The 72,089-nt window shown below is 41.4% G+C and overlaps 1 gene segment (V, D, J or C); it reads left to right on the top strand.

Moving 5' to 3' along the window:
* Window positions 1-21,718: 21,718 nt before the first annotated feature.
* On the top strand, window positions 21,719-40,766 carry LOC122545408 (Ig heavy chain C region-like). The segment is given in 7 exon segments: window positions 21,719-21,850; window positions 21,978-22,296; window positions 23,505-23,545; window positions 33,921-34,244; window positions 37,307-37,618; window positions 39,575-39,883; window positions 40,341-40,766. Coding segments are annotated over 7 exon segments (1,746 nt in total).
* Window positions 40,767-72,089: the final 31,323 nt, after the last annotated feature.

Raw genomic sequence — 72,089 nt, 5'->3', positions numbered from 1 at the left:
CATCATCATCCTGTTTACTCCCCATGACCTTTGGTCCTATTTGCTCTAAATGCTACATGTAGCCGCGTCATTAATACATTCAATGCTTTGGCATTAACGAGTTCCTGTGGTAATGAATTCCACCGGCTCATCACTCTTTAGGTGAAGAAATGTCTCCTCATCTCCATCCTACATGATCCACCCCGAATCCTCAGTCTGTGTCCCCTGATTCTGGAAACACCCACCATCAGGAGCATCCTCCCTGTATCTACCCTGTCTCGTCCTGTTAGAATGAGATCCCCTCCCATTCGTTTAAACTCCAGCGAAAACAATCCTAAGCTAGACAGCCTGTCCTCATATGTTCGTTCCACCATCCTCGGAATCAGTCAGGTAAACCTTCGCTGTACTCCCTCCAGAGCAAGAGCATCCTTCCGCAGAAAAGGAGACCAAAACTGCACACAGTGTTTGAGGTGTGGCCACACCAAGGCCCTGTACAACTATAACAACGCATCCCTGCTCCTGTACTCGAAACATCTCTCAATGAAGGTCAATATAACATTTGCCTTCTTGACTGCCTGCTGCACCTGCATGCATACCTTCAGCGACTGGTGCACAAGGACATGTGGGCCCGGCAGCACACTCCCCTCTCCCAATTTGCAGCCAGTCAGGTAGTAATCCACCAGCTTCCTTTTGTTTCCAAAGTGAATAACCTGACATTTATCTAAAATAAACTGCATCTGCCATTGATTGGCCCGCTCACCCAATCTGTCCAGATCATGCCATAGGGTCGCTGCATCCTCGTCACAGTTCACCCTTCCACCCAACTTGATATCATCTGCAAACCTTGAGATGTTACATTTTATTCCTTCATCCAAATCATTAATATATATTGTTAATAGCTGGAGTCCCTGTGGCACCCCACTAGTTATTGTCTGCCTGTTTGACACGGGCCCCTTCAGCCCTCCTCTGTTCCTTCTCTGCCAACCAGTTTTCTATTTATCTCAGTACACTTACCCCAATCCCATGTGCTTTAATCCTGTACAGTGACCTCTTAAATGGGGCATTGTCAAACACTTTCTGCAAGTACAAATATACCATATTGACCAGTTCCCCTTTGTCAACTCTGATAGTTACATCCTCACAGAATTCCAATAGATTTGTCAAGCATGATTTCCCCTCCATAACTCCATGCTGACTCTGTTTGATTTTGCCACGGCTTTCTCAATGCTCTGTCATAAAGGGTAAAGGATTTGAGAATTTTCCCCACTACTGATCTGAAGCTTACTGGTCTCGAATTCCCTTTCTCTGTATCTCTCTTTCTGAGTGTTGGAGTGGCAGTAGCTGCCCTCCAATCTACAGGGACTGCACCAAAATTTAAAGAATCCTGACAACCAAAGCATCCATTATTTCTAGAACCACTTCCTTAAGTGCTCTGGGATGCAGATTTATCAGGCCCTGAGCATTTATCAGGTTCAATCCCTTCAATTTCCCAGCACCATTTCTCTACTAATATTGACCTCCCTCAGTTCTTCCCTCTCACTAAATCTTGCATTCTCCAGGATTTCTGGTACTTGATTTGTATCTTCGAGTCAGAGAGTCCTAAAGCACAGAGACATGTCGTTTGGCCCAAAGTGGTCCATACTGACCAAATTGACCATGCTAACCCCATTTCCCTGCATTTGGTCCACATCCTATCCATGTATTTGTCAAAATGCCTTTAAATGTTGTTAACGTACCCACCTCAACCACTTCCGCTGGCAGCTCATTGCATACACGTGCCAGCCTCTGTGTAAACAAATTGCCCCTCAGGTTCCCTTTTGTACTTTTCCCCGTTAACCTTAAACTAATGCCATCTAATCCTCGATTCCCCAACTCTGGCAAAAAAGACTGATTGTATGCCTCTCATAATTTTGTACAGTTCTGTAAGGTCCCCTCTCAGTCTCCTAGACTGCCAAGAAAAGAAGTTCTAGGTTGTTCAGCCTCTCCTTATAACTCAGACCACTGAGTGCGAGCAACATCCTTATAAATTTCTTCTGCACTCTTTCCAGTTTAATAACATCCTTCCTCGAGCAAGGTGACCAATACTGAACACATGCTCCAACTGCAGCCTCACCAACCTCCTGTACAACTGTCCTTTTTTGTGAAGACAAAACTAAAGTATGTATTCAGTTGCTCAGCTGTTCCTTTGTCCTTTGTCATACATTTCCCCATTTCTATCTGTAGGGACCTACATTTGTCTTCACCAATCTTTTTCTCTTCACGTACTGTAGAACCTTGTAGTGTCAGTCTTCATGTTCCCTGCAAGCTTACTTCCTTTTTACTGTGTTTTCCCCATCTTAATAAATCCCTTGGTCCTTCTTTGCTGAATTCGAAACTGCTTTCAAACATCAGACCTATTATTCTTCTTGGCCAATCTCTATGCTTCTTCCTTCAATTGGATACTATCTAATTTCCTTTATAAGCCATGGAATGGCCCTGTTACCCATTTTGCTTTTGTACCAGACAGGAATAAATAGTTGTTGCAGTTCCCCCATGATTTTGTTGAATATTTGCCAATGCCTATCTACTGTCGCACCTTTAAGCAACTTCCACTAATCTATCAACGCCAACTCATGCCTTATATCCCTTCATAGTTTCCTTTATTAAAATTCAGCACCCTAGTCTCCAAATCAGCTGGCTCACTCTCCATCCTGATAAAAAAGCTGTATCATGTCATTGTCGCTCTTCCCCAAGGAGTCACACGCAGCTAGATTGGCAATGATTCCCTTCTCATTACACAGTACCCAGTCTCAGATGGCCTCCTCTCTAGTGGGTTCATCCACATGTTGGTTAAGAAAACCCTCCCATATGTAGGCCAGGAATTCCCCCTCGTAGACATTGTGGCTAATTTGATTTGTTCAATCTGGATGCAGATTAAAATCACCCATGATCACAGATGTCTCCATATCATTAGCTTGGCTAATTTCCTGTTTAAGGAGAAAGTGAGGACTGCAGATGCTGGAGGTCAGAGCTGAAAATGTGTTGCTGGAAAAGCGCAGCAGGTCAGGCAACATCCAAGGAGCAGGAGAATCGACGTTTCGGGCATAAGCCCTTCTTCAGGAATGAGGAAAGTGTGTCCAGCACACTAAGATAAAAGGTAGGGAGGAGGGACTTGGGGAGGGTCGTTGGAAGTGCGATAGGTGGAAGGAGGTCAAGGTGAGGGTGATAGGCCGGAGTGGGGGTGGGGGCGAAGAGGTCAGGAAGAAGATTGCAGGTTAGGAAGGCGGTGCTGATTTCGAGGGTTGGGACTGAGACAAGGTGGGGGGAGGGGAAATGAGGAAACTGGCGAAATCTGAGTTCATCCCTTGTGCTTGGAGGGTTCCTAGGCGGAAGATGAGGCGTTCTTCCTCCAGCCGTCATGTTGCTATGGTCTGGCGATGGAGGAGTCCAAGGACCTGCATGTCCTTGGTGGAGTGGGAGGGGGAGTTGAACTGTTGAGCCATGGGGTGGTTGGGTTGGTTGGTCCGGGTGTCCCAGATGTGTTCTCTGAAACGTTCCACAAGTAGGCGGCCTGTCTCCCCAATATAGAGGAGGCCACATCGGGTGCAGCGGATACAATAGATGATGTGTGTGGAGGTGCAGGTGAATTTGTGGCAGATATGGAAGGATCCCTTGGGGCCTTGGAGGGAAGTAAGAGAGGAGGTGTGGGCGCAAGTTTAGCATTTCTTGCGGTTGCAGGGCAAGGTGCCTGGAGTGGAGGTTGGGTTGGTGGGGGGAGTGACCTGACAAGGGAGTCACGGAGGGAGTGGTCTTTTCGGAACGCTGATAGGGGAGAGGAGGGAAATATATCGCTGGTGGTGCGGTCCGTTTGGAGGTGGCGGAAATGACGACGGATGATACGATGTATATGGAGGTTGGTAGGTGAGGGCCAGTGGGGTTCTGTCCTGGTGGTGATTGGAGGGGCGGGGCTCAAGGGCGGAGTAGCGGGAAGTGGAGGAGATGCGGTGGAGGGCATAATCGAATTTCCTGTTTCATACTATTCCAACATGACCACTGCAGTCTATGGGTCTCTGTATGACACCCACTAATGTTTTTGTCCTTTGGTATTTCATAGCTCCACCCACACAGACTCCACATTGTCGAAGCTAATGTCCTAAAAAGAGATGAGCAAAAATACGTGACCAGGAATTGAGATATTTCTGCTCAAATATTGATCTTGGTTTGATGCTAATTAGCCTTGTCGACTTTCAATGAATTGCTTCATAAAATCTGGGAGCGCCAGCAGAAGGTGATGAGCTAGAACATTTGTGGAATTGCTTTCTCAGTAAATGAACATAGATACATTTTGTTGAGATTTTCACAGTAGATGACAGTGCTTCTCCAGCAGTTGGAAGTGAGGGCTGATAGTAGACCCTTCACCCAACACCTTCACTCACAAAACGTTAAGGCACACAAAAGATTGACTGAGGCTACTTAGTTTAACATCATTTATTGAAAAAAATGGTCGAGTGTTTAAAAAAGGATGTTACAGCAGAAAACTGAGAATGGCTTTATAAAATGGAAGTCTTGCCAGATAAAAGTATCGGAATTCTTGGAGAAAATGGAGGAAACCGTGATTGTAATATGTTTTGATTTTCTGAAGGTGTTTGATAGCACCCATGCATAAGATTACTGAATAAGAAAGGAGCCTTGGCTTTGGAGGTACTGGATTAACATGGAGAGAGGATCTTTGAAATCCCAATCAGAAAAGTTTGATTAAGAGTTTTATTGTACAGGATGTCAATCTGTGGAGTACCACATAAATCTGTTCTGGGGACAAACAAAATTTACAAAGTATTTTGATGACTGAGATGAGGAAAGTGAGTATATTGTAGGCAAGTTTGCGAATGACTCAAAAATTGGAGCAGAGACAAGTGGTGAGTATGACACAAAAAGAAGTTTGCGGAGGGATACAGATAGGACAAGAGAGTGAACAAGGAGCTTTGCATAATAATGTAATGTGGATGAAATAAATGAGAACAGACATAAACAGTGAAGTTATGCATTTTAACGGGCAAGATAGAGATTGAATTCAGAAATCTACAGGGAGTCAGCATCTCCGAACCACAAAAAGTTAGCTTTTAATTTCAACTGTCAATAAGGATGGCAAATGTCATGTTGGGGTTTGTTTAAAAACTAATGGAATATTGACATTAGGAACAGTCAGATAGAGCAGCTAATGTGTGGCTGAGGAGCTGCTGCAGGGGTTAGGATTCCCATTTTTCAATAACTGGGATCTCTTCAGGGATAGAAATGACCTGTATAAGAGGGACCGGAATTGGAAGGGGACCGATATTCTTGTGGGGAAATTTGCTAGCGGTGTGCTGAAAGTTTTAAACTAGTAAGGGGGATGGTGGGAACCAACAAGATAGTGAGAAAAGAGAAATGTTTGAGGTGAGATGCGGTGAGGGGTCAAGGCAGACAACAGTTTGGCAAGAGCGAGGTAAGACTGCGAAACTGCATTTACTTCGATGCAAGAGGCCTCACATGTGAGACAGATGGACATGGGGAATAGATGGGAATGTGGGACAAGGATATCATTACCATTACAGAAATGTGGCTCAAGGGTGAGCAGGACTGGCAGCTTAATGTTCCAGGAGATAGATGCTATAGAATATATAGACAGAGGAGCAAGACAGGAGATGAAGTGGTGTTTTTGGTTAGAAAGAACATTACAGCTGGATGTAGAGAGGATATTTCTTGGAGACTGCCCAGTGAAGTTATATGGATGAAACTTAAAAATAAGAAAGAGGTGATGACCTTGCTGGGATTGTAAAATGGGCCTCCTAATTGTCAGTGGGAAATTTTGAAGCGATTATGCTATTTGTAAGAAAAAAGAATAATGGTAGGGAATTTTAACTTTCCAAACAGAGTTTGAGGTAGTGTTAAGATCTTGGAATGTGGAGAAATTGGTTAAGTGTGTACAAGAAAACGTTGTTATTCAATATGTGGGTGCACCTACGAGACAGTTCGCAATACTTGACCTTCTGTTGGGAACCAAGGCAGGGCAAGTGACTGAGGTGTCCATAGGGGCAGGCTTCAGGGAAAGTGATCATAATTCTATTGGTTTAATAATAATGATGAGAAAGGATAACATTGATTTAAAAATGAAAGTTTCAAATTAGAGTGTGGCCAGTTTCGATGGTATTAGACTTTGAGAAGTTGGTTGGGGGAGGTTATTCACAGGTAAAGGGATGGCTGACAAGTGGGAGGCCTTTAAGAATGAGACAATGAGAGTTCAGTGATGGTATTTTTCTGTTTGTGTGAAGGGCAAGGCGTGGGAAAAGCTCAATGATGAGGGAAATTGCAACTCCTGTCCAGAAAAAGAAGGGAGCATTCATCAGATATAGACAGCTGGGATTGAGTGATCCTGAGAAGGGTATAAGGGCAGTAGGAGTATACTTAAACAGGAAATCATCAGGGAAAAAATGGGACAGAAAATTGCTTTGGCAAATAGAATTAAGGAGAATCCGAAATGATTCTAAAATTATTTTAAGGTTAAAAGAATAACTAAGGAGAGAATACAGGCCTTAAAGATCAACATGGCTTTCCTGCATGTCACCACAGGAGATGGCAGAGACACTAAGGAAATATTTTGCATCAATATTTACAGTAGACAGGAGCATGGAAGCTAAGAAACTTGGGAAATAAATAATATGATCTTAAAATGAGTTTATTTTACAGAAAAGGAGGTGTCGGAGGTCTTAAAGTAGAAAAATGGAAATAAATCCTGGAGACCTGATTAGGTATTTCCCAGAACTTAGGTATTTCCCAGGGTGGGGAAAAAGGTGTTTGGCATGATTTCATTCATTGGTCAAAATGTTAAGTGTAGGAGTCGAGATGTCATGTCTCAGCTGTACAGAACATTTGTGAGGCCACATTTAGAATTATTATAGACAAATCTGGCTGACCGTTTCTATGAAGGATTTTGTGAAACTTGAGAGGGTGTAGAAAAGATTTCCAAGAATGATGCTGGAACTGGAGTGTTTAAGGTATAAGCTGAGGCTGAATAGGCTGGGGCTTCTCTTTTCCCTGCAGTGAGAGAAACGGAGGCTAAGGAGTGGCCTGAACAAGACTTATAAAATCATGCGGGGCATTGATATGGTGAATTGCCAAGGCCTTTTTCCTCGAGCGGGAGAGTCCAAAACGAGAGGACAGCGGTTTAACGTGAGAGGAGATACGTTTGAAAAGAACCTGAGGGGTAACCTTTTCACATGTATGTGTGGGAAAAGCTGCCAGTGGTAGTGGTGGAGGCGGGTTCAATTACTGCATTTAAAAGGCACCTGGATGGGTTTATGAACAGGTAACATTTAGAGGAAAATTGGCCAAATGTTTGGCAAATGGTACTCAGTCAGATTGGGATATCTGGTCAGTGCAGTTGGACCGAAGGGTCTGTTTCTGTGCTGGATATCTGTATGACTATAATGTTTGTTAAAACTGAAAAGAAGCTGTATTCTTACCACAGCTGGAATACTGTGACCTGTTCTTGGGATTCATATCACAAAGAAAAGGTACACTGGACAGAGAGACAATCCACACGAGGTTTAGTCGACTGATCCTAAAGATGGAGGGACTGTCTTGAGAGTAGAGATTGAGTCGTTTGGGCCTATACTCATTAGAACATAGAAGATTCAGTACTGACATTCTGAAACATCTATTATTTTCAGGAAACTTGATGGTGTAAATGCAGAAATGTTGTTTCCCCTTGTGGGAGAGTTTCGGACCAGGGAGTAGAATCTCTGAATTAGAGGTCACAAATTTCGGGCAGAAGAGAATTTTGTCTCCCAGAATGTAGAGAATTTGTGGAATTCTTTACCACAGAAAACTGTCGAGGTTGGGTCATTCAGTATTTTGAAGGCTGAAATGGACAGATTTGGATTGGTAATTGAATCAATGCTGACAGTTAAAACGCTGGAAAGTGGAGGTGAGGGTTATCAGTTCAGCCATGGTGTCATTGTTTGGAAGACCAAACCCCATTGGCTGAACTGGCTGCTTCTGGTTCCCTATCATTCATCTTTGCTCTAAGTTAGTCTTTTCAGAATTATCTCGGCCTCATTTACATTAACCTCCATTTCATGTTTGAAGCCCGGCTGCTTCAATGCTTCCTCATCATGAAAAAAGACAGGGATCGCCTTTCTCCCTGTTTGATGGCATTGCATTCTGCCTCTAATGCAGTGACTGCATTTATAGGCCTCCAGTTCTGTTGAATATTTGTCAAACACAACCACAGCTATCACAGAAAAGGTTAAAGACAGATCAAAACTACATTTAAACTACCATATCAAACGCATTGACGGTATGCATTGCATGGAATACACACATTGCATATTAAAGGTCTCTCTGCACTTATCCATGAAATACTGCAAGGGTTGTTCATAGATGATGTGCTTATGTGTGTATGTATGTCTGTGCCTGTAGATGATAATCTACTTGTATAACAAAGTTTCGATGCATCGTGTTGTTCCCTTTTTATTCTGGTATCAAGCATTTCAAAATCAGAATGACAGTGGGTAGGAGTTCAAGCCCCTTTACACGGCTACATCAAATGTTTTCTGTGATTGTACAGCTCATGTAATGTGCTGGGTAAATCTCCCTCTATATTGTGCTGTCCAATGCAAACATGTCAAATACATTTTGGTTTAGACACAGTATAGATCCGCATCCAGGATTCCCTAAAAAAAACCCTCCCAGAGCAGGTACAACACAGAGTCGACACAGAATAAATCACCCTCTACAATATTAAACATTCCATGAGATGTGCAGTAAAAGTTAATTCTCGACTAAATATGCATTGCACTGAACCATTAAACATTCCTCAGCCAAGAATAATACTGCTGAGTTACAATGAAAACACTATCACAGTAAAGTCTTTCCGATCAAGCATTTCCAGATCACTCAATACTCAGACAGATTTTTGAGAAAATCTGGTTGTACTGACTCAAATCTCTCGAAAGAAATGGATGAATTTGGCTGAGAGCATATGTTGGTGAGGTGTTGGCTTCATGTTATTAAGGAAAACGTTGTCCGATTGTGGAGAGGCAAAACAAGGCATCAGATATAAAAGAAAATGGGGGGAGGCAGGAGGGGAAGAGAGAAAAAGAGAGACAGAAATATTAGCTGTGCCAATGTATCACTTAATTATCGTTTTTTTTTGACTAAACATGACAATTGATACCTCTTTCATTCAACAATTATACAAATTATGTATTAAAACGTCCTAACATCAATTAGTATTGGAATCCATTGAGTTATTTGCATTTTTTCCACAATTCGTGTGCTGTGCTTGTGGGGAAATATAAATTGCGGTTTTGTTGTTCTGCAATTTATTCTGAGAATTCTATTTCTGTGTTTATTTACATAAATGCTTAATTGGTTTCAATGAAGTGATGGGGACAGCAAAGCCAGATGAAAGAAGTGATTGGTTGGTAAGATTCAAATCGAAACAAGTTTATTTTAAGAATAGTGACCATTTTCAGAAGTGAATACCAATTTATGAAGACGAATTGCAACAGATTTTATTTATTTCTGAATGATAAACACAACTTAAAACTTTTATTTAGGTTAAATATTCAGTGCTGAAAATTCTGCAATTAAACTTCAATGTTGAACTGGATCTACTCTGAATGTCGCTGCTGAAAATGTGTTGCTTATGCCTGAAATGTCGATTCTCCTGCTCCTTGGATGCTGCCTGACATGCTGCGCTTTTCCAGCAACACATTTTCAGCTCTGATCTCCAGCATCTGCAGTCCTCACTTTCTCCTACTCTGAATGTCCCACTAATTTATATTGTAGTCCGTTTAGACGGTGCAACATCTCTCAAAGTGCATTTTAGAATATTCACATGAAATACTTGAAATGACATCAGGAACTGCGTAACAATTACATTTAATTGATACAGTTGTTGTGAGGTTTTGTAACACGTTTTACTTTCTGGTAAGGGTCAGGAATGAGTCCCTATCCCCAACTGCCCATTCAATAGCTTGCTAAAGCCACTTCAGAACACAGTGGGTCTGGAATCTCATGTCGGCCAGACCATGGAAAGGTGACAGATGCCTTGTCATTCGTGAACCAGCTGTTTTTGTATTTTTTCCATTGACTCGGGTGACATGGTCACCATTTGGCTTTCTTTCCCATTCCAGGCTTTCTTAGAATTCAAATTTCACTCTGGGCAAACAATGGTATTCCAAACGCTGTCCATTCAGCATCAAACTGGAGTTTGGGAATACTGGTGTCATGGTGTCTCCGCTGTGATCCTAATATTGGGAATGCACAGAAAGCGGTCACAAACAGAAATGCAATCAATCTGACACTTTACCTCATGAACAAATATTGGAGTGCAATACTGGCAAGAACTCTCCTGCTGTTCACAGCAACATCACAGGAGACTTTGCATCCAATCATCAATCTAAACTGTGTCCCGGACTCTGTCTGAAGAGCCTGACTCACCATAATTTGCATTTTTTGAATTCTTCACTGACTTATGAAAAAGTTAGTCACATATCCCAAGAAGGTGCTCATCAGCTACCTTTTTGAAGGCCTGCTCCTCGGATGCTGTCTGATCTGCTGTGCTTTTCCAGCACTACACTCTCAACTCTGATCTCCAGCACCTGCAGTCCTCACTTTCTCCTGATGGGTTTCTTAGTGAGGTTCGGCACAGGAAAGGACCATCACCTTATTGTTGAACGGGTAGTGCAGGCCAGGTAGGAAGGTCAGACGACCTCCTCTGAAGGACAATACTGAACCATGTAACATGCTTCAAACCTTTGGTAGGTCTGTGATTATCGTTCATTATTCCAGCATTTTCATTTCATACTCTTTTATTCATTGAAGCTACCATGGTAGGGACTGATTCTGGAACTTTACTTCAAACCTTTTGATTGCTTATTACATACTCATAATGCCTCCTCAACCACTTTATCAAACTGTCATGTTAGCTTCAATGATTTTTTTATTGACTCCTGGAACATGGTGGTTGCTTTTACTTGTCCGTAGTTGTCCTTCAGCAGATGGCAGTAAGCTGCCTTTCTGAAATAACATGTTCAAAATGGCCTGAGGAAGGGAATTCCAGATTTTGACCCAATTACAGTAAAGGATCGGTGACATATTTCCATGTCAGGATGCCGAGTGTTTTAGAGAGGAGCTTACAGTGGTGCTGTTCCCATGTATCTGCTGCTCCTGTCCTTCGAGATGCAAGTGGTAGTGGGAAGGTACTGTCTCAGGAAGTGGCTAAGTTTCTGCAGTGTAGTATTTTAGATAGTGCATATGGCAGGTACTAAGAATCAGATTTGGAGGCAATGGACGCTTGTGGATGTGCTACTGATCAAGTGGGATGCTTTGTCCTGGACAATGCCAAGCTTCTTGAGTGCAGTTAAAGCTGTTCCTATCCAGTCAAGGGGTGAGCTGTGCTATTAGCCTCCTGACCTCTGTCTCTTAGACAGTCAATTGGCTTTGCGAGTCAGGAGGGTGGGTTACTCGCTGCAGTATTCCTAGCCTCCGGCCTGCTCGTACAACCATTGTATTTATATGGAGTGTCCAGCTCAATTTCTAATGAACAATAAAACCCAGGGAGTCGATGGTGAGGGATTCAGTGATGGTAACACTATTGAATGTCAAGAGGTTTTGGTTAGGTTGTCTCTTATTGTCAATGGTCATTGTCTCGCAGCTTTGTGGTGTGAATGCTATGTGCCACTTGTCAGCTCAAGTCTCGAAATTGTCCAAATTTTGTTGTTTTTGAATGTGGACTGAGGAGTCACAAAAAAGTGCGAGATGAATGCAGATTTCACTTCTGACCTTCTGATGGAGGAAAGGTCATTGCTGAAGCAGCTGAACATGATTGTGCTAAGGACACTTTCTTCAGGAACTCTAACAGAGATTTGCTTTGGCTGAGACGACTGCCCTCTAACAAGCAAAGCTATCTTTCAATGTGTGAGGTATGACTGCAGGCAGCAGGAAGGTTGTCACCTGATACCCATTGAACCCAGTTTTGCAGGCTCCATAATATCACCCTCTGTCAAATGTGACCTTAATGTGAAGGGCTGTCACTCTCCCCTCATTTCTGGAATTCAGTTCTTTGTCCATGTTTAAATCAAGTCTGTAATTCAGACATGAGCCCCAGCTATGCCTGTCTCTTTGTTGGCTACGTAGAGCAGTTGATCTTCCGTAAGTACACCGGCACCACTCCCCACCTCTTCCTCCGCTACATTGATGACTGCATTGGCGCCACCTCGTGCTCCCGCGAGGAGGTTGAGCAATTCATCAACTTCACCAACACATTCCACCCTGACCTTAAATTTACCTGGACCATCTCTGACACCTCCCTCCCCTTCCTGGACCTCTCCATCTCCATCAGTGACGACCGACTTGACACTGACATTTTCTACAAACCCACCGACTCCCACAGCTACCTGGATTACACCTCTTCCCACCCTACCTCTTGCAAAAATGCCATCCCGTATTCCCAATTCCTCCTCCTCCGCCATATCTGCACCCAGGAGGAGCAGTTCCACCAAAGGAACACACCAGATGGCCTCCTTCTTTAGAGACCGCAATTTCCCTTCCCACGTGGTTAAAGATGCCCTCCAACGCATCTCATCCACATCCCGCACCTCCGCCCTCAGACCCAACCCCTCCAACCGCAACAAGGACAGAACGCCCCTGGTGCTCACCTTCCACCCTACCAACCTTCGCATAAACCAAATCATCCGCCGACATTTCCGCCACCTTCAAACAGACCCCACCACCAGGAATATATTTCCCTCCCCACCCCTCTCCGCCTTCCGCAAAGACCGTTCCCTCCATGACTACCTGGTCAGGTCCACGCCCCCCTACGACCCACCCTCCCATCCTGGCACTTTCCCCTGCCACCGCAGGAACTGTAAAACCTGTGCCCACACCTCCTCCCTCACCTCCATCCAAGGCCCTAAAGGAGCCTTCCACATCCATCAAAGTTTTACCTGCACATCCATTAAAACATCTATTGTATCCGTTGCTCCCGATGCGGTCTCCTCTACATTGGGGAGACTGGGTGCCTCCTAGCAGAGCGCTTTAGGGAACATCTCCGAGACACCCGGACCAATCAACCAAATCGCCCCGTGACTCAACATTTCAACTCCCCCTCCCACTCTGCCAAGGATATGGAGGTGCTGGGCCTCCTCCACCGCCGCTCCCTCACCACCAGACGCCTGGAGGAAGAACGCCTTATCTTCCGCCTCGGAACACTTCAACCCCAGGGCATCAATGTGGATTTCAACAGTTTCCTCATTTCCCCTTCCCCCACCTCATCCTAGTTTCTAACCTCCAGCAACTCGATCCCCTGACTTGTCCGGACTTGTCCGACCTGCCCAGCTCCTTTTCCACCTATCCACTCCACCCTCTCCTCCCTGACCTATCACCTTCATCTCCTTCCTCACTGACCTTTTGTACTCTATCCCCACCCCCACCCTCCTCTAGCTTATCTCTCCACGCTTCAGGCTCTCTGCCTTTATTCCTGATGAAGGGCTTTTGCCCGAAACGTCGATTTTGCCTGTCCTCGGGTGCTGCCTGAATTGCTGTGCTCTTCCAGCACCACTGATCCAGAATGAGCTGAGTAGGCCTTGCGTAACCCACATTTACACAGGTTATTGCTGAGCTAGTGCTGCTTGATAGCACCTCCCTACATCTAACTCATGATTGAGCATGGACTGATGGGGCAGTAATTCGCCAGGGTGGTTTGACCTATTTTCTGTGCACAGGACGTGCCTGGCCTATTTTCCACATTGTCCATGCCAGTGTTTTAGCTGTACCGGGATTGCTTGGCTAGCACAAGTTATCAGTATTATTGCCAGAATTTTGTCAGGCTCCATCGCATTTGCAGTAACCCCTGCCCCCCTCTCTCCGCCCCCCCCCCCCCCCCCCCTGCACCAGATCCCATGAACCCTTACCATATTAAAGATGCAAGATCTGGTCAAAAACCTGATTGAAGTCAAGAAGCATTACATCCACTTTTTACACCCGATGTTACATCTCATTGCCTCTCCGGAAAACAGAATCAACCACTTCCGATATGATATCACTTCCACCAAAGCCATGCTGAATTTTATTGCTTAAACCTTACAATTCCAACTTTTAATGAATGCTGTCTCTTAGATTTATTTATTAACTTCCCTCAAGCTTTCTACTTTTAAACATAGGTTCATGAGTGAAACTACACATTGTCACTTAGCTCCTTTCACCCGAAGACAACTCTTCTTATCTCTCTGACAGATAATTTACTCTAGCTGAAATAATCTTGTGTCTCTTCTGTTTCATTCTGGGAAATGGGAATGGACTTGAATACAGTGTTGAAACCAACAGCAATCTGTCCGTTTGTTCTTGACACTGTCAGTGTGTGTTCCCCCTCAGAGGCAGGAAGACTTTGTGCTGATAATACGGAAAGTAACGCCTGATGTATCATTCTCAGCTGGCACACAACTTCCTGTTTCTATGTGCCAGCAGCAAGCCACACATCTCACTTCTGATCAGAAAATAAACCCAGGGGATGCAATCTGGCGGAAACATCTGCCAATGGGGCCTATATCAGGACACAGAGTATGAAGTGATCACATTGAAGTGACATTTGCAAATTGACCTTTCGATCTCTGTTTCACGGTCTGATTCCAGGACATCATTGGACGAGTCTCTCGACCATCTAACAAGCTCATTCGATTCACTAACATCTGGGACATATCGACATGCACCTTGTCATGTCTTTGATATTGTACTACTTGTTACTCTCTTTTCAGATTTAATGTTCCCAGTTTTTGATTCTGTCTTCTGTATCCATCACCTTCCCAGTCGAATACATTCTGTTTGATCTGTTTCCTAAATTTTGATCAACTAAACAAATAATACCGTTTTGTACTGACAGGTATGTTGGTGTGTCAGATTAACAGAATCAATATATGGAGAGATCACCTTGGCTGTATCGAACTCTGACCGACATTGAATTCAAATAAAGCACAGCACTGTCTGGTTTCAATCTTTGCAAATCCTCTCTCTTTGAAAGAGCTTGTTCTAACGGTTAATTCTTTTCTTGATTATTTCAGAAACTATGACTAAAAATCCCTATTTTTAACAAAGTTTCAAATATTATTAAAAGTTGCAGCCCTGGCATTTCCTACAGTGAGCTTTGTGGTGTTTAAATATTCTGGTCAAAATTTGCTTCAAGCAGAAGACTTAAACATTGGTTTCTCCGAGTTCCCAGCCATTGCACTTGCAGTTCCACAATAACTGCAAGCTATTGCTAAGCCCCAGAGAGAACAGAATGTCAGGCCCCGTACATATCCAAACGCCATGATGTAGGCCTCGAAGCCCTCCGTTTCTTCCTGTCACGCCAACCCAAGCAGTACATGCTCAACCTCAACTACATTTCCTTTCAATCCTCCCACTTCCTCCAAACCAAAGGGGTAGCCATGGACACCTGTATGGACCCCAGCTATGCCTGCCTCTTCGTCAGATATGTGGAACAGTCAATCTTCCACAGCTACACTGGTACCATTTCCCATCTTTACCACTGCTACATTGATGACTGTATCAACGCCACCTCATGCTAGCACAAGGAGATTGAACAGTTCATCATCTTTACTAAAGCATTCCACCCTGACCTAAACTTCACAGGGACCATCTCGGACACCTCCCTCCCTTTCCTACACCTCTCCACCTCTATCTCCAGTGACCGACTAAACATTTACTGCAAGCCCACTGACTCCCACAGCTACCTGGGCTACACTCCTCCCACCCAACCTCCTGTAAAAATGCCATCCCTTATTGTCAATACCTCTGCCTCCACCGCACCTGCTCCCAGGAGGACCAGTTCCACCATAAAACATCCCAGATAACCTCCTTTTTCAAAGACTGCAATTTCCCCTCCCATGTGGTCAACGATGCCCTTGAACTCCCTCCCTCCAATCGCAACAGGGAGCCCTCCTGGCCCTCATCTTCCACCGCACCAACCTCGCATACATCATATCATCCTCCGCTGCTTCCACCACCTGTAAACAGACCCCATCACTCGGGGTATATTTCCCTCCCTACCCCTATCTGCATTCCGGAGACACCATTCCCTCCACGACTCCCTCGTCAGGTCCATGCCCCTCCACCAGCCCACTCCCCACCCCTGTCACCTTCCCTTGCCATCACAGGAAGTGCAAAACCTGCGCCCACACCTCCCCCCTCACCTCCGACAAGTCCCCAAATGATCCTACCACATCCAGGAGAAATTTATCTATACTTCCACAAATGTCATCCACTGTGTCTGTTGCACCTGCTGTGGTCTCTTCTACATCAGGGAGACAGGACACTAACTTGCGGATCATTTCAGAGAACATCTCTGCGACACCCGTGCCAACCAACCGCACGGCCCCGTGGCTGACCACTTTAACTCCCTCTCCCACTCCACCAAGAACAGGCCAGTCATATTCTGTTCATTTCCAATGAATAAATACAAAATAACCGAGCCTGAATTTGGGATGATATTAACAGGATTTATTTTGATCTAAGCATGAACAGATTATTTTGACAAAACAGGTGGAGAGATTCACTTCCTGAAAAAGCAGCTCAAGTGGTATAAGCTGGCACCAAACCGAGTTTGGTCAATACTGAGGCAAAAATACAGCATGCAGTCTTGAGTGAAATAAATAAAGAAACTGTGTTAGCTCCGGGACAAGATAGAGTGTATTAAATATGAACAAAGACACAAGTATTTTAGGATATAATAGAAAAGTAATTTATAGTATATTGAAATGCAAACAGAGATGTGAATTTGTGTCTCGACATTCTTCCTAGCTAAATTAATCATTTCAGAAATACCTTTGTTAAATTTCATGAATCATTGGTTGGTCCATTCCACGAACCTTGCGAGGTCCTTGTTAAATTCTGAACCATCACCTTCCAGGTTCACAGTGGTTGCGAGTTTCATGTTACAGCAAATTGTGAAGTTGTGCACTGTATGCCAATGTCTTAGTTAAAAGTTTAAAGCAATCACAGCTCCAAACATTTACAAAATATCACTATGGATCTTCCTGGAATCCAAAAAAACATTGTCCCTTTGATCAATGATTTCTAAAATTTACTCACATATCTGTTGTGAAGGACGTTTTCAAATAACTTGAAGTGCAAATGGTTCACATCAGTCGGAATACAGTAACATTTCATGTGTTACCCCACACAAAAAGAAATCAAGCAATATTCACGAGTTGCTCTCAGCAAGTCTATGATGGACTGTTTTATCAAACAAAATCATTTCCAATGTTGTGAGGGCTCGTCTATCTTCTGTGCAATGATCTGAATTTTGTGTCTGACTGCAGATGAAACTGGCTGATCTGGGTAAAAGTACAGTTTGTGCCTTTCACATTGTGAATGTATATTTCTGACTTTAGTTGAATAAAGTGATGTTGTCCCAGGCATCATCTGGCACCATTAATTAGACCATTAATTTCCACATCACTAGCCAGACTAACAGGTGGGGTGTATTGATCTCATTGAAATGAATGCTTGGAATATTTCCGGTATGAATCATGTGAAGTGGAGCCTCTGAACGAGACATAGAACATAGAACAATACAGCACAGAACAGGCCCTACTGCCCACGATGTTGTGCCGAACATTTGTCCTAGCTTAAGCACCTATCCATGTACCTATCCAATTGCCACTTAAAGGTCACCAATGATTCTGACTCTGCTACTCCCACAGGCAGCACATTCCATGCCCCCACCACTCTCTGGGTAAAGAACATACCCCTGACATCCCCCCTATACCTTCCACCCTTCACCTTAAATTTATGTCCCCTTGTAACATTCTGTTGTACTCGGGGAAAAAACTCTCTGACTGTCTACTCTATCTATTCCCCTGATCATCTTATAAACCTCTATCAAGTCACCCCTCTTCCTTCGCCTTTCCAATGAGAAATGGCCTAGCACTCTCAACCTATCCTCGTGCGACCTATTCTCCATTCCAGGCAACATCCTGGAGACAAAGTAGGAAAGATGTATTTCGAGTAGTAGGATGTTTTCACGACAGAGAGAGATCACTTCGCCCATCGCACCTGTATCACGTCAAGATAGAGCCTTCCAGCAACACCCCATTTATAGCATGTTGTCCATAACCCTGCAGGTGATAGCACTGTAAACATTCGGGAACATTGTGTAGGGTCTAATCCATTATCAACATAGATATGATCTCCAATGCTGTAAATCCTGGCTTATGGGGAAAAAGTAGGGGCAGAACTGTATCAATATTCAAACAGTTGGTCCAGCCCTGAGGAGCAAATAGGCCCATTTCTAAACGTTGTTCCTCAGGACATTTTGACTGTTCTTGACTTAACATCATTGTAAACTGACATGAAAAAAATGCAGACATGTTCCCCAGAAATGCTGACAGCAACATACCTTTATTCAGCCAAGATCAGTAACATGAATTTCGAAAGTTTTGAAAAATCTTTCTTTTAACTGATTATTGACAACACGGATTTCACAAAGTGCAAAGTACAGAGGGGAAGGGTGGAGGGGTGGGAGTGGGCGATGTTCACTATTCCCTGATGTCTGGTTGCGTTTGTGAGCAACAGATGAATCTGCGAACCAGATTCAGGATGGTACTACAGGTATTTCAGCAGATACTGTGTACACGGAATTCTCCCAAAAATCAGCAATGACATGAGCATTTATTTGTGATAGTGTTTGAAGCCAACTAAAATTGACCAATATGGTGGGAGAAGTTCCTTTCATTTCTTTGAACTAGTAACAAGGGACAGTGTCTGTGGATCTGGGGTGGCAGGAGGATCTTTCACAGCAGAATGTGAGGGAACAGAATCATGTTGGAAATCCAGATAGACTGGAACTTGTTTCACTGGAGGGTGAGAGTTGGGGGGGGGGGGGGGAAGGGGGGGGTGACCTCATATAAGTTTATAAAGCCATGAGTGGAAAGGTGAATGGCTCTAATTGACATGATTCATACTGGGAATATACGAAGCTTTCGTTTCAAAAATATCACATATCAATAAACTACACCTGACCCTACTGTTAGTGATGTGGAAATTAATGGTCTAATTAATGGTGCCAGACGATGCTGGAACAACATCTCTTTATTCAACTAAAGTCAGCAATATACATTCACAATGCGAAAGGCACAAACTGTACTTTTACCCAGATCAGCCAATTTCATCTGCAGTCAGAAACAACTTAAAATTCAGATCATTGCACAGAAGATAGACGAGCTCTCACAACATTGGAAATGATTTTGTTTGATAAAAGAATCCATCGTAGACTTCCTCAGAGCAATTCGTGTCAACAAACTTGTTTTTTTTTTGTGTGTGGGGGTAGCGCACGAAATGTTACTTTAATCCGATTGATGTGAAAAAAATTTGCACCTAAGAAGTTATTTGAAAACGTCTATCACAGTAGATACGCGAGTAAATTTTATAAATCATTGATCAAAGGGGACAATCTTTTTTGGATTCGAGGAAGATCCACAGTGATATTTTGTAAATGTTTGGAGCTGGGATTGTTTTCAATTTTTGACCCAGACATTGGTGTATTTTCCCAATGGTGGGGGATTTCAACAATAGGGAACATGTTTTTCCAATGAGAGGAGAAAAATTTTAAAAAGGTTATCAGAGACACAGAGAATGGTTTGTGTGTGGGATGATCTGGCGGTGGATACTTACAACCTTTAGAAGACATTTGGATCAGTAAATGAATATCAAATGTTTGGATGGATATGGGCCAAGTACACACAGGTGGGATTAGTTTAGTTTGGGCTTAGGACTGGCATGGACTGTGTGGACCGAAGGGTCTGTAACCATGCTGTATCACTTCATGACTCTGTGACTATTGATCAATTTTTCTCAATCCTAAACAGTGCTGTAGTGATCCTTGAATGAACTGTTGATGTTAAGGTTGTGTCTGAGACTCTGCGAATATTTCCTTCAATGAGAGGAGTGACTAGTTCTCCAAGTTACACAACTGAAAATAAACTTTTCTCCAACATTGCTGCTGAGTAGGTGTGTTTCTGCGGAGGTGGTGGTTATAGTTTGCAGTTGGCTTTCCACCAACTGGTCAACCGTGAGACAAAATACCTTTGATCCACTGCAGAAACTCCACTTGCTTCCAGTAAATGAAACTGGGAACTCAAGGACCTTTTCTGTAGTCAGCTTAATTGCTGCCAACTATTGTATCTGGCCGATTAAAGGGAAAATGAATCAACTAAAGTAAAATCCTACCAAAACAAACTATATTTTCCCATTAACTCACAATGGACGCATTTCACTTGGTATTTCTCCCTTTAAAAGGAAAGTCACTGAATACAGCATTCACTGTATGACCATCAGAAAACAGGACATTGAATGCAGTGACGTTCTGGTTAGTTCAGCCTGTTTATTGAGTATCTTTAAAGCTCCTGAAAATGAAGTTAATGGATCCAAAATCCCACATTGAAATAACATTTATTATCATCTCAAAGTAAATTAACAAATTTGAATTGGTTCAAACTCACATCACTTGTTACACCATTCTCTGATTCATGTATCTCATTAAAACTGAGTGGGCCCTTTATACATGGTTAACACTGGTGTAGTGTAACAGCGAATTTTTGCTGATTTTTATGAGTTAACTGCCCTGTCAGAGCTATCAGTGAGCAGAGAAATGTACTGTTTGTAACCTACATTCGTGGTAATTATTACTGTAATACTCTCTAACTTAACCAAACATTCCTGATGCACCCAGACTGTTACATGCAATGGTTTAGACTTTGAGGATTTAAAAAAAAAAACTTATGGACTGTCTTGTTCTAGTTCATTAGATGCTCTTTCAAAAGTTTACCTCGGTGTTGTGTAACACTGCGGACTCACATTTTGTTTCTCAGGCACACAGCTTTCCTTTACTGTGCATTTTAGTGTCGGAGCAATTTGAAAAAAAAAGATGCAAGGAGAGACATTCTGCAATGTAAGGAGGTGCTTCTAATCTCCGGGTCCAAACTGTTTAGTGACATACACTCACATTCTGAACATAATCACTTTAGACATGCTCCATACTAGGTTGCCGAAACTGAATTTAGAAACGCAGATTAGAAATGGTATGTTATTTTGTAATGTGAGAGAGACTTTGAGTGACAGCAAAAATAAAGTCATTCATTTTGTTGGCTAATAATATTATTGAAGTTCTTTTTAGCTTTATCTGCTTGTGGTGGAATGTAGGATTAAAGGGAGTTAACTTCTAATTGAATATTCTAAATATAATCACTTTGGACACGCTCTGTATTCCGTTGCCTAAATCGAATTTTGAAATGTTTAGTATGAATTACATATTATTTTTTAGTGCGACAGAGACTTGCAGTATCCAGGGAAGAAAAGCTCAACTGTTTTATTAGCTAGTTATATGTTTGAACTTTAATTTTAGTTTTATCTGCTTGTGAATGAATGTAGAAATAAAGGGAGCTAACTTCCAGTTGAATTTGTTTTTTTTTTAAACAAAATACATGCAACTATCATGTGAAACAGACCTGAAGCTACTCAAATTTACTTCCAAAGAAGCTATTCAGCAAAACCAATATCCCAAGATGTGTATGTGTCCATGTTTAAGCAGAACCTCATGTAAAGACATGACCCCATGTGTTCGGGCTGTACAAGCTGATACCAGGATCCAGTCTGAGCCTCCAGCAGGAAACCAACATGCGGAAGCTGTAAGCCTGCCCCTTCCGATGGCCATATAAATCCTGGGCACTGGACCGTTATTCAACACTCCTGGGTCGGATCTGTTTAGAAAGATCTTAGCAGAACCGCTTCCCACAAGTTATCAGAATGATTGTGTCGACACTTTTTCTCAGTTTGTTACTGACTTTCTTATCATGTGAGTGTTTTTTGTTCAAGTCTCTCTTTGTGACTGTCTCAATGTTAGTCTACGGCAGGAATGTAAAAGACTCAGCCATCATTTCACCAACATTAATGCTCATGGTTTGTTTGTTTTCTTTTTAAAGGTGTCCAGTCGGAGGTTGTTTTGATCCAGCCAGAGGCAGAGACTGGCCGTCCCGCAGGCAGCCTGAAACTGACCTGTAAAACCAGCGGGTTCGATCTTAGCAGCTATGGCATGAACTGGGTCCGACAGGTTCCCGGACAGGGTCTGGAGTGGCTGCTGTACTACCATAGTTCATCCAACAATAACTATGCACCAGCGATTAAGGGTCGATTTACTGCGTCCAAAGACACTTCAAACAACATTTTCGCGTTGGACATGGAGAACCTGAAGATCGAAGACACCGCCATCTATTACTGTGCAGGAGACCACAGCGAGAGGAACCAGGGCTGGACCCGTTCAAAAACAGCTCGAGGGAACATTTTGTCAATTCCATCATAAACTGACGGTCAGTACGAGTTTTAAATGCAATTATACCAACTGCGATCTGAAGCAGACCTCAGGCTGCCTCTTACAAAACTATCAAAGAGGAAATGTACCATTTAAACTAGCAAACTGGTGACACAATGGGACAATGTTTTGGGCATGTCATATGTACTGCTAACACTTCCATCAATTAAATGCTCGGACAAAGTGTTAGTTTTAATATATCTGACAGCTCAGGAGATCACTGCTAATTGTTATGTCAACTATGGCATTAATTCTAAACATGATCAGTACTAAATGGCTCTTTCAAATGAAAATTGAGACCTCGAGTAAAGAACAGAGAATGAGTGTACTGGTCTACATCATTGTGATACTACAGTGGGTCACAGTGTTGTGCACAGCGACATCCTCATACAAAAACCACTGACAAGTGTTTATCTCAAATTGGTGATTTCTACCATGGCAGGAGCGAGAAATAATGTGAGATGCAATTTAAACGCAATCCAGTAGTGCTAGTTTGTACAAATGTATAATTTTTTCTACCTTCTTCGTGTTGATTTTCAAGTTAAATACAGACCAAACCTGGAAAAGTATTCCAAGCTTTCAAAATACAATGAATCGTAAAAGCTGAAATAACACACTGAATCATTTTTAGAGGAGTCTGAATCACTGCTTTCTAGGAAGTGAAGAAATTCTCTGCATTTTACAGTTTACAGTCTGTCATAGTATTTGACACAACGTGTCTCACAGTGATATAACTGGGGTGACACTGCAATTATGACCAATACAAAAACCTATTCAGCCTCCATTGTTTGAAACTGGTCAGTGATTACTTCTACAAACCGTCTTAACTTGCAGTGCAGTATTAGTTCTGTGCGGTTTAATGCCAGTATCACTATTTAATTTGTAAAAGTGTTAGGTAATTATCGATACGCCAGTTGATTTTGAGAATCAGCTCATGTGTTACTCTGTGAAGTATTCAACAGTATTAAAATTTATCAAGAATGATCAGAATTCACTGGAACAATTATGTGATGAAGATTTATCGTGACTTTATTTTGCCTGTGGTTCTGAAAATTTAAAATGATGGTAGATTTTTGATTTGTTTTATACAGAGCTAGTTATTGTGTGACCCAGTCCAGAGGATGTAACACTGTGACTATCTTGATTACTGGGGCCAAGGGACCATGGTGACAGTGACTTCAGGTAAGACCCTTGAACTTTCTTAGTGACTTTTTGAAAAACTTTCTATTCATGTGACTAATTTCTGAATTAAATGAAACTCAGATTCTGTGCTGAGTTTGGTTTGGTTCGGATTGATTTTTGTTCAGACTGATTACAGACTTCAGTTAAGGCTCAGCAAGTAGTTACAATGGGGATGATGGAGTCAGTTACTCGGTGTATCTCTTTTTTTGATCAGATGGGCATTCTGTGTGGCTGGGTTACTTGAAACACCTAATGTCTCTTAATCAGTCAGCTATAAATAATGTTTAATGTCAGTGACACCCTGACTGTGAGTTTTATTATCAACAACAAACGCTAAGAATTCAAAGATGTTCGAGACATTACTGAACATGATTAAAATATGCTAAAATATCATTATTAATTTCTTGAATATATGTTCTTACCCTGATTATATTTTCGCATTTATTTTGTTAATTAGTTGATGACAAGCAGGTTAGAAACTGTCATAAAATTTTCTTGCGGTGCTATATTGCATTCTGTTGATGAGATTCTGAGTTTGTTTTACTTGATTCTGTTGAATTGAGTTGATTGGATTTTGGCTTTGTTTTCGTTGGTTCGGTTTGAACTGTGTTGATTGGATTCTGACTTTGTTTTTACTTGGTTTTGTTGAATTGTGTTGATTGGCTTTTGAAATTGTTTAATTTGATTCTGTTGAATTGAATTGTTTGGATTCTGATTATGTTTCATTCAAATCTGTTGTTTTGAGTTGATTGGATTCTGATTTTATTTTCCTTGATTCTGTTGAATTGAGTTGATTGGATCTTATTCAGTTTGTGAAATTGATCAGCGTTTTTATGCTTTCTGTAATCGGTGTTTTCTTTCTGGTGAGGAGATTGACTCTCTGGATTACTTTTCATTACCAATATTTGTGAAGTTCTTTGGTTTTTCTGCATTTGTTAAACTTATATGACACATTTTTCTCTGCTTGATTGAAAACATTACATCCATTTGTAACGGTCTGAAAAATAACTTAAGGCAGAAACCCGGAAGTGTGAGAAATGAAAAAAACGAGTTTTTAATGCATTGACTTTTAAAAAAAAAACTCAGTTCTAATTGTAAACTAACTGAATTTTGTTTTGAGTAGCCTCATTCAAAATAAAATTTGGGACTAAAATCTGAATCTGCAGAATTGATCATATTATGTAATTTAAGCTAACTTAAAATTATAATGTGGTAATATTTGTCCATTCAGTAATTTTGTTTTGACCATGAAGTGATTAATCAATATATGCCTTCAACCGCTCTACTGTGCGCTGCACAAGATTGTCATGATCAGGAAGGGTGTACAGGTTGGAAATAAATTGAACTGTTGCCAGAAACGTTACAGCTTTAAGTGTTAAGTCCCCTCACAAACAAGGCTGCTGTTATGACTTGTTATTTCTATTCAATTTAATCATTAGTTTGTTGGATTCTGAGCAGGTTTGTTAGACTTCAATTTGTTTTTTTTTGTGAGGTTACATCATGTTCTTGGTTCTGTTGAAAATGTTTGCAGAGCTAGTTCTGCTGCAAACACACCGTGTTGTGATCTGGTGACCGTTGACCTGTTGAGGAGGGACTGTGCTTGGGTAACATTAAATATGTTATATTTGGGAAACTGTTTTTGGTTTCTACATTGTTTTTGCAATGTTAACACGGTTGGTGACAGTGAACCGCTCCAGGTTCCTCATTCAATGCGATCAGCATGCGATGTGAAATTTCATAAAGCCTATTATTAAGTGAAAGGCAAATCGCAAATGTTTTAGAAATGAAGGGAAAACAGATACCTTTGGGCGCCATTTTTACTTAAAAGTAATAATTAAGGATTAATCTAATCCATGCTTTACAATCCAAATTCAGAACCCCACTATCTAGTTCAATCACAAGGTCTGTCTTTAAACAGTTTACAAGTCATAGAGAAATATAAATAGAATTCCAAAATTCTAATAGTTCTTGCTCTACGGCAAAAATGCCATGACTGTCTTATAATTGATCAAGAAACACCTTTCAATTCCGCTGTACACTACATACATATTTTTCTGGCTGGAAAAGATCTTTGGCAAAGACCATTTGGAAATTCTGCTCAATTATATGAAGAACAGGTCAGTTTCACTGCTTTGATCAGTTTCACACGTAATTTGAGTTAATTAATTGTTATGTCCCTGATTAAACTGGATTTACAGGATAAAAATAAAACATTAACTGAATTATTTAATCTGCACAGTGCTTTAGGTGTTCCCAATCTGTGCATTTTAAATAAATAGTTACATTTTTCAACAAAATATCAACTGAGGAGTCATTCTTTCGAAACAACTGCTATAGTGAATTATGTGACCAAGGCCAAATTTCGAATGAATTAAAATAATCCACTCATGACCTCGCAGGGCAGCATGGTGGCTCAGTGCCAGGGTCCCAAATTCGATTCCACCCTCGGGTGACTGCCTGTGTGGAGTTTGCACATTCTCCCTGTGTCTGCGTGGGTTTCCTTCGGGCGCTCTGGTTTCCTCCCACAGTCCAAAAGATGTGCAGGTCAGGTGATTGGCTGTGCTAAATTGCACACAGTGTTCAGGGATGTGTCGGTTAGGGTGCATTAGTCAGGGGTAAATATACATTAGGGGGAATGGGTCTGGCTGGGCTACTTACTGTTCAGAGGGTCAGTGTGGAATTGTTGGGCCAAATGGCCTGTTTCTATACTGTAGGAACCCTACTTTTAAAACCATGGGAGTGCTTGCTGCAAACGCAGAGAATTCATTTTACATCGATGTGTTCAGACGGATGCAGAGTTCACAAATTTGCAGAAGACATGAACTAGAGGATAACAGAGCACATTGTTTATTCAGACACTGAAAAGAGAGTAATATTTATTTTAATTAATATACTTGACCGATTTGTTGCAATGTAGCGATCGGAAGGAATCTGCTCACATTAGTTAAGTGTGACAATCATTTAGATTAGATTTCCTGCAGTATGTATCGGGCTTTTTGGTCCAACAAGTCCACACCGACGCTCTGAAGAGTAACCCACCCAGACCCATTCCCCTGCCCTATATTTACCCCTGACTAATGCACCTAACACGATGGACAATACAGCATGACCAGTTCACCTGACATGCACATCTTTGGATTGTGGGAGGAAACCCACACAGACACAGGGGAGATTGTGGAAACTCCACATAGGCAGACACCCGAGGCTGGAACCGAGCCTGGGTACCTGGATCTGTGAGGCAGCAGTGCCCACATTTACTTAGACATCCGCTAAAGCGGGCAACTCCAGACAGAAGCATGTTTTCAATTCATACCTTTTTAAACATTTTCGTTCATTAAAAGCAGTTAACAAGAAAATTACCTTGCCCTAATATGTTCCAGAGAAATGCTTTCCACACTGGAATGCAGTATTGACTTTATGCAGCGCATGCAAAATCTCCACAGTTCAAGGAACGTTTTAAGAATATGTAAAAATAATTTAGAGAATAATCCATTTCCTCAGGATCTGTGCTTTTTTTTGGCGATATTTCCCACCTCAATAATTTTGTTAAATACAATGACTTATTAAGTTTATTAACTCAGTGGTTATTTATGTTCATTGTGAACACATACTTGTTCACATTAATCCTCTGGTTAGTTCCTCTGATGAATGTTCAATTACAGTGAATATATTTGACGTGAGGAGTTGAGCAATGTATCCTCTAGGATTAAGTCTGTTGTGCAGTTTGTTTCAGTGCTATGTCTGACTAACTTGTCAATGGTCCTGACCATTTGTAAATTGTCCAGTTCGGATAATTGAACTGAATCTCAGACAGTTCAATTTCATCTCGCGCTTCAAAACCACTTTTATCTGCCAGAAATACAATATTCGATTAGGTGCCCCAGAATTGAGAGCCCTGACGAAGTTGTTCCAATCAGAACGAACGTTTCAGGAACAAAAGGCAGATAGCAAGAGTTTTGAAATTGGTTGTTGGCAACAAGAGATATTTGATTGAGCGAGGCAGAGGGAAATATGCTGCATATTTTCTTTGTACCTCACTTATGCAGGACATGTTCAATGGCACAATGTAGAATCAGATTTTTTTTGCATCTTATTATTTGAAAACCTATTATCAGCTTTTAATGTCACTGGCAACGGCCATGTTACACTTCAAAACATTTTAATCTTTTCCAAACTAAGTCGACCGTCTGGTGCAGCAACATTCACAGGGGAAAGAGGAAGGGAGTTCTAGGTTCGAATCCAGTGACAGTGAATTGATGGCAATGCAATTCCTAGATTTATTCCTCTGTAGTTCCCATAGAGTTTGAACAACTTGGAGCTGCTGTCAAAGCATTCTTGGATAAATGTTGAAATGTTACTTTCATTGTACAAAAATTCTGGAACAATCCCTGGTTGTTGGAAGGTGATAATAACTAACATGGTTTATGTATTGTCAAAACATGTGGGCTGTGCTCTCCGTGATAGTGTCAAGCTCATTGTGTTCAGGTCTGTTGTGATGTTGTAGTAGTGTCCCTGATTCTGTGCCAGGTGGCCTGTGTTCACTTACAACCTGTTAGAGAGGTATGTAACACAATCTCTTATCAGGTTACTTCAGTGCAAGAAAGCAGATTGACATGTCTGGGTGTTTGTTGGAATTCCACTCACAGAGGCCAATGAAATCTATTCAATCGCAGTCCTGACTTGTGTCTCTTAGATATTAAACAGAAATTTGGTGGTTAGCAGCTTTTTCCAGATCAATATTTGTTCACAAGCTTTTGAGCATCGCTAGATGGGGTTAATGGAGTAAGTGCTCAAAGAAATCCCAGCTTTTGATTTGCTGTTCTAACAATATCATTTATACCTAATCCAGAATGAATCATTTTCGAAGCATATTTGATGAGATTAGGCTTAGGCTGGTTTACTTTATATTAAACCAGTGCTGGAGCTGAATTTGATTGTTCAGTACGCTGGGAGTTCCGCTAAATCCAACACTTGCTGCAGATGGTGATAGCTTTTCAATTGGTCTTCAATTGCTATCTCAGACCATCCAGTACCTCTGCTAAGAATTATTTTTCCAACAGGAGTCAAGCCAACGTAATCACTGTTTATCTCAACAGGTGTGATCTCTTGTGCCAAAAACATGAAAACAATTTGGTGAAGAGGGGGGGCGGGGGTCTCTGGATGCGAAAGGTTAACCTTGCCTTCTCTCCCCAGGAGCTGCTAGACCTGCTGAGTTTCTTCAGAAATTTCTGTCTTTATTTTGGTTTTCTAGCATTTAAAGTTTGTTGTTTCATTGAAAAATGTTCTGTTCGATGAAACACGTTCTTCAGAGAAAAGATGCATTTGAACAAATTGCGAATGTTCAGAGATATTAAATATCAGAGAATCATTGAATTGGAGCGCCCTGATCTCGAGCTGTAGTTTCACAAGAAACTATTATGAAGTAACAACACACTCCAGAGCGCAGTGGCTGCTGTATTTGGGTGGAAGTTATTTTGATCACTCAGATAGAGAATGTCAATGATCCCGTTCCAAATAATCAACAGAAGGTTTTTTCTAAAGCATGTGTGAAACAATTAATTTGTTGAAATATTTTAATAAAAAGTGTTCACCGCCAGTGCTAGCTTAATGAATGACACAATGATAGGAAGGTCGGAGCAAGAGGAGGGCACTCAGCCCCTCGAGCTGTTCCACCACTTACTTAGATCATGGAGCATCTGTGAGCTAAATCCACAGGTCTCCCTTTGGCTAAAACTCTTCAACACCTTTTATTAACAAGCAAAAACTATCCCAGATTTATTGATTCGACTGCCCGTAACAAAGGGAGACACCATTTCTGAAAGACATTCCTGTGAGTACTGTGACACAATGAGGCTGGAATTAATTGCTCATGAAAGTAAACTTTCAATCTCTGACAATTTCCAATTGAAACATCCCAATCATCATATTTCATTAATTTAACACTATACTTCCCTGAAATAAAGAAATATAACGTGTGATTGCCTTGCTAAAAACGCGGGAAGCTTCCTTCCTATTGTATGATTAAGAAATAGCTCTGTTCATTCAGTGAAAACACAGTCAAATCACACAAAAGGAAACTACGTCATCTTGTATAGGCACACAAGTACCTCAAATAATTTTCAGTTCTTCCAGTGGTTGTTTGAATCTCTAGACTGGTGTGGAAGTGTCAGACTTTTTATATCGCCTTGAGAAACCAGTTATCATCAGTCTATTTGAATTGCAGAAGTTTGTGTGGTATTAGCACATTTACAGCGCTGTTAGGAAGTGAGTCCCATGGCTGTGATTGAGGAAGAGGAAACGGGCAGGGAAATAGTTGAGAGTCAAGTTAAAGTCTGATTTGAAGGAGTGCTTTGAGGTGAAGCATTTACATGCATGTGCGCCCTTATCCTCAAGGATCACAGCTTTGGAACATGCTGCCAAAGGGACATGTCAGCATGCAAACTGGAAGCTGAAGAAGGCACCTCGGCCCTCGAGAAGGCTATTCCATTCATGGGATCATCATTAATCTTACTGCTCACCAGTCTTCCCAACACACCGACAACATTGAACCTGATTGTTTACACTCCAGCAAAAGAATGGTGAACCTTTGGAATTCTCCACCACAGAAATTGATTGAGGACTAAACATTAAATGATTTCAATAAGGAGATAGATTCGTTCAATCCTTAAAAACTGCTATGGATATGTGGGAGAAAGGCAAACAGGGTACAATATTGGTTGAAAGCCATGAAAACATTGAATGTGGCATGGTTTGTAAGTTTGCACGTAACGCCGATATTGGTGGTATAATTGGCAGTGAAAGTTATCTGAACGTACAATGAGATCTTGATCAGCTGGGCCAATTGGCTGAGGAGTGGTAGATGGAGTGTAATTTAAATGAATACGACGTGTTGCCTTTTGAGAAGACAAATCAGGTCACGACTTACAGAGTTAATGGTAGGGCACTGGGTAGTGATGTTGAACACTGAGGACCCTGAGGGTTCAGACTCATAGATTCTTGAAAGCGTTGTCTCAAGTATCTAGTGTGTTGAAGGTGTTTGGCACATGTACCTTCATTGGTCAGAGCACTGAGTGCAGGAGTTAGGGCTTCATGTTGTAACTGTCCAAAACATTGGAATGAACTGCCAGAGGAAGTGGTAAATGCAGAGATAGGTCCAACATTTAGAAGACATTTGAACAGCTCCAGGAACTGGATAGGTCTGGATGGATATGGGCCAAAGGCAGGCAAGTGGAATTAGTTTAATTTGGGAACTCTGGTCAGCATGGATGAGCTGGACCAAAGGAACTGTTTCTGTGCTGTACGACTTTATGACTCACTGACTTTATGGTGGAGTAGGCTCAAAGTTGGAAGGTGGTGAGCAAGTGAGGGGCTAGATTGGGCATGTGGGAGAGTTTGGGCTGGTAGGCTGTGAGGTGTTGGCTGGCTGCTGGGTAAGCTTGCATGCACTCTGTCTGGCAAGGTGGCATCAAGGTAAATGGTAATGGTCACAGGATAATTTGGTCGAATTATGCTTGATAGGTGAGGGGTAGTTTGAGCTGAAATGCAGGAGGTCTGTCTTTGCCAGGCTGGTTTATGGAGAGGTGGGCAGTGTGCCAGGCTGGTTAGTGTAGAGGTGGGCAGGATGCCAGGCTGGTTAGTGTAGAGGTGGGCAGTGTGCCAGGCTGGTTAGTGTAGAGGTGAGCAGGATGCCAGGCTGGTTAGTGTAGAGGTGGGCAGTGTGCCAGGCTGGTTAATGTAGAGGTGGGCAGTGTGCCAGGCTGGTTAGTGTAGAGGTGGGCAGACTGCCAGGCTGGTTAGTGTAGAGGTGAGCAGGATGCCGGGCTGGTTAGTGTAGAGTTGAGCAGGGTGCCAGGCTGGTTAGTGTAGAGGTGGGCAGAGTTCCAGGATGTTTCGGGGGTGGAAGGCCACTGTAATGAAGTGACAGGGGGACGTGTTGTCAAAATGCAAAGCTCGGAGTCTGGCAAAATGGTGGGTGGTAAAGGACAGATGCGAAAGGAGCTGGGATGCAATGTGCACAGGTTGACTTGGGTAAGGTGAGAGGTCAGTGATCAAGGGCTGAGGTCATGTCTTGGGTAGTGGGCTTTTGTCCGAGGTTGTGAAAATGATGGTGCCAGGTCCAGTCAGGGCCAGATTCACCATGGGCCAGGTGCAGGGCGGCAGGAGTGTAAATGAGTGAAAGGAATTGAGATCATATGTCCATCTGGAATATAGAATATAGAACATTACGGTGCAGTACAGGCTCTTCAGCCCTCGATGTTGCGCTGGCCTGTGGAACCAATCTGAAGCCTATCTATCTTACATGATTCCATTTTCATCCATATGTTTATCCAATGACCTTTTAAATGCCCTTAAAGTTGGCGAGTGTCCTATTGTTGCAGGCAGTGTGTTCCATGGCCCAACTACTCTCTGAGTAAAGAAACAACCTCTGACATCTGTCATCTATGTCCTCTCCTGCTAGCCATCACTATTCAAGGAAAAAGACTTTCACTGTCCACCCTCTGTTTATCTTTTATGTCTCAATTAAGTCACCTCTCAACCTTCTTCTCTCAAATAAAAACAACTTCAAGACCCTCATCCTTTCCTCATTAAACCTTCCCGCCATACCAAACTACATCCTGGTAAACCTCTGAACTCTTCCAAAGCTTCCACATTCTTTCTATAATATGGTGACCAGAACAGTACACAATACTCCCAAGTGCGGCCACACCAGAGTTTTGTACAGCCGCAGCCTAACCTCGTGGTTCTGAAACTCATTCCCTCTATCGATGAAAGCCAACACAAAGTATGTCTTCTTAATAACTCTATCAAACTGACTGACAACTTTTAGGGATCTGTGTACATGGGCACCGAGATCTCTCTGCTCAGCTACACTACTAATATGGATTGCCTTGGATGTGCTTCGTGTGATAGGGGTTGTGTGTTCCGGGCATGAATGGGTGTATAGCAGGGTAGGGTTTGTTAATGTGAGTGGGAATTTAGGTCTAGACAGAGTAAGTGCAGTGGTTAGTCTGAAAGATGAGGTTTGCTGGTGAACTGCGTGTCAGTTTGATAGCTTTTAAGGTTAAAGATTACTTGTTCATTTCTCAAATCATATTTACGTAAATACTCAGCTGTAACACTCCAAAGTCTCTGAACCTTAATGGTCCTCCATTTTTCAGAGGACACCAGAATTCAGATAATTGTAAATGAGATGTTTCAACTTCCAGACAATTGGCATGAGTTCAGCCCTGACAGCCATCCTCCCCGTCCCAGTGCTCAGCTCCTGCCTGTGCTGCTGCTGCAGTGACCTTCCTCCCAGAGTGAACATTCTGCCTTGCATTGATGAGTGAGAAAGGCTCACTGGACCTGATTTCCAAGTATGGGGACGGCAAACACGGGGGGACACAACTTTAAAGTGAGGGGAGATAGGTATAAGACAGATGTCAGAGGTCGTTTCTTTACTCATTGAGTAATAAGGGTGTGGAATGCTTTGCCTGCAACGGTAGTAGATTCGCCAAGTTTAAGTACATTTAAGTCGTCATTGGACAAACATATGGACGTACATGGGATAATGTAGGTGGGATGGGCTTCAGATTAGTCTGACAGGGCAGCGCAACATCGAGGGCCGAAGGGCCTGTACTGCGCTGTAATGTTCTATGTTCTGTGATTCACTCTGATTTCTCTCCAGGGGTACTGCCAGCTGTTGGGTATTTCCAGCAGTACGGTACCTAGTGGGGCGGCACGCTGGTTCCGTGGTTAGTGCTGCTGCCTCACAGTGCTAGGGACTCGGGTTCCATTCCAGCCTTTGGTGACTGTCTGTGTGGAGTTGGCACTTTCTCCCCATGTCTGTGTGCGTTTCCTCCCACAGTCCAAAGATGTGCAAGCTGGGGGAATTGCAAATGTTGTGTTCAGTGATTGGGAGGTTAGGTGCATTAGTCAGGGTTAACTGTAGCATATTAGGATAGGGGAATGGGTCTCGATGCGTTACTTTTCAGAGGGTGGGTGTGGACTTGTTGGGCCAAATGGCCTGTTTGCACACACTGTAGAATTTCGATGAATCTGCATTTCCTTGGTTTGTATTTTGTGAAACGTCTCTGCTCTTCACAGCAATCCAGTGAAAGTGTCAGTTGGTGAGATCTTCAAACAGTTACTGGGGTGGGATCAGGATGTTCTTCTTCCTAAATTATATGGTAACGGTCAAGGTCGAGGGCATGTTTCTAAAGAGGGAACCAATGATCATGATCAGCAACTGATAGGAAACAAAAATAAATCCCAGTTATGCTGTCGACTTCAGCGACTTCATACTGGCAAACGGTTACAGCTGAGGATACATTTGAGTAACTGATAAGGTCAAATTAACAGAAACTAACATGCTCAATTGGTCATTCTGTTGTAGAGACACCGTCTCCCCCCACGCTTTATGGCCTGGTCTCCTCCTGTCAGGAGCACAACACCGGTTCTGTGATCTTTGGTTGTTTGGCGATGGACTATTCCCCTGACGTCACCAAGGTAACCTGGAAGAAAGGTGGGAAGCTAATCACGACTGGATTGAAGACTTACCCACAAGAAGGGTACTTGTTTCTTGTGAGAAACAAGAAGGGAACCTACACCCTGAGCAGCCAGTTAACCCTGCCCGGGTCAGCGGTAGATTGCCCCAGCAAAATCTCCTGTGAGGTTCAACACAGCGGGTCACACAAGAGCAAAGTAATGCCATGTCCAGGTACGTGTTGTGGGAACTGAGAAAAACAGATCAGCTGTGATTAACATGAATAAGGCATTATTTATAACCGTTTTCACAGAATCACCTTATACAGCACAGGAAAAAGGCCCTTTGATCCATCCAATTCACACCTATCAATAACAGCCACCTAACTATTCCAGTCTCATGTGCCAGCACATGATCCATTGCCTTGTGTGACTTGCCCTTGCAAGGATACTTCATACTTATTATGAGGGGCTCAGTCTCTACATGACTTATAGGTGCTGAGCTCCAGGCTAACACCAGCCTCTGTTTGATTTTGTTTTCCCCTGAGATCCACTTGGAAGCTCCTGGCCTTACCTTCACCCTGTGCCCCTGAGGCATTGATCTCTCCAACAAGGGGAAAGGTTTCATCCAGTTTACCCTGTCTCTGCCTAAAATAATTCTAGACATCATGATAATCTTTTCCCTAATTCTCCTCTGCTCCAAGGAAAACCCCTGTCCATCTAAACTAGTTTCATAACTAAAACCCTCCAACCCAGGCAAGATCCTGGCAAATCTCATCAATACTGCCTTCAGTGTAATCGCATTCCTTCGATAACATGCACACAATGCTTCAGTATGGCCTAACCAGTGTTTTATTAAGTTCCAGTATCATCTCACCACTCTTCATTGTCAATGTCTAGGCTAATAAAAGCAAATATCCTCCCACTTTCTTAGCCTCTTTATCCAGACGACACAGTACTATAGGGGATCGGTGGGTACATGCACCAAAGATCCTCAGGCCTTTCCAGGGTTCCACCATTCAAAACGTAATACCTCACAGATTCTTCTGCCGAATTACATCACCTTACATTTATTCAGAATAATTTCCATTTGCAACTTTTCTCTTCATATACAACCAACCCTTTTATATCCTCCTGCAATCTAAAGCCATTATGCTCATGACTTACCAACATGACAGTTTTCATTTCATCTGTGAATTCACGGTTAATCCTCCTAAATTTGAGTCTCAATCATTGGTATGTAAGAGAAATAGCACGGAAATCAACATCAATCCCTACAGAACACCAGGAGACATAGATTTCCAGTCATGCAGACACCCGATGACTATTATCCCCTGCTCCCATCACTCAGCCAGTTCCAGATCCAATCTGTCAAATTAACTCGGATCCCATTGGCTCTGATTATTGCTATCATCTGGACATCGAGTTATCTCTATGAAAACTACTATCAAATTGTTACACAGGACTTCCTGTCAATATAACCGTGTTAAAAATGTTGATTTATCTTCCAAATGAAGACTAATTTCACTTCTCAATAGTTTCCTTACCACTGAGACTAGCTTGACAGATCTGTGTTTTCATTATTTATCCCTTCCTTCGTTCTGCATAACAGTGCAACGTTGGCTGATCTACACTCACTTGGCACAACTGCTGTGGCCAGACAGGAATTCTAAATTATTGTCAGCGACCCAACTATTTCATCCTTTGCATCGCTCAACCGCTTGGTATACTTTTCATCTGCCCTGGAAATATAACCACTTTTCATTCAGCAAGACAACACAGAACATCACGTCATGTGTCCTAATTTCTGAAAGTACATCACAACACCCCTCCATGATTTCTGTCCCCACATTGTCCGTTTTACTAGTGAACACAACACATTCGTTTTGACCACAACCTAATCCTCCGGCTCCACTCCAATAATAACACTTAATGGGCATTACTGTTTCCCGAATAATTATTTTATTATGAATGAGCCTGTAACTTTTAAAAATATTTTCCTTTATTTTGATTGCTATTATTTTTTCATGGTCCCTTTTGCTCTTCTAATTCCTTTGTCTTTCAAACTCCCCCTTGCACGTTCTGTACTCCATACTAATTTCTATTGACTTGAGATTTCAGTATAGACCAGAAGCCTCCCCTGTTTCTCTTTATCTCCCCCTCCATGCCCTTTGGTGTCCAGAGCCCGCTGCATTCTTGGTCCCACGCAGTGGCTTCCTGGGAAATGCCCTCCCTGTGATTTTCCTATCTCTTTCTTAAATGTGTCACACTGCTCTGACTCAGATTTACCAATAAGTGTCAGCTTCCAGTCCACTCTGGTTAAGTCATTACCTGATCTTACTAAAATTGTCCTTCCCCTTTTCAGAACTTTGGGCCAATTTCTATTCCTTTGCAGTACAATCTGAAATCCAACTGATTTACCATCACTGTCTGCACAGTGCTCCACCATTGGTGTTTTACCCACTGGGTCCACTTCATTCCCTAATGTTAAGTTCAGGTTCACCTCTCTCTTGCAAGGTCTGGATTAAAATTCTCTGTATTAAACACATACTTTGTTCAAATATTCTCCTGGGGGCATTTTCAGAATTGTGCTCTCTCTAAATTTTTGACAAAGTGAATATCCAAGCCTATGCTGAGGAAGTTAAAAACCTCTTTTCATTCCCCTATTTAATTTACATGTCTCTGAAATTTGCCCATGTATTTTCACTTGGTCTTTTGGACCAACAGTAAGGTCTATCGTGCTCTCCCAGTAGTTATGTTTGCTGTATTTTGGTTTTGAAGTACTGTCCATTTGCCTTTGTTTGAGGAGGTATCCATGATTTCATTTCTCTTTACATCCTAAAATACTCTTGTCAGAATTGCGACAGAAGCAACATTCTGTACCGCACACCCCCGCCCCCATCCTTTTCCATCTTTCCCTGTCTCGCCTGAAGGCACTAAATCCTAGAATATTGAACAGCCACTCCTGCCCAGCTCTCAATATGTCTCCGTGATAGCAACGGCACCATTTCTTCATTTATGCCAATAATTCGTCTGCCTTGTTCATCAGACTCTGTCATTAAAACGAATACCATCCAATGTTGCTATCTCCCTTCTGATGTTACCGGCCTATAGTTTCTCTGCCTCCTTGGCTCCCTTGCTGTGTCCTCTAAGTTTAGCCTTTCACATTGTCCTGCTGATCTTTCTGTGTGGATCCCAGCTTCTTCATCCATTAACCACAAGAAACCTTGATATATGAGAACTGATTGTATTTGTTATGAAATTCGTCGGATAATGTATGCGATGTGTTTCCTAAAGGTACAGGTCCTCTCCCACCAACCCTTCTTCTGACTGTGAGCTCCAGTGAAGACATCGCAAGCAGCAAGTTTGCAACCGTCGTCTGTTCAATCATCGAGTTCCATCCGAAGTCAATCTCCGTGAGTTGGTTGAAAAATGGCCGACCCTTGGATTCTGGCTTCTTCACGTCTCCCGTGTGTGAGGCGGACGGGAACTTCTGGGTGACGAGTCGGCTGATGGTCCCTTATGGTGAATGGTACAACAGCGCAGTCTATACCTGCCAGGTCACTCATGGAGAGAACATTCAAAGTAAAAACATCACCGCACTCCAGGGTAAGAGACACAGACTGAGAGAGCTACAAATCAATCTGAACTCTGATGTGAATCAAACACACTAATTCATCAGGCGGAGTAAACAGCACGGTACAGCTTCTCGTTTCCCAACATGCCACGTGTCTCATTTCAGTTTGAGTGTTACATTAGCATTGCTCATAATTCAACCTTTTGGCAAGTCAGAAAAGCAGGTTTCCTCTCTGTTGAAGATAGATATATAGACAGTGAGCTTTGTTAAATAGTTTGTTGCCTGACCATGCTGGGAGAGGCATTCAGAGTGCTGAATCCTTGCCTGGTAGCCGCTTCAAGGGTAAGTTTGGGGTGGAGGGGGGATATTGGAGAGATATCTGATTGAAACATAGAAAATACTGAGAGACTGAGGTCGAGTGAATGTGGAATAGATGCTTTGACTGGTAGGCGAGACTAGGACCCAAGGGCACAGTCTCAGGGTCAAAGGGGCACCGTTTAGAACTGAGATGGGGAGGAATTTCTTCAGCCAGAGGATGATGTGTCTGTGGAACTTGTTGTTGCAGAGGGCTGTGGATGCCAGGCCATTGTGTGTATTCAAGCCAGAGATAGATCGGCTCTTGTTTAGTATGAGGAGAAGGCAGGAGAATGGCTTTAGCCCGAAATGTCGATTTTCCTGCTCGTCGGATGCTGCCTGACCTGCTGTGCTTTTCCAGCATCATTCTGATCTAATCTCTGGATTGGCCGAACAGCCTTCTTCTGATCCTCTGTCTTATGATGTTGTGGTCTCAAAATGACGTGGTTAAAATATGCAGTGACCCTTACTTGAAAATAAATCAAAATGCGTTCAATGCTTCATTCCCTGCTCAGGAATGACCTGTTGGCCTTGGACACTGTACGACATCGGTTTTTATCTGGTACTGAGCTCTTTAACTTCATTTATGGGATCAGACCACAGACCAAGTGGGTATCATATTTGATGAACTGGGATAAACGTGATCTCACTGAGCTTCTTTAAGATGCTCTCTGGAATTACTGGATGAGGCAGGAGAATAAAGTCTGGTAAGAATGCTACAATAGGGATGAATGAACTAGGAACTCGAGACAGGCTGATTTAGGGTGGCAATGTTTACACAGTGAGTAGTGGATGTCTATAAAATTAGTGACATTTCCATCGCATTTATAGATTAATTTAAGACTCTTTTGTTTGTTTTTTTTCTCCCCTGCTCCATGAAGAAATTAAAAAATGCAGCTTGGTAAATAAAATGTAAGTACAGACCAGTTATGAACTAACTGAATGGAGGGAAAGACTGAAGGAGATGGGTGTCCTCCTCGATATCCAATGCTGTACTCAATGTCTTGTTTTCAGATCTACTCCAAACACTGCCCACGAGGAACAATGACATAAATTCGAGGATGACATCACACCAATAACGCAAAGTATTTTTGATCACGTTAAAGATAATGAACGTAATTTCCATGGCTGTTGACCGCTCCTGTAACACTTTAGAACTCTGCAAAGCGAATAATTATCATTTATTATAATTTGTCCAAAATTTGGGATGTGATTTGGCAGTCAGTGTGACCAGCAGCACTTGCACCTAAGGGTTATGAACATGGCAATGAACTCATTCTATTCAGATTACTCTTGTCACAAGTATCAATAGATGGTCTTAAGTGAGAGACAAACTCTGAAAGAAAGATAATTCCTGGGGTTACATGATGGTATCTTCGATGGTTTTACTTTTTTCACAGGTTTCACTTGTTACAAAGCCAGTGGTCTTTAGGAATAATTACACAGGGTATGTTATAGGTAATCACAAATGTTTCACAGATCAAAATACATCAACAATAGTAAGCATCGTTTCAGCAATAGTTGGAGTTGCCATTTTGGAGGTGGTGTCTTCACCCTGTGAAGGAGTAATCTGAAGATTGGCTGTTTGTATCAGAAAGGGGCATTTTTCATTGACTTTGATTTTTGTTTCATAGAAGATACCGAGTGCCACCCTAACACCGTTAAAATCCTCCCACCGCCGGTTGAACAAGTCTTACTGGAGGCGACGGTGACGTTAACCTGCGTTGTGTCCAATCTTCCTTCTGGAGTCAACGTGACCTGGAAACAAGAAAAGAAGCCTCTGAAATCAGAGATTGCTGAGCAGCCTGGACAGAATCCCGACAACGTGATCAGCAAATTAGACATTTCTACTGAAGCCTGGTTGACTGGTGTTACTTTTGAATGTGTGGTGTACCATCAGAATCTACCGACTCCGCTGAGAGACTACATCCACAAGAAGAAACGTGAGCGGTGAGATTAAAGCACAAAGGATCCCATGTGTAATCCGGATCCAGTTCCATCAATGACAGGCTTTGATTGGAAATGAACCAACACCGTTAGGAGCATTAATGATGCATCTGAAGGCAGGATAGCTAAGTAGCTGCTTAAGAAAAAGATGGACCAAAGGATATTGTATTCTGATTAAGTCAGATAAGGTGGGAAGAAGCCTGGGTTGTGACGTCACCATCAGCAATGACAAATGGACAGAATGTCCTCGTTGTGGGCTGGAAACATGGAGACAACTTTCACATTAAACTTTCTTTTTTTTTACTGAACAGAATGTGTACCATACTGCTCCTTTAAAAAAACGAAAGTGAATAAATCCCAAATTAAACATGGCGCATTTTAATATTTAGCGAAATTGTGATATCGGTTCAGGATTTTTTTGGTTGATTTATATTTGTCTCAAATATTCTGCAGTGATTAATCCGCTGGAGCCATCAGTGTCGGTCCTCCTGCCACCAACAGAAGAAATCTCCGCTCAGAGGTTTCTCTCCCTCACCTGTTTAGTGAGAGGTTTCTCCCCCCGAGAGATCTTCGTCAAGTGGACAAACAATGACAAGCCGGTGAATCCCAGTAACTACAAGGACACCGAGGTGATGGCGGAGAGCGACAACACCTCCTTCTTCATCTACAGCCTGTTATCCATTACAGCGGAGGAGTGGGCCAGCGGTGCTTCTTACTCCTGTGTGGTGGGACATGAAGCGATTCCATTGAAGATCATCAACAGAACAGTCGATAAATCCAGCGGTAAACCGAGTTTTGTAAACATTTCACTTGCACTGATGGACACAGTTAATTCATGTCAATAAAAATCTCAAAGTTGCATTTAATAATTCAACAGAAGTAATGAAGTGTTTTTTTCCTCCAGCTGTGTGTTAAATACCGAATTAGTTGTTTCTCACTCTGACTTACATTCCATCTGTGCAGTTAAAGTGAATTATTAACAGGTCTGTAACAAGTGTCTTGTGCAGTTAATGTTCCCTGATCAGATACACCCTGGGTCAGAGACAGAGTAAAGCTCACTCATTGCAGGATTCCACCAAGTACCTTATCCATCCTAAATCCCTCTGTGACAAAATCTGACAATGTCCATTTTATGTCAAGGGTAGGGCACGAGTTTTGAACTTGGTGTTTTTGATTCCCCCGATTGGACATTCTTACAAAATTCATGTCAGTTTTAAACTGCCAAATTGCACCAATTGGAAATGTAAATTTAAGACACCTTAAAATTAAATTTGATTGGAACATACCAATCATAAATAGTGCCGAACAGTTTGAATGTAACCTTTGTTTCTGGGGAACTGCCAGGGATCATGCGCCAGCGCATGAGTTGACAGAATGTATCTTCACTTTCACACCAAAGAGAATCAACAGATAAGTTGTTGTGGAGCAGAGGGGAGGGGAACGATGAATGCCTGTCCTCTTGCTCCCTGTGCAGAGTTTTCATGGTAGATGTCCTCTGTAATGTAACCCAGTTACTAACAGGAACAGTCAGCTTCTTGCTTACTGTCCAAAGATTTTACATTTCCATGCAAAACAATACCTTTGAAGCATGTTAGACACGCTTGGCTCTGTTAACAAATGATTAACATTGATTCCCATAATCCAAAACTGGTGTTTGCATCGTCCCAGTTTGAATTCCATAGTTTTGTCTCAGTTTTCTGGAGCACATGGGATCAATTCTGGTATTCGAATACCTGATATCATTTTGTTTCACATACGGAACACAAGTAGACATTTTCTAATAAACATATTCAGAAATGTTATCTCTGGGGCAGTGGGGATTTGAACTCACGCCTTTTCTCTCAGAGACAGAAGTTCTATCACTGCAACAGAAGAATTGCTCATAAAACGCTTATCTCTGCACGACGATGGGAAATGTTTCCTGTAACACCAAGGTCAAATCTAATTATGGGCAATGCATTAAAATTAGAACAATAAATTAAAATAATGAAAATTGCAGTCTGGTATAAGAACAGATACAGAGAGATGATCGCAAATACACACGTAATGACACATATACAGACTCTCACCTAAAGACACATATTTATGTGCATACTCAAATGTGCATATAGATAAGATGTCACACACGCATACTCGCACAGAGCCACACATGCAAGTGGTACTTGAACACTCAGCTAAGCTCATACAAAAACTCACATATACCGAAAGAAAATCATTTGCACAAATGAACAGGAGTACTCACACATAACCATGAGAAACATCGACACACGGTAACACACAAATGGGCATGAATACATATACATTCATACAGCACAATGCGTACAGACATACACACATGAACACAGATACAAATTCCGAAAAATGTCCTCCCACATGTCAACTCACATAGGCACGTGAGTGCACAGAGATAAACATTAATATCATTATTTTCCCATTTTCAGAATCACAAACAAATGATGACAGAGGCAGCTTAATTAGTTATTTTGAAACCACATTGATCAGCATAGACACAATATCACACGCACACACAAATTCAGAGTCTCACATGCAGACACACAAGTGCAAAGATGAACACGCATACTCGCACAGAGCCACACATGCAAGTGGTACTTGAACACTCAGCTAAGCTCATACAAAAACTCACATATACCGAAAGAAAATCATTTGCACAAATGAACAGGAGTACTCACACATAACCATGAGAAACATCGACACACGGTAACACACAAAGAGGGGTGTTTATTAAATAAGTATAATGGGCACTAGCATCAGCAAGTATCCACAAACAATAACACAAACAAGCTGATCAGGAGATGGTTTGGGAAAGATTGCCACACAAGCAAACATCATCATATAAATATAAACATCCATCAAAACATAACATTGCATGCTAACATTTATTAAGCATAAACATGGAAATAACCTAGTTTAGGTAGGATCTGAAACAGACACATAATCACACATTTTAGATAGCACTAATGAAAAGTGAACACTCACAAAGACATTACAAGATAAGCATAGGCAGCAACGAAGTGGCATATTAGCATGATGATGCTTACACACTGGGAAAAGACCAAACTTTAGGTGCACAAACACATGGGCACACCAGCAGTAAAGGAACAGGAATATGTTTATTCATGCACAGACTCCAACATGGGCTAGAGTGAAGTAAGAGACTCTTATAACCACATACACAAACATTCAAGGAAAACCAAACATACCAAGCAGTAGATCAAATAAATTAAGGGACATACGTACAAAAACTTATTCCTAAATATACAGATCTTACAAACAAAAATATGAAGCAATGTCCTGACTGTGATGTCACTTATATTCATGATTTGCCAAGCAATTGGTCACCAATACAAAAGATGAGAATCACATTTGAACTTTTATTCAGTGATGGCTACAATTTTCAACTAAAGTGCTGTCACAGCCTATATTTAAAATATAATGATATAATTAAAATCATCATTCGTAATAAACATTCCTCAAATAATAATATCCTTAAATAATAGATGAAAAGAAAAATAATTTAAAACGTTCTGACATGGACAATGAAGAAAGAACATGTGCAGTTAGTATTTGTAATTTGTTGCTGAGTCAATAATGCACTAATACATACAGATAAGAGTCACACTTGAGAAATACCTGACTGCTTTATGAAGATGTAATGTTCTCCAATTAGATGACTTGGATGCAGATAGATCGATCTGGATCAATAAACAATCTTCATGCGTTCTCTCGGCTTTATATTCATAGATTCAATAGATCGCACTTGGATTGAAGACTATGAGGATGATAACAGCAACATCTGGACAACTGCTTCCATGTTCATCACCTTGTTCTTCCTGAGTATTTTCTACACGCTGCCGTCACTCTGGTGAAGGTGAGAATAATCACATCTTTCTCACGCCAAGCAGCCCAATATGTTTTGTGAAATCTCTAAGTGTGCCATTGAATAAACATTATATCTGAAAGTCCCTGATCATAAATATCTGCGTCATTGCTTTCTCTCTCTTTTCCAGGTTAAGTGAACGAGTTGTGGTCCGCTTTGATTTTCCTGATCTGCTTATCAAGGTCTCTGAATTCCCAACCTCCAATCTGTCCTGTTGCTGACTCTAACAGTGAGATGACTTCAGTTTATCAGCATGTAACTGAGACTATTATTGATGGATTTTCCTTTTTACTTTGATATCTTTGAGATGGTTGTGGTTGGAAGAATTTGTAGCTTCCCAGTTGTTTGAAGCCCGTTTGTTTTGTTTTTATTTGTTCCTTACTCAGAATGTTGCCTACCCTTTCTGATGAGCCTTTGTATTCCCTTTCTTGTGACTGTTCCTGATGTACAGAAAATTCCCAGCTCACAGCGCATGTGTTCTCGTCTCAATGTGGCATCCAGCCATTATATTCACTTCTGTTAGCTTTTACATCAATCTTTTGGATAAAAATGCTTTCTGAAATATTTAATAAATCTCGAATGAATATGCACTAATCTTGAGTTTGCTTAATTCTTTCTTCAAGGCCAGTCAGTAATAATACACTTTCCCACATCCTACTCCTTTCCCAGCCAAATACTTTCACTTGTTCTGTTTGATTGTATTTTATCCAGTCATTTAGTTTAATGCTGCGCTACCATGCAGCCCACTAATGTAAATACATTTCACACGATATGCCTGATGGAACACTCCAGAGGCAGAATGATTAGAGAACATTTCCGCTTATGCACCAAGGGCCACGGCCTCGGGTCACCTCATGATAATTTTATAGGCTCCACCAGAAGCCGAAAAAAGGCAGACAACGGAGTTTGAAAGTTTACTCTGCACTGTCTAAACTAAAAGTACTCCCAATGTCAGGACAGCCTGGGTTAGCAATGCAGAAATCGCCACCTAAAGCGCCCAACGAAACATTCATCAGCCAAAAATGTCAACGTTCAGTCAGGTCTTCAGACACAACACGTGCACAATCCAAGGGCGGATTCTCAGAACTGGAGTTTTTCTCACACATAAATCTCATGGAGCACAATTCCTGGGATCTAATTGACACACCACACCTGTCAAATCCCAGGAAATGAGACTAAGATCTGTCTGATACAGGGATATTACTGAACAGCAACCCTGAAAAATAATAAATCAGAGGGCGCTGTGATCAGGCAAGGCACAGCTCATGAGTACCTGAAATATTCAGCCATTGAGATCTATATGACGCAAGACGGAATTGAGAACCAATCACAGCAACTGGTCACAGAGTCTGGAAACTATCAGCAGAGGAGAACAGTCCCAATTTCTCAGAGTTGGTGAGGTGTATCATCCCGGGAATAGTGTTGTGAATCAGTCACGCACCCAATCTCATAACTTTGCATTTTTTTCAAAAACGTGGCACCTGAAACTAGATGCAACATTCCAGGTGAGACAAGAGACTGTTTTATTTCAGTTTAACATAATTGCTGTGTGTTTGTTCTCTACAGCGTAGGGCGATGAAGTCGGGTTTATTTGCTCTTCTGTCCTTGTGTCATGGTACATTCCCTGATTTGTGCACATACACACGGGGGATCCTCTGCTCCTGCACCCCTTTGGGTTTACCCCCTTACTATTGTATGTTCCCCTGAGTTTATCACAAAACAAAGAAGCAGGTCACCCCTCCCTGAGACTGAGATCTATCTGACACACCGATATTAATGAATAACAATCCTCAACAATTATAAATCACAGGTTGATTTCGATCAGGGAAGGCAGAGATGAGAAGTTCTGGAAACCCTGCTGATTTCCATGTCCTTTCCCACAGCCGTCTGTCAAGCTTTGAAGCTCTTAGCTGTTCTTCCAATATCCTAACATTTTATTTTAAATTGATATTAATATTTTTCTGTAATTTTGCAGAATAGATCAAAGCACAGGTTGAACCAACAAGGACTCCAAACACTGAACTCTGAGAACGTACACGATAAGGCAACCTACATTCTGAAACGGCAAACACCCGTTAACAAATGGTTAACAAGTTCAAAACAGCGGCTGAGATTAATTTGAACTCATCAAATAAAAGGAAAGTAATGTGGAGGTAGAGCGGTGTAGGCAAGACCTGGGCAGACAGAATGGAGTTCGTTTTTTAAAATTCTTGTTTCTATCCAGAATTTTCCTTCCACACAATGTAACCTTTTATTTCCCATCACCCAAGTCACCCATAGTATCGTTATTTTCAGCTACTAACCATCACCAATAAATTGAATAATTTATGTTCAAAGCCCCTCCCATCATCAAAGGTACAGCAGAAGTTGGAAGAGCTCGAAGGAGATTGGAGTCAATTTTTTTTGTGGTGAAACATTACTACTGTTCTAACGCAAGGGATTTCTGAGGGATGGTCAAGTGAAGCTATGTGGATGGAACTCAGAAATAAGAAAAGCATGATTACTTTGATGCGATTGTAATAGTCCCCCCAGTAGTCAGAGTGAAATTGAGTAGCAAATATGTCGAAAGATCTTATTTATACGTGAGAATAATAGGATTGGAATAATAGCAAATTTTAACCTTCCAAACATAAAGTGGGACAGCCATGGTCTTAAGTGCTTGGATGGTGAGGAATTTGGTAAGTGCTAAAGTCAATTTTCTTCATTAATATGCAGATGTAACTATCACAGAAGGAGCAAACCTGACCTTACTCTTGTGATATAAGGCAGGGCAAGGGACTGAATGGTTAGTAGGGGAGCTTTTTGGGGCCGGGGTCATAATTCGATTAGTTGTAAAATATTTATGGAAAGGATTGGCATTATATATAAGTTAAAGTTCTTAATTGGACGAGGGCAAATTTTGATAGTATGAGACAAAAACTTTCAAGGGTTGATTGGAGTAGACTGTTTGCAGCTCAAGGGACGGCCGGCAGGAGTGAGGCTTTCAGAAGTGAGATAACGAGAGTTCAGAGGCGTGATGTTCCTGTTGGTGTGAAGATAAGGCTGGTAAGAGGAGGGAACACTGGAGGAATAAAGATATCGATGCTCTGGTTCAGATTAAGAATGAATCGTATATTAGATATAGAGAAATGAGATCAAGTGAATCCCGAAGAGTACAAGAGGTGCAGGGAAATTGTAAAGAGGGAAATGAGGAGGGCAAGAAAGGAAAATGCGATAACCTTGGGAGATAATGTTAAAGATAATCCAAAGAGATTCGACGAGTACATTAAGAGCAAAGGGGTAGATCATAGAGTCATAGAGATGTACAACTTGGAAACAGATCTTTCAGTCTCACTCGCCCATGCTGACCAGATATCCTAAACTAATCTAGTCCCATTTGCCAGTACTTGGCCCATATCCCTCTAAACCCTCCTATTCGTCTATACACTCAGATGCCTTTTAAATGTTGAAATTGCACCAGCCTCCACTGCTTCCTGTGGCAGTTCATTCCATACACACCATCCCCTGCATGAAAAAGTTACTCCTTAGGTACTTTCAACTTTTTCCCCTCTCACTCTAAACCTATACTCACGAGTATAGGTTTAGATGAGACTCCACCCACCGAGGGAAAAAAGACCTTGTCTATTCACTGTATCCATGCCTCTGATGATTTTATAAACCTTTATAAAGTCACACCTCAGCCTCCAACGCTCCAGGGAAATCAGCCCCATCTCTTTCAGCCTCTCCCTATATAACTCTGCATGGCTGTGAATATCTATAAGCCTAGAGGGATGGTTTCATAAATCATGTTACATTTTATATAAACGCTGTTTTTTTTTTTATTATCATTTAGTTTAAAATGGAGGATGGGTGCCTTTTCAATTTCATACCATTAGCACAGAAAGACCTGGGGAAATAAACTGCAACAAAAAAGAAATGGATAAAAGTGATTGCAGTACGGATAATCTCACCATATCATTCGTGTAAAAAATAATTCCTTGTTTTGACCTTGAAGTTAATAGAGTCTATTAATTAGTCCTGTGTGTGTAATAATTTTCATCTATCTGTCATTCAACATTTAATTGTTATAGTTACCGTGTGGATTACTGCAACTTTCTAAAAATTCAAAACAAAATAAAGTAAAACTGCAAATTAATATTGTATCTAATTACGAGAAAATAAATTAGCAATTCAATGACACCAAATTGGAAAGGAATGTTGAAATGTAGTCAATTCTGAGGACTACAAGAAGTTGCAAGAGATCATTAATTAATTTACGGCATGTTCAAATAATTAGCAAATGAAGATCCACACAGATAAACGTAAGGTGTTACATCTTGGTAGGAATAATGTGCAGGTCATTTATTCAAAGATGCACGTCGAAGTGAGGGAGACAAACAAAGGGATTTCAGACAATTACATCCGTCACTAACTATTTTACCACAGGTTCCAAAGGCCATAAAAATGCAAACACGGCTCTAAGATTTATCTCTAAAGGGATAGATTTGAAAGTCGGGTCACTATAGAAATTTGGTTGACTATAATTAATAGTATTGCCTGCAGTTCGAGTTGACATATTATAGAATGTATGAAAGAGAGTGAAGACAAGATTTATAAGAATGCTACACAAGTTTCTGGCTGTGTATATCAAGGAAGAATTGTTGCACTGTTCACTTCTCTCTTGTAAAGAAGGCTGACAGTTCTAAAATTATGGAAGGTTTTGAAAAGAGAAGGTACAGAGAAAACATTTTACTACGGGGTAGAACATAATTCGAGGCTGTCAATACAAGATGGTACCTCAAGAAATCCAAAAGGGAATTCAGAAAAAACCTCTTCACTGAATGAATGATGAGAACGAAGAATATGTGACCAGATGGAATAGTAGAAATCAATAATTTAGATGTATTTCAAGGAAACTAGGCGAGCACTTGGAAGGGATGGGAATAGAGAATTAGATGAGAAAAGATGTGAAACACCTTGAGTGGAACATAAGCGCTGGCATGAACTGATTGTGCCAAATGGTCTGTTTTTCCTCTGTAATCCTATGTAGAAAATCACCATTGTATGAAACAAAAAGTGTATTAAGAACATCGAGAAGAATTATGAAGTTTCTCACAAAAAGGTCTCAAGTATTTAGCACTGAATGTAAATGATTTTATCACATGGCCACACTTCACTATTTGCTTGCTAGCACTGAAACAGCAGTAATCACAGTACTCTTACTAGGAGTAGGAGTAACCCAGTGTCCATGCACCAATTGGGGGATCTTAATGACTTATTAATGGTCTCAGTAGGACCTGCCAACCTGGTCCTGGGAATGTTGTGAACACTCTAGCCCTCACGGCTTCTTTCACTCACTTACTCTGATTTCCAGTTCTCGTAATGATCGCCACCATGGACAGGAGACTGTTCCTGTATGCAGATGGGATGCCCTGTTATGAGCCATAAGGTACTTCATTAGGAGGGATATCCTGCAAGCATGTCTCTAGGATGCAGCAGGAGGTCTCCCACACAATGGAGGACCCACCTACTGCTAAAAAAACTGCCAGCATTGGCGGGAACAGACTCTGCATTGACCACCTGAGTGGCCATCCTTTCCCTAATTTGGGATCAATAAAATACTACGGAGGTGGAAATATGAGAGCCACTGAAACTCCTTCCTTCCCTTATTTATATCCACCTAATGACCTGCAGCCTGTCCCTAGAGGGCTGATAGAACCCAGTCCCATTCCAATATTCAAGAACATGAAGAGCTGGCAGACTGGTCAAAATTGATAAAGCTTAACACAAACAGTCTTGTCCTGAGTGTTAAATTCTAAAGTGTAACTTGAGATGAGTTAAATAAAAATGGCAGAAGTACCAAAACAACCACTTCCATCCATCAGAAACAAATTTCTATGACTGGGAACGGGTGGTCCGCTATTTGGAATGGAGCAGTGCATTTGAAACGTTAATGTGGAGCAGCAATGTTATATGATGGATGTGTGCACAGTTTGAAGCTGTTTGCTGATTCAGTTTTGCTAAAGCTTTGGCAGATACATTCCAATTAGAATCAAATAAATCTGCCAAAGTGGACATTAAATACTCACATTTATGAGAAGCTTTAACATAGAACATAGAAAAGTACAGCACAGAACAGGCCCATTGGCCCACGATGGTGTGCCGAGGTTTAATCCTAATGTAAAATATAATAACAACCTACACACCCCTCAGCTCACTGCTAAACATGTGGCATGTCCAGCAGTCGCTTATAAGTCCCGAATGACTCTGCTTCCACCACCACCACCACTGGCAATGCATTCCATGCATTCACAACTCTCTACGTAAAGAACCTACCTCTAACGTCTCCTCTATACCTTTCTACTAATATCTTAAAAATATGACCCCTTGTACCAGTCAATCCTGCCCTGGGGAAAAGTGTCTCGCTATTGACTTTATCTATTCCTCTCATTATCTTGTCTTCCTCAATCAGGTCTCCTCTTTTCCTCCTTCTCTCCAGAGAGAAACGTCTGAGCTTATTCCACCTTTCTTCATAAGTCAAGCCCTCCAGTCCAGACAGCATTCTGGTAAACCTTCTTTGAATGCTCTCCAAAGCCTCTACATCTTTCTTACAGTAGGGCGACCAGAACTGGACACAATATTCCAAGTCTGGTCTCATCAGGGACTTGTAGAGCTGTCGCAAAACTTCGCGGCTCTCAAACTCGATCCCCCTGTTAATGAAAGCCAAAACACCAAATGCTTTCTTAACAACCCTATTCATTTGAGGGATCTATGTACTGCACACCCAGATCCCTCTGTTCCTCCACACTGCCAAGAATCCTGTCTTTAACCCTATATTTATTCGAGTTCGACCTTCCAAACTAGAAAAGGATGCACCAAATGCCAAACAAGGGAAGTTTATTGGCATGTATCAGAAGAGTTAGGACCAAGACCAAAAACATGAAACCGGCTTTTAAGCAGGCTTTCAAAAAGAGAATGAGTACCAGAGGGCATCTGAGGAAGTTAAGTACAGCTAATTAAGGGGCTTGGCCATACTCATGGACAAAAAGATATAAAGCAATCAGAGAACCAAAGAACAGAGTGTGTATATAAGGGGTACAAGAGACAGCGTGGATCAAGGCTTTGAAGAATTTAGAGATAGACATAAGTTTAAACTCAATACATTAGATGATAATGAGCCAGTTAAGATCTCAGTCCTTTCTCTACAAGCACAAGTTTAAGTTTACCAGTCTTGTCCAGGCCAGCAGTAAATGGGATTTTTATTTGCACTGTGCACATCTCCTGATTTCACAAGATATCTTAGTTTTGTAAATGCAATAGAATGCATTTTGCACCGTTTCAGCAATTCATTAAATAGAAATTAACCAAAGTAAACAACTTTCCAAAGCTGTCTTTCAACAGCCAGACTGATACAATATACAAAGAGGATCTTCATGAACAAAGTGGGCTTGTCAGAGGGTTAAATCATTTCAAATTCGAAAACTAGATTCCATTTTAATCATATCAGCTGGATGTTGGATACTCCATTAACAAAAGGTTCCCAAATTCAAACGATTGTTTGCAAATACTGAAATATTTTGACATAAAGGGAAACAACATGTTATACTGAACAAGAAAAGAGTTCTGATGCTTTGGAAAGTGCACAATGATTGATCGAGATGTTCCCAATTGGAAAATGGACTGGTCAGAGGGTGATGGACAGTTGACAACTGAACTTTGTTATGTTTTCAATTGGCAGGTTGCCTAAGTTTCAAAGGTATTGTCATGCCAAATGAGGCAGAGAATGGCCATCACCAATTTAGTCGAATCACAACAAGCATTGGCAGTTAACTGCCAACCATCACCTGGTCCACTCTCCATACCTTTACCAATCAGCACTCATTACCCAGACAGATTAAATGCTTTCTCCCTTTCCATTGGAATTCTTGAGAGTGTCCTGCCAAGTACAATATTAAAGACTTAAATAAAAAAACTTTATTTTCATCAATACTCAAATTTCCATGTTGTACCAGTTGGCAGAGGTGAAACTTAACTATAATGTATCAGGCCTACAATGAACTGGTAAAGTTCTGCACTGGTCTCAGAGGAAAACCAGCAACAATGTCCTTGTGGAGACATTACTTTGCCTTTGATCCTATACAACAACAATTTCAAAGCCATTGAGGAACAGAAATAAATAGAAACAAACCACATGCACATACACACAGCACACTATTATTTAAAGTAATAGAGAGAAATTCTGTACTAACAGAAAACCTAATTGTCATTCTGAATTCTGAATGTGGCACCAAAAGCACCTTTGTGATAATGACCGTTTGAAAATCTAGCCCATATTGGTTTGCAGCAGTTGAAGAATTAGCCATTCTATTATGAATCCTGGTTAGTTCCGACACCAGTATTTGACGATAGATTCAGATTGTTTTTAAAGGCAGATATCAATATGAAGTTGCACAGTGGCAGCAGCACAGCTATCCTATGGACAACACTAAAGAGATCTCACACACATTGGCCCTTTAATAATGAAATGGGGCAAACCTCAGAGATAGGGAAATGTAAATAAAGGAATCACTATCAAGATTTCATCCAATTTGATAGTAACTGATACCTGATCATCAAATTCAGCTGCCACTTGAAAGGATGAAAGAAGCCCCATAAGGAGAACTCCAAATTTCACTTGATTCTGTGTCACATTATCGTAAGAGAGCTTTGTAGTTGTCTTCTAGCAGATATCATATTTTTCCACAAACCACAGAGATCAGAACCGAATAATGCAGAACCACATCATAATTCATCTTGAGAAACTGTGTCAGTGGGTGTTTGGGTTTGCAGTGCCTCTGTATTCTGAGCTTCGGCCTCAACCTCTCGCTGATCCCTAGTTTTCTTGATAAGTTGCAGTTCCAGTCAGTTTCTATTTCATCATTGTCCCAGATTATAGAGGTTTCAGTATCAGTGAGTTCACCAGTATAGCGCATTGGGTAAATCAGCAGTGGCTCCACTGAAAAGGCTTTTAAATCTTGAGGTTCATAGAACAGCACATAGTTATCCATGTTAAAAGATGTAATAACAATTAACAACATTGTATTTGATCTGCTATATTTCCCATTACTGATTGCAATGAATCTACCTCATGGGATACAGAAACTCACCAATGTGAGTAAAAACCTCTTAAACTTTGGCAAATCCCAGGCTATTGACTTAAGAGAATAAACTCCATACAATAATGCAACAAAGAAAAGCAGATTGAAGTCAAATGATGCACAGGTTTGATAGAGAGCAAAACCCTCTCTAACCTAGCAGAGTAGAAAAGTTGCGCATTTATATAACATCTTAATACCACCTCAGAGTATCCTAAACATCTCTTTCCAGATCTCTGGCACAAGTGCAGAACCCCTGGGGCCACTGTCAACTACATACTATGAAACCCAGGGAATCATAGACGGAAATATCAGCATGTGCCCATGTAACAGTTTAAAATGCGTTTAACACCTCCGTTCGAATAACTAACAAAAATTTTTCGAGGTATGAACAGTAAATGAGAATATGTCACTTGGCGCTTCGAGCCTGTTCCACCATTCAATAAGATCCTAACTGACCCGATATTAACAAGCTTATAAAACATTCCGCTGACAATATCCCACTTTAGCTTCTCTCATTCTATCATTTTAGTATATTCTACTACATATCTATTCTAATCTGAAGAATAATTTTCCTGCTGTTAGTCACTGTTCCACACTGTACTCCTTTCCTCATTCTCGAATTTAAAGAGCTTGCAATGCTTTTCCTCAGCCTATTCTTTAGACAAGATAAAATAGATTGCAACAGACTCCACTGTTTGCTTGTACTTGACACAATGAGAACTATTGAAATATTTCAATACACTCCTTTGGTGACAAATATGATTTGTTTTAATCCTTTAAAACTGGTTCAGTTCGTTTTATATTTGCATTGAATGGTATTTCAGTTTGATCCAGATGTTAGTATAAAGTAAAATATTACAGCACAGAGCTTTGTCTCATTCTCCTTTGGTGGAAGTTGGAAAGGAGTGCTTTCTTACAACAGAGGGTCAAGAGAGTGAAAAATGAACGGCCAAATTGAGTAATAATACATGCAGGTTCTGACAAAGCCAATTTTCAATCAGAGATGTTCTATACAACAACCGAAGTACTTTTGATCATGTAGTCACATGTCAGAAATGTGATATCTAATTTGTGTACCATGAGAAAAGCAGGAAGGAGATGATGACCAGATGGTCTGCTCATCGGGATTGAGCGATAAATATTGGCCGGGACACCAGATATAATCTCACTTTAATTCAAAGTAATAAGGGTCCCTTTAGAGGGCAGTGTGGCTTTGGTTTAATGCATCATATACATCTGATGTGCAGGAATATTTCAGGACTGCACTGCCGTGGCAGTATCAATTAGTGTATTCTAACGCCGAAGGTAGATCTTGAACCCTCAACCTTCCGACTCAACGATCAGCATTAAACTTAGTGACACCTGAGCAGCACACAATGCTCTGACAAGTGGCTTATTATTTACATCCCCAGGGATTAATGAAGCAATTAAGGGCAATTGCATAAATTCTGTTTGAGATACAAAACAGACCTCTGATGATAGAATGATAGTCTCCCTACCCTTGGTCAGTAGGCTTAAATTTCTAGATTAGATTTAGTAGACTTGGATTCCTGTCCCACCTACTCCAGAGGTGTGTCATACATCGCTGAACATTTTAATTTAAAAAAAAGAATACTTCTTCAACCAATGGGCTGTTGTCATTTGGAAAGTGCAATATGTGTAATTAGGAATCAGCACTTTGGGTCACCTTTGCTGATTCCCTGTGTGTTCTACGGGAGTCAGTAATTTCTATCAGTGTCCACCGTTCAAGCGGCAAAAAGTTCTGTAATATCTCTCCTCAGTAGGTCATTCTTCCCTTTTGAATATGGTCAGTGAGCACTCAGTCCTATCTCTTTTTTAGCAACAAATGGCTACCTTGCTTCCAGCTTGCTATCAGTAAGAGGTTAACTTGCACTGTCAAAGTGTGGCAATACAGAGAACAACCCTCCCCATACATGACCCAGGCGAAGATCACAAGATGCAGCACAGGCCAGTGTTTATGCCCAGAATTAGATAACCAGGAAGGATGTTCTCCATGGCTGGGGAGTCCCGAACCAGGCCTCACGGTCTAAGGACACTGGCTCGGGCATTTTGGACTAAAATGAGGAAAGTTTTCTTCACCCTGACAGCGGTGACACTTTAGAATTCAGTATCATAGAAATTGATTAAGTCCAAAACATAATAGTTTTTTTTTTTCGGACTAAAGGGATCAAAGAATGATGGAACAGAGTACTGAGTTGGATAATCAGCCATCATCATTTTGAACAGCAGCGCATGCTTAAGGGGCTGAATGGCTTACTGCTCCACCTATTTCTGTGACCATTCTGTGGCTTGAAGAGATGGATTTTGTTCAAAAGCTCATCAAGATGATTGTGAATTAGACATTCCTCAAATTAAATTGAACAATGAGGAAATTCTGGAAAACTGGGATAAACTGTTGAGTTACCTTCCAGATGAAAATCGAAATGACCTGACTGAGTTGGTATAATCCCATGGGGAGATATGTGGGAATAACCTGGCAATTACTAATCTCACTACACATAATATTGATTGAGGAAATGTTGTTCCAATCAAGCAACATCCTATAGACCTAACCTTTGAAGATTGGCACAGGTTCAGAAAGAGACTGAACACATGCTGAAGCATAACATGGTCGTACATTGGATCAAACTTACTTTTTGACTGTCACTTTCTTTTCTCGTGAACTCAAATTGTCAACTTCCTCAGAATTTGGAGTCCATGTTTGTTTCACAGCTTCAATTGAACGCAAGGACAAATTAAGACATTTCAAGCAAACACTTGCAACTACAATTAAAGAGGCAGTTTCCTCCTGCTCCTATTTTCTATGCTTCTAAACCGGCTTAAATATCCAATAAAACTGAACATTCAGAATTATATGCCTTCATCAGATGACTTAGGTAAACAGGTTACACATTAGATTTTCTAGTCAGCGTATAAAGTTAGTCCATATGATCTCCCAGTATTGTTGCTTGAGGCTGAGATTAAAGTTCATTAGAAGCTTTCCCACCACTAAGATGAATCTGTTTGCTGGATTGAATAAAAATATTTTAAATGTTGTGATTCGCCAGTCTCTGATTCCATGTCTGTATTAGAACAGGATTAGGGTGTTGTGGATATTACCACTGCAGCTTCAATGTTAATTTTCTCTGTATCCTCAGGTGTCTCCGATTCAGTTGTTATCAGTTACCAACACTCAATGACAATCTGCCCTTCTAAGTGAAGCAGAAATTGCTGGAGAATCTCAATAGGTTACAGGACTCAAAAACATTAACTCTGCTTTCCCGCCACAGATGTTGCCAGACATCTGCTGAGATTCTCCAGCAGTTTCATTTTTGTTTCAGATTTCCAGCATCTGCAATTTTGTTTTGTTTTAGCCTTTCTAAAATTCTGTCAAACTTCATCTCATCCAAGTCCCAATTACATTTTGTTTCACCATGAACTGGACATCAACTTCCTCTTCATAATACCTCAGCCAGGCCCCTGCCCCGCTGAAGTTTAAACAGGGGATTTATGATCATTGGCCCCACTCATTCTTTTGCTACCCTTTCACTGTTTGTGACTAATGATGACTTTTGGATTCCCTTTTAATGTTAGCTGCCAGTCTCCCTTACTCTTTATTTCCCCTCTGAACAGTCGATATTTAGCTCGGTTCTCACTGGGGTGAACAATAATCCATATCCTTTGCAACATCATGCAGGGAATTAGAGTATTGTTTTTGCCACCATTTCCTGCTTGTGGAAATGTTAAGCTGTACTGTACAGCTGAAGCTGAACATTGCCCAGATTTGTGCTCAAATGCCCTCATGGCCCATTGAATTCAGCCCTCCTCCAACTCAGAATTATTCTGGATTGTTCCTTGTTCATTTTATACACAAGCTAAACTATTTTTATACAATGACCGATGCTTTCTTAAATGATCCCAGACTAATATTTAATGCATTTTATACATATTGTGTGTATGCACACAAATTATGAAGTTGACAGAGCAGATTGAAGATATCATTAGGATTCTGAACATTATAAATAGGACCGTCACATGCAAAATAAGGAAATTATGACAAATGGTTTTAACAGTCCTGCTTTTCCCTCATGTCTAGTATTTATGCAGCACGCTTCAGGAAGGGATTTGAGAAGGTGCACAAAAGGTACACAAGAATGGTACCAGAGATGAGCAACTGGACAACTATGTGGATAGTTTGAAGAAGCTCGGGCTGCTCTTTATGGAGGACAGAAGATGAAGAAGACATTTTACACGTGTTCAAAATCATGAGGGATTTGGATAGAGTAGAGTAAAAGGGTAGGAGAATGCATCTGGATTGGTAACTCTGTGGAGGGTTGGTGTGGACTTATTGGGCCAAGTGGCCTGTTTCCATACTGTACCGATTCTATTTTAAAAAAGGCTTGAGAAGAAAAGGACACTGACTTAAGATGATCAGCAAAATAAAACAATGGTTACGAGGATTTTTTTTTAAAAAAATAGCATAGTTCGGAAACTGTGATATTCTGCCTAATAGTGTAGTGGTGGAGGCAGCTTCAACTAAGGTCTTCAAAAGGAATCTACAATTTTCACCAGGAGAGGTTTTGCAGTATCACATAGTAAAAAGACTTGGGAGTGAACATAGGCAGGTTTCTCTTTGAGAGCTGATCAAATCATTGCCTCCGAGTTGTTACCATTGATCATTGTATAACATTGCACAAACTACCAGCTCACCAGTATTTCCTAATGGTTTGTCATATTCTGATATAATGACTAACTTAGTCATGCCTGCAACTAAACTTACTTTGCAATTACTTCACTTGATCCAGGAGAACCTGCATTCCCATTTCCCTCACTGTTTGCACTGACAATGTTTCCAGAACTGCAATTCATCAAAGAACACATATTAAGTCATTTGACATCAGTAACCTTATCCAGAATTAAGCCCAAAGCAATTTAACAAAAAAAAATCGCAGACTTGAGATTCAATATTCCAAGCCTGGTCGACTAGTTTTATTAAGTTAGTCAATAACTACAATTTTAATAAATCGCATTATTAGCCATAGTGATAATAAAAGAACAGAGGTATCCATGCAAAGTGAGAATCAGGTGTAACAGACCTTTCACTGATCGTTGTTCTCATCAGAAATAGAGATTATAGACAGGAAAGGTCCTTTCAGTGTAAGTGTTATGAGATTCTGTAGTCCATTCCGTGGAGTGTAAGTGCTAGGTAGCCCAACATCGTAGCTCAGTGATGGTGAAGGAAGTGGCAATTAGGTCCGTTAGTTCTTTTGCCAGTCAATCAAACTGCTCTCTCTTTGATCATATTGAGCTTCTTGACTATTTTTGTAATTAAACCAATCACCAGGTGAGCAGTGAAGATTCTAATGCTCCCGATTTTACCCTTGTAATGGTGAAGTTAATGGGGGGGGGGGGGGTAATGACCAAGCAGTTTATCTTGAATCCCAGTCTTGTAATCTTGCTAATGTTATTCGTTATTGATGCCTTCACCACCCATCCCCCTAGAGTGTATTGACAATGCTGTCCTATGATCTGGCAAATGTTGCTGGGACTTTGTTTTCAAGATGCATCATTAACCATCTTGGGCGTGATGGTATGGGGTTCTTTTGACTTCCACAGGATGTCTACAGTACACCACAATGAGGGAATGCTGGGGTTGGGGTGTGGAAGAGACAGTACAGGTTGAAAAGAAGAGAACACAATTTCTTTAGTATGTCACCATTGTTTCTCGCCATTCCTGAATACTGAAAGACAAGCAAAATTCAATCGACCATCGAAAAACTTTGGATGTTTTATGCTGATTCAAGATTTGTCTCTCAAAATAAGCCAAGCATTTCTGAACCAGTCAAGTAGTTGTTATCTGTGATTGTTCTCATCTCTGTTGGTGTTCACCACACTGCCATGGGATCTCTTCGTGAGGCAACCCTGATATAATCTTACAACAGCAGCCAGCACTCCCCTTTCACATTCTTGGATCTCTAGCATAGCAGATTTAAATCTGACATGAGATCAAACTTACTTGCCAATTTGTTCCCTTTAGTTTCTGACAAACTTAGGTTTCTGCCTAATTCACAGTTTGAGGTGTCAACATTTTCGCAGCTGCAACTGGTCATAAAGTACCAGTTAAATCATTTTAAATATGTGCATGATCACCAAGTTAATATGTGGCACTTCTTACCAACATCGAGAGTTTTGGCTGTGAGGGCAGGAGCTGGTGGGTGGGGAGTAAAGAGGTCAAATAAAGACTTGTCTGCACTGGAGCAGAGGGAAAACATCCAAAATGCAAGGATTCAAGTTTAACTGCCTTATCTCTGGAAAAAAAACTTAAGGTCTTCATACACTATTGCTAATGTAACCCTTGCAAGCACAATTTGCAACTCAATGTTTGATTCAGAATCCGAATATAGCAATTTCTCATTATTCAAATTCACTGAAGGTTCATGTAATATTAGTCAGTATTGGCTGTTTTGTTGAAAAAAGAATTTTATTCCTTTTCATTTCCTGCTCCTTCATCCGTTCGGAGTTTACTGAAAGATCTGACCAGAATAACCCCGGGAGTAATTACAGGTCTCTGACCCAGAGCAGTGTAATGACCTCAGTATTTAGGATTCTATTCATTGATGACATCAGTGAAACGGTGTGGATGTGATGCTGCCTGTATTGAATTCACCATGAAAGCACTTGAAAGCTTGATTCAAACAAATAACTATTACTCGGGAAAGCGCCTGACTCTGTGGATACACATGGCCTCTGTCCAACTTAAATTATAAAAAGTGCGAAGCATTCAATGGCGACATTGTATGGGAGATAGACCAAGGTGAGGAGGCCAGGAGCCGGTCCCAATCCATAGCCATGTTTCTTCAAATATGTAGCCATATTTCATCAAATGTCACCAAACTTTGGAGACCATGCAATGATTTTGGAGGTAGTGTGGAATGGGGGGTGGGGGAGTGAGGATGAGCAGGAAAGAGAAACAAAGAGAAGCGATGAGGTGGGGTGAAGGAGAGGAACCCAATTCCTCACTATTTTCACAATAGCTCCAATGTCCAGAAACAGAACCTCATTATCGATCAGCAAGCAATTTCCCGTCTCAGCATTTAGGGTGGTGGTACTACTGTTTAAGACAACTCTGTCATTAATATTAAATTCCATGGGAGGCAGTCTAGCAGCCTCTTTAATGTAGCTGTTGTTATCTGAACTGGCATTCGTCGCGTTGCACAAAACATTTCAAAGGAATCAATGGTTCTTCAACATTCCCTTTTCAAATTGTTGCATTCCAAATGAAGCATAATTAAACCACATCAAAATCAGATCATATTCAAACTTGCTTCCTCATGTCTGGCAAACTTTGATTCCCATCCTCCTGACAATCTGGTCTGTCAAAATGTCCCCAGCCACAAGTCATTGTGAAACACAAATTAAACAAAAGGCTTACACCTATAAATGACTTGCAAATATTTGAAAATAAACCCTGAAAATCAAAAGGCTCTATTTAGCTGATAGAGCACTTTTTTTAAAAAAAGAGGAATCACTCTAATCACCAGGAGTAATGCAAATATTGGGATGGGCTGTGGTCTGGAATGGTGGTGTTTGCTATAACACCGAGAGATGTTCTCAAGAGGAATTTCCTCCAGAAATCTTACAGAAACTCCTGCTCTGTAGAATTTCCTTTTCACATTACATTCTCTTAAAAAGGCCACTTTCAAAAGCTATGACTGCAATATATGTTGATTTTTTTTCAACTTTCACAGAGGTTTGCAGGACACCATGGTCTGTTTTTTTTTTAATCGATAGGGATGAGAGGAGGTGGCCGATGTCATAGTATTGGGAAGCAGAGGGTTTGGTAGTCAATGTGTTTTCAATATGTTTAGCCTCATTGCACAGTCCAGTGCTTTGAAGCGAACAACTGAAGGCCTGAACATTGAAGGGCTGTAAATTATTTTTGAAAGACTTTTTGTTAATGCATGCTCAATTATTCACTGGCTTTTAACTGGGAGGTGGTAGGATTTGGAAAATGGCTTGGAGGGAGTCTGGCACCTTCTCATTGCTAAGCCATGCTGACATAGACCAGTTCTCTTTGACATCTTGACTCTCCATGATCTCTCAGGCCTGCCTCCATCATTTCCCTGATTGTGCCCACCTTGCAGCCTCAGCAATGATCAGTATGAACAGTAGGGCTCAGAAATGTGTTGATCTGTCCTCCCTCTTACTGGAGTAGCATCTCTTGAAACTAAGCTGCACCGTCAACTGATGAGTAACCCTGGCAAGAATCTCTTCATTTTAGATTAGAATGGAGCTGGAAAAAGTACAGCAGGTCAGGCAGCATCTGAGGAGCAGGAAAATCGCTGTTTCGGGCAAAAGCCCTTCATCAATGAAGAACCTCTTCATTGGTCACTGCTGGCAATATACCATCCTTAGCATACGCCAAAACCTCCAGGTTTCAGTCCCAGCATCAGGTCTGCAGCATTCACTGCAAGCTTCACCTAAAATGTTTTTTTACAAGACTAACGATAGAGCAAAGATTATATGCCAGTCAATAATTTCTTTAATGTAAAATAACAAACTGTGGAAGTTGGCAATCTGAAAGAAATACAGAAGTTTCTGGAGAAACTCAACATATTTTGCAGCATCTGTGGAGAGAAAGCAGAGTTTACCTTGAGACAAGTGACCCTTCTTCAGAGAGATCTGAAGTTGTGAACATGAGTCATTCAACGAAAAACATTAACTCTGCTTTCACTCCACAAATGCAGCCAGATCTGCTAGCTGTTAGTAGACAGTCACACATTGTGTTCAGCTTACTGTTCAATGACCTTCTTAGTTTCTGGAGAAGCAGAAAGACCAGCTCCCTTGCACTTTCAGCAGTTGATGTTTTCAGAGCTGCAAATGGTCGTCAAGTGCCATTAAGTCAATTGAAGCAAACATTTACGTTCAGAATAAAAACATTTTTAGAAACTTGAATAGGAGTGTCAGGATTTCAAGCCACTGACAGTCAGGCTGGAACATGGAAATGAAGGATGTGACAAACCCATTTCTTCAATACTTTACACGTGTTGCACAGTCTAGAAAAGTCTCAAATAAGGAGACTAGGGCAATTAGAGAAGGGCAACTAACTGTCCAATTTCTCCATTGAAGAGCTTTGGATTCTGGTTCTACATACAGGATTGACTTTTCCTCATCAATGGGTATTGCCTCAGCAATTGCAAACATTAATATTGACACAGAAAGGTTTGCTACTCTGCTATTGCTCCAATTGATCCATCAGCTCTTTAGATTTGGCCGGTTCCTTCTTGGGATAGTGACCCCGCAACAGCTTCTTGATCAGTCCACATCAGCAGCATGTCAACATTAGTGGTACCATCATTCACAGCAGCGCTGGTTCCAGCTCTCAGTCCAAGCAGCAGGGCTCCACCACAATTCACAACATTATTACTGCAAATGGCTTGTGTTTAAGAAAAACCACCACAATCTAACTTCTAGAAAAAATACACACTTGGGAGGCAGAGCCCAGCAGTTTCCGTCATGTGCTAACTATGGCCTGGAATAGCGTATTTGACATTGTTCTCGCATGTATGCAGAAGGAAATATCTACATAACTTCACAGGAATTGCTGGTTCTCCAGCAATAACCTTTATTCCAAATACAATATTAATCAGGAATTAAATTGCACTTTGGATCAAACTGACTCTTTAATTTCTTCAGTTGTTGCTGACGGACTATAGGTTTCATTTCCATTGCAGTTTGGATTGTCGCACTTACCATGCCTGAAATTGGTCATAAAAGATAAATGAAGTTATTTAAATGAGCATTTGGCTCCATCCCACAATTGTGTGCCAGCTGTTTGAAAGACTGAAGATTCTGGATTCAGGACTGCAGCCTGCATTCAGCCGTTTGAGTGAAACTGGTCACACTCCAGATGGGTGACTGCAATAGATGGTGAATTTGTTCTTCAAAACCTTTGTTGCTGGTGATAACGATTAGCCACAGAAAGGGATAGCAAGTTCTTGAATGTATTCATATTCAGAGTTTAGAAACTTCAATAACAAAATGCAAGCAAACTTACAATGAAGTGTCTTTGATGTCCTCTCCTAATACAATATTCTTGAACCAAAATGCTGAAGGCCTAATTCTAATGCAGATAACAGAGTGACAGTAATGCAAATGCTCTTGCCTGGAGTGGTGTTCCCTGCGCTGCTGTGTGATGTTTCCTGAAAAGTACCTAGAAAGTAATTTTCTTTCTATTTTGTGTACTCTGAATGAAACAAAACATTAATCACATATTGTTTTCAAACTTACTTTTTTCATAATAGATTTTGGAGTGTACAGTTTTCCATCGACCTTGTACTATGGACTGTCAGGTGGTCTGCTAATAGTCAGAAAAGTGCGATTCAGTCATTTTAAGCGTACATCTACATCCACAATAAAATCATCATTATTAACCTGAAACATTGAGTAAGTATTTCAAGCCATGGACATCTAGTTTTGTAAAACTAGTTCAAGGCACAATTACAGTAGATGGTGATTTATTTCCCCAAAACCCTCATTGGCTGTTTGCAAGACAAGGTAATGAGGCTGGAGTGTGGGAGCAAAGAAAGGGAGATACGATGCAACCAATTCATTTCTTCAATACTTTATACTTGTTGAAACGTCTCAAAATATCTCAACTGAAGAGCTCCAGGCCCAAATGGAGACGAGGCAACCAATTTTCCAATGTCTCCAATGAGGACCTTTGGTACTGTCTCGACATACAGGGTTGAATTTTCTACGTCAACTTGATCTTGCCAAGATTCTCATGAGTCAGGCCAAGTGGAGGGGAGTTCAGGAGCAAAGCCCAATCCCTTCTGCACCATTATATTATCTTGTCAGTGGTGGGCAAATGAAGGCACCATTTGAGAGCCACTCATGTCTGTCTGTTTGGATTGTCAAACTTGCCATGCCTGTAACTGGTCAGGCAAGATAAATTAAGTCCTTATGTTAGCATTTGCCTCCAGCTACTATTGAGTGCCAGCTATTGAGTATTATTGATGTGCGGAACGTGGCACAGTGGTGAGCACTGCTGCCTCACAGCGCCAGAGACCCAGGTTCAATTCACGCCTCAGGCGACTGACTGTGTGGAGTTTGCACGTTCTCCCCGTGTCTGCGTGGGTTTCCTCCGGGTGCTCCGATTTCCTTCCATAATCCAAAGATGTGCAGGTTAGGTGAATTGCCCATGCTAAATTGCCCGTTGTGTTAGGTTAGGGGTGTGGGTGGGTGGCTTGATTTCAGCTGCTTTTGTTAAACTTCTTACAATCCAGACGGATACTGCAATCAATACTGATTTTATTCTTCAACCCCTTTCATAGGACACTATAGCTGGTGATAGAGGTGAGTGTGTGATGGGATACATATTTCTTGAATATATTCATTTTAAGAGACTAAACTTATCAGGAATAAGTAACCCAAATTTGCAAGCAATTTTGAATTCAGGCTTCCTTGATGTCCTCTCCTAAAACTGTTTGTTTTGAAAATAACTCTCCGACCCAAAGAACAATATGGATAATGGAGAGGCAGTATGTGATTGCTATGGTCTGGAGTGGTAATCTCTGCACTGCTGTGTGGTGTTTTCATGAGGGGTCTGTACGCTATCGTACCATAACTGCCTGCCCTCCAGCAACTTACTTTCACTTTCTTGTACTCTGAATGAAGCAAAATCATGGTCACATATCGTATCAAACATACTTTTTCGAGACGGCCTTTGATTTGGAAGGCATGGTTTCCCATCTCCATCGCAGTTTAGGCTGTCACATTTACCAGGCTTGCAATTGAACAGGCAAGTTTAGTCACTGAAATTAGCATTTGTCTGCATTTACAATTGTGTGCCAGCTGCTGGAATGGCTGAAGGATCTGGATTCAGTATTACAGCACTTATTCAGCTGTTTTTTTAAAAAAACTGCTCACGCTGCAGAAGGATAACTGCATGAGTTGGTGATTTTTTTTGTCAAACTTACATAACTGGTTTGCAAGAAGTCAGAGCACAAGTAGGGGGAGAGGCAGAGAATGTCGGGGAGATGGAATTTTTCCTTGCAGGATAGACCAGAGAGGTCAATGGGAGGAAAAACGTTCAGGACCAGGTTGATGAAGGGGAAACGTTTCACTGAAGAGATTTGGATGTTTTAAAGCAATGGCTTTTCCAACAACTCTGTTTTTCTTTCTTATTTACAGCATTCGCAGTTCTTTCGGGTTTTATTTGGATGCTTTCTGTTGTTCTAATTAAATAAGAGCATCAATCAGTAGGAACAAAGCAAGCATTAGGGATGCAAATTTAGTGCGATTGCTGTGGTCTGGTCTGCAAAGGTGTTTGTGGCACTGCTGTCACATGCTTTCAAGAGGAAGCCCCTGAACAATCTAAACAACAGCTCTCCAGCAATTTCCTTTCACGTCTTTGAATTCTGAATCAAGGATCATTTATACACAAACTGGAGCATACTTATTTTCTGCAATTGTCCTCGGAGAAATTAGATTTCCCGGTTCTTCACAGTATACGCAGCTGAAATTAGTCATGAAAGGTAACATTTTAAGCTAGGTCTTGTATGCACAATTGGCTGATGGCTGGTATAAAATTGCTGGATGCTCAGGGATTCAGTATTATATTCTTTGATCAACTGTATTTATTAAGTAGATCAACTTCCAGAGGTCGTGGGACAATGGAAAACAGTAGGTTTTTTTTCTTTAAAACTTTCATAGGGGCTTTGAAAGACATCACAGGCAGAATGAGGGGAGCAGAGGATATAGGAACCCTAATTGTTCAATATATTTATTCTTTCTTCAGAGTTCAGCTGTCTAAATGTTCGAATACAAATTGAGATCTGAATATTGAATGGGCAAGCAATTTTCCACTGACCACTTTTGAAGGTTTTGTATTGATGCAACTATTTTTTAAGCAAGCAAAATCTCTAATCTCTCAGAAAAATGCAAACATTATAGACATATTAAAGCAACTTTGTTAATGTGACTGCCGTAGGTTGGTGTTTGTTGCATGACTGTGGCATTACTCAGACAGAAGCCCCTCCATAGAACTTACAGGAAGTGGCACTAATTTTCTTTCACATTGTTGTGTTCTAGATGAATCTTAATTAAGTCACACATTGGACTAAAACTTTCTTTGTGATCACTGCATTCATTACTGGAATCTCTTCTGCCTTGGAAGTGTCACAGTGTCCATATCGGCAATTAGTGTTACAGCACAAATTAAGTGATTTTAAACAAACACTTGAAAAATTCAACCATTGAAAAAGCTCTGAAGATGGAGGATTTCAGCATTATAAACTTGTTTGTTGGATCTTTACATTGAAACTCCAATTTATCAGTTTAATCAACCTGCCACATCCCATACAAACAGGGATGAGTTAGATATTCAACATGAATATGTCTCATTGATTGTAACTTTAAATCCACATTCCGGCCTACCCTGAAAACCTTTCGCCACCTCTCTCTCAACAATAAACTATTTATGTTTGCCTTTAAAATATTCCATAAATCTGCTTTAATAGCGTGCCAGAGTTTCCACATTTTGAGAGAAAACAAATCATCTGGATGCGTATTAAATGGGCAACCACTGACACTTAGACAGCAATCCTTCATTCCCGTCTCTTCTGTAAGAGGAAACATCTTGTTCCAATTAATTTGCCTCTTCCTCTCCTTACCACAAACTGACAAAAAGCCTAGACTATCCGAATTCCCTTTGTATGACAAGTCATTCTGTAAGTATTATTCTGGTAAGCATTCTCCGAATTGCCTCCAACGTATTTACTTCCTTCCATAAACAGGGTGACCGATAAGAATTAGAGCATTCAAGATAAAAGCTCAACAGTGCTCTCTACTTTTGTGTTTAAATTCCCCCATGATAAAAGGAAAACTTTTATTCACTGTCCTAATTACGTACTGCGAGCACTTTGTGATTCAGGTAATGTTACAGTGTGATCCCACTGCATCTCAGAGCGATGGAGTCTCTCTCTGTCAAAACAAAATGCTTTTCTTCCAGTCAAAATGGACAACTTCACTTTTATCCACGGAAAGCTCTATTTGTCACACCTTTGGCTACTCACTTAACCCATATTTCTCTATAGCGCCCCAATGTCCTCTGAAGTTATTTTTTAGCCTTTCTTTGTCATGTCAGCTTTATATTAATTCCTTCGTGAGTCATGGACTGAGTCAATACTTGGAAGATTTGAGCAGACAGATTTGTTTTAAATAGCTGCTCAAGTTATATTATCCTAACCATTCTGTCCGGTTAATTCTCAGTTCCAAACAAACACCAAAGTAATAAACATTCATGCAAAAAAGGCTGAATCCCTGAATATAATTAGAGTATGCCAAAATAACAATAGGATTCTTGTCAGCACCCCTCTCTCACTGTCACTCTCTCTCTCACACACAAAAACACATACACACACACACACACATACACACATACACACACCATGGATAAGGGAAAATCATGAAATGTAAGATGTCTGTAAGGCAAATGGATACTATAAACTTCCACTGTATTATGTCAACCTTTTAACAAAACAACAATGGTTGACTCAGACCCATGGCCTGTGCCTCTTGCTTGTTGTGGGAGCTTAGGAACATGGCTAACGCTCCAGACTCTTACACTTGCAAGAAGTGTGTCCAGCTGCAGCTCTTGTTTGACCGCATGATGACTCTGGAGCTGTGGATGGACTCACTGTGGAGCATCTGCAATGCTGAGGATGCCGTGGATAGCACGTTTAGTGAGCTGGTCACAACACAGTTTAGAATTGCTGAGGGAGACAGTGAATGGGTGACCAAAAGAAAGAAAAAGATTAGAAGACAGTGCAGGTGTCCCCTGCCGTCATTCCGCTCCAAAACAGGTATACCGTTTTGCATGCTGTTGGGGGAGATCACTTACCAGGGGAGGGCAGCAGTTGCATGGTTGATGGCATCGTGGCAGGCACTGCTGTTCAGAAGGGCGGTAAAACGACTCGTAGGACCATTGTCACAAGGAATTAGCTTGTGAAGGGAGTAGATAGGCGGTTCTGTGTCCGGAATGGGACTTCTGGATGGTATGTTGCCTCACAGGTGCTCAGGTCAGGTATGCCATCGATCAGCTGCAGAGCGTTATAAAAGGGGAGGGTGAACAGCCAGTTGTCTTGGTGCTTATGGACACCAAGGATATAAGTAGAAAATGAGATGAGGTCCTCAAAGAAGAATTCAGGGAAGTAGGAGAGAAGTTAAAGAGGAGGACCTCAAAGGTAGTGATATCAGGATTACTACCAGTGCCACGTGCAAGCCAGCGTAGAAATAAAAAAAAGACAGGTTGAACGCATGGCTTGAGAGATGGTGTAGAAGGGAGGGGCTCAATTTGTAGGACATTGGGACCGGTTCTGGGGTAGGTGGGACTATTACAAAATGGACGGTCTACATCTGAACCAGACTGGAACCGATGTCCTTAGTGGGTTTTTTGCTACTGCATTTGGGAATATTTAAACTAATGTGGCAGGAGACTGGGAACCAGAAGAGAAAACAAGTAGGCAGTGATGTGGAGACCGGAGACAGTAAGAATTATGAAGATTGCATTCATAAAGGGAAAAGTAGACCGAGAGCAGATGAGCACAAAAAAATGGGAGCCTAAAATGTGACTACTTTAATTCAAGGAGTATAGTGTGAAAGGCAGATGAACTTAGGGCTTGGATTGGTGCCTGGGAGTATCATGTCATTGCAATCACAGAGCCTTGGTTGAAGGAAGAGCATGAAGATTGGCAATTAAACATCCCTGGATATAGACGCTTCAGACAGGACAGGGAGGGAAGTAAAAGGGAGGGGTGGAGTTGCATTGCTGGTCAAGGACGATATCACAGCTGTGCTAAAGGAGCACACTATGGAGGCATTATGGGTGGAGCAGAGAAATTAGAAAAGTGCAGTTACACTGTTGGGTCTGTATTACAGGCCTCCCAACAGTGAGCATGTGGTAGAAGAACAAATAGGTAAACAGATTTTGGAAATATGTCGAGGCAACAGGGTAGTGGTGATGAGAGATTTTAATTTTCCCAACATTGACTGGGATATGCTTAGCGTCAGAGGTCTGGATGGGGTGGAATTTGTAAGAAATGTCCAGAAGAGTTTTCTACTGCAGTATGTCAACAGTCCGACGAGGGAAGGGTCATATTGGACCTGGTACTGGGGAACAAGCCAAGACCGGTGGTTGAGGTTGCGGTGGGGGATTTCTTTGGGAACAGTGACCACAATTCTGTAAGTTTAGAATACTCATGGATAAAGAAGAGAGTGGTCCTAAGGCAAGAGTACTAAACTGCGCCAAGACCAATTATATCAAAATTCGGCAGAAGCTCGGAAATGTGGAATGGACACAGCTATTTGAAGGGAAGTCCACATTTGAGACGTGGGATGCTTTGAAAGGTAGGCTAAGGATAGTGCAGGATAGGCGTGTCCCGTTGAAGGCAAAGGATAGGAAGTGCAACATTCGTGAACCGTGGATGACAGGAGAAATTCTACGATGAGCCACGAGGAAAAGGGAAGCATACATAACGTCTCGGCAGCTAAGAACAGAACGGGCCCTGGAAGAATATCGGAAAAGTAGGACAAGTCTTAAATGAGGTATCAAGCGGGCTTAAACGGGTTCTGAAATAACTTTAGCGAGCAGAATTAAGGAGAATCACTAAGCATTTTATTCTTATACAAGAAGCAAGAGGGTAACTAGAGAAAGGATTGGTCCACTCAAGGATAACAAAGGAAGGCTGTGTGTCGAACCTGAGAGAATGGGTGAAATTCTGAATGATTACTTTGCATCAGTGTTCACCGAGGAGAGGAAAATGATGAATGCTGAGATTAGAGATAGAAGTTTGATTAGTCTTGATCATGCTGACATAAGTAGGGAAGATGTGTTGGGTAGGTTAGTGGTTATTAACGTGGACAAATCCCCAGGACCGGATGGGATCTATCCCAAGTTGCTGTGGCAGGCGAGAGGGGAAATACCTGGGGCCCTGACAGATATCTTTTTTGAACCCTTAAATACAGGTGAGGTGCTGGAGGATTGAAAGTTAGCTTATGTTGTCCCCCTGTACAAGAAGGGTAGTAGGAATATTCTGGGTAACCAAAGACGAGTGTGCATGACGTCAGTGTTGGGAAAGTTGCTGGAGAAGGTACTGAGGGATAGGATCTACTTATATTTAGAAAAGAATGGGTTTACAGTGATAGGCAAAATGGTTTTGTGCAGGGGAGATCTTAATTGAGCTCTTTGAGGAAGTGAACAATTTGCTAGATGAAAGAAGGGCTGTACATGTCATATACATGGACTTTATTAAGGCGTTTGATAAGATTTCCCATGGTAGACTAATGGAGAAATTGAAGTCATATGGTGTGCAAGGTATTCTAGCTAGGTGGATAAAGAACTGGTTGAGAAATAGGAGACAGCGAGGAGTATTTGAAGGGAGTTTCTCGAAATGGTGAAAGTTGACCAGTGGTGATCCACAGGGGTCAGTGTTGGGGCAAATGTTGTTTGTAATATAAATAAATGATCTGGAAGAGGACACTGTTGGTATGATCAGCAAGATTGCAGATGACACGAAGATTGTTGGAGTAGCAGAAAGCATAAGAGACTGTCAGAGAATGCAGGAGGATATTAAGGGACTGGAGATTTGGACGGAAAGTGGCAGATGGTTTTCAATGCAGACAAATGTGAGGTAATGCATGTAGGCAAGACTAATTCTAGAGCGAATTATACAATGAACGGAAGAACTTTGAGAAAAGTTGTTGGGCATAGAGATCTGGGAGTGCAGGTCCATGGTACTCTGAAGGTTGCTGCACAGATGGATAGAGTAGTCAAGAAGGAATATGGTTTGCTTGCCTTCATTGGACAGCATATTGAGTATACGAGCTGGCAAATCATGTTAACATTGTACAAGACATTGGTTCATCCGCACTTAGAATTCTGTATACAGTTCTGGTCGTCACATTATCAAAATGATATGGACGCCTTTTGGAGGATGCAGAGAAGGTTTACGAGGATGGAAGGCGCTAGCTATGAAGAAAGGTTGAGTAGGTTAGGTTTGTTTTCATTAATAAAAAGGAGATTGAGGGGGGACCTGATTGAGGTTTCCAAAATCGTGAAGGGTATCGACAGGGTGGATAGAGATAAGCTTTTTCCGAGGGTGAAGGATTCAATAACGAGAGGTCACGCTTTCAAGGTGAGAGGTGGAAAGATTAAGGGGGATAAACGCGGCAAGTACTTCACACAGAGGATGGTGGCCGTTTGGAACGCGTTGCCAGCAGAGGTTTTAGAAGCAGGTACGGTAGATTCATTTAAGATGCGTGTGGACAGATGTAGTAGATGGAGAGCAGAGGGATACAGATGCTTAGGAATTGACCGACAGGTTTAGATAGTACATTTGGATCGGCTCAGACTTGGAGGCCGAAGGGCCTGTTCCTGGGCTGTAAATTTCCTTTGTTCTTTTTTGTTAACTTATACATTCCTTTTCATGTTGTATTTATAAGAAGGTGAGAGGTTGGGAAGTGCTTTTGCCAAAAAGGACCGGAATGTCCTTGGTCACACATCACGAACAGAATTCATGCAGGGCATCCATTAACCAGGACAGGAAATGAAATGTCAGCCTTCATTATAAAATGAATCATGTGTAGGAGTTGTGGAGTGTTGTTGAGGCAGTATTTCGGCTATTGTGGACAGACTTTCTGACCTTTATAAATCAATGGTCTCCTTGTCACAGAGGCAGTGCAAAGCTGTTTTATCAGAATAATCTCTGGGATGATGGTAAAATGAAGAGAGTGTGAAGGAATGGACTTCCATATGCAAAGAGTGTGTTTGTGGCTGTCCATATGACAGTGAACGGTGTTTCCCTCGCTCTAACTACCATCCTTGATAGTGTCGGGCTTGGTATCCTCACCTTGCACGCGGGAGTTGAGGGTGCAATTCTCTGCGGCAGAAAACCATAGAGTTTTGGAGCAGAAAGATGTGAAGCTCCAGTCCTCGGAGTTGTTGTTGGAATTTTCAGCGGAGCTGTGAAGAAGGTTTCCAGCCTTTTCCTCCCCTTTCTTGATGACATTCTCAGCGCTGCTGAAGCTCATGTGAAACGCTGCGGTCCTGTGAGTGTTATGAATTGAATTAGTTTCAATCAATAGTTTCCGCTTCCGATTGTTGGGGTTTGAGAACACAAGACCCAA

Source organism: Chiloscyllium plagiosum, unplaced genomic scaffold, assembly GCF_037043375.1.
Source record: "Chiloscyllium plagiosum isolate Xiang-an unplaced genomic scaffold, Cpla_swu_hap1 HiC_scaffold_38, whole genome shotgun sequence".
In the NCBI taxonomy this organism is placed as follows: Eukaryota; Metazoa; Chordata; class Chondrichthyes; order Orectolobiformes; family Hemiscylliidae; genus Chiloscyllium; species Chiloscyllium plagiosum.
The sequence above is the reverse complement of the archived record's forward strand: the minus strand, read 5'-3'. Positions and strand labels throughout refer to the sequence as shown.